The sequence below is a fragment of the Pelodiscus sinensis genome, chromosome 4 (assembly GCF_052426305.1).
Source record: "Pelodiscus sinensis isolate ZL-2025 chromosome 4, ASM5242630v1, whole genome shotgun sequence".
Classification (NCBI taxonomy): domain Eukaryota; kingdom Metazoa; phylum Chordata; order Testudines; family Trionychidae; genus Pelodiscus; species Pelodiscus sinensis.
Genome location: NC_143055.1, coordinates 92,314,144 through 92,385,908, shown reverse-complemented (window position 1 = coordinate 92,385,908; position 71,765 = coordinate 92,314,144). Strand labels below are relative to the sequence as shown.

The 71,765-nt window shown below is 45.4% G+C and overlaps 1 protein-coding gene across 1 annotated transcript; it reads left to right on the top strand.

Annotated features, from left to right (window-relative positions):
* Positions 1-35,512: 35,512 nt before the first annotated feature.
* SETD7 (SET domain containing 7, histone lysine methyltransferase) lies at positions 35,513-69,566 on the top strand. Its single transcript, XM_075929928.2, has 8 exons — positions 35,513-35,764; positions 45,458-45,587; positions 50,864-51,065; positions 55,566-55,755; positions 58,652-58,733; positions 60,134-60,251; positions 60,586-60,743; positions 63,432-69,566. The coding sequence occupies exons 1-8, from the start codon at positions 35,725-35,727 to the stop codon at positions 63,610-63,612; spliced, it is 1,101 nt and encodes a 366-aa protein (XP_075786043.2). The 5' UTR covers positions 35,513-35,724; the 3' UTR covers positions 63,613-69,566.
* The last annotated feature ends 2,199 nt before the right edge of the window (positions 69,567-71,765 follow it).

Here is a 71,765-nt window from a genome sequence, read left to right as displayed (position 1 = left end):
GCTTGCAGTGCAAATGTTTACAAATGTGGCATTACTTTTGGTCTTTGTCTGCAACAATTTAGTATTTGTAAATGGCATTATATGCTGGTGTCATGATGCTTGAGAGACGTTTTACCCATTTTGTATATCCATACGTCTGACTACCATATCATCTGGTGGGATACAGAAAGTTTTCCACAGTGACTGGAGTATCTGGAAAACTGAATGATTTCTGAAGAAATTTAATGGAGTCCAAGTACCCAAATGCTATTGAATTTCAATGATAGTTCGGTACCTAACTCCAGTAATCTAATTTGAAAATCCCATCTTGTGACTTGCCCAAGATCCCATAAGTAGTCTGTGACAAAGCCAGATATCTTGACTTCCAGTCCAGTGTTTTAACTGCAAGCCCATTCTTCCTCCTTTCAATTCCTATTGTTTTGTTGCTTCCTCCTCCCCCCATTTAAATATCACCTTGCTGGTGTATTCTTTTCCTCGTCTAACCAGCCAAGATAGGCCTGACTCACACCACCAGATCCAAACTCTTTCATATTTTTGGGGTGTTTGAATCTAAATAATTTTTGCTCAGGGCCTTCTCTAATAGCCTGTAAGTGTCTGTTTCTGCTCATCTCCCTTCTGCCTGTCCCTCTTTCCATATTTATTATTTGTCTTCATTTCCATACGCTGCCTTCTTCAGTTGATAGCTCCTTTATTCAACCTCTTTCCCGGTCACTGACCCCTCTTGCTCACTGTCGTTTTCCTGTTTTGACAGATGCTAAATCTTCCAACCTCTTCTATCTTGTAGAATTATTGTACTTTAAAATCCAGCAACCCATCCAGCATGCCAGTTTCACAACATGGGAGCAGGTCTCCTATCTGGTGTTGTGTTGCTTAGCAACATATTTCACTCTTCTCTGATCAGTCATTTCCCTACTGCGATGCCTGCTGATGTAAGCACATCAAGTGAAAGCAATATTACAGCAGCAATTGCTCTTGTCAGTATTTACTTATTATTTTATTACTATGAAGGTATTTAGACAGATTTCTTCATGCCCTACCTTGTTTAATATAGAATTAGTCTTCCTGGCCTTTGTAGTATGTTTTCATAATTGATGCACATTTACCACATGTGCCCAACATTTTCAAAGCATTTGCAAAAGTGACCACTAATTTAGGGTCCCTCTGTGTTTCAGTCCCCAAACTGCAGCACTCATGGCTTAATTTTCAGTGGTGCTGAGCACCAGACATTCCCACTGGCTCGGCACTATTTAGCTTTGCAAAGTCTGGTCTTCGGTACCTCAGACTGTACACCTGCAAATGGAGGCACTCAGAAATAGTAGATACATTCAATAATTTGGCCCTTGAGCGAACAGGTGATTTCTAACAGGGAGTTTTGAGAGGGAGTTCTCCAGGTAGAGGAGAAGCAGATACAGGAATCTTGAGGGTGTTGTGTTTGGGGCTTTCTTGCTGTGTGCAGAGCTTGTGTTTGTGAGTGAGGGTTGGTGTGTGTTCTTTTTTGTTTTTTTGTTTATTTATGTATTTATTTTCCCCTGTGTTTGAGAGTGAGGCTTTTTTTTCCCCCCACCTCCCCTCTGCCCTCCCCCTCCCCTTGATTGGCTGTGATTGGCAGGTGGAAACTGTTGGCTTCTAATTAAAGTTTAAATTCTAGAAGCCTCTGCTGATTGGCTGAGCCTTGGTAGGGGGAGGAGCTTTATAAGACAGTGGGCAAGCGACCAAGGAGCTTGCGAACAGGTGATTGCTAACAGGGAGTTTTGAGAGGGAGCTGGGAAGGGCGGGAGGTTCTCTTGCCTTTTTTTTAAATCCCTTTTCCAGGACAGCAGCGATGGTTGGTGATGGGTCTGCTGTTGTTACCTGCACAGCGTGTGCCATGTTTGTCTTCCTCCCGGAAGAAAGAACGGATTTCATCTGCACCAAGTGCAGGCTGGTCGACATTTTGGAAGAAAAAATTAGAGAACTGGAGACCCAAGTATCGACCCTACGCTTGATCAGAGAGGATGAAGACTTCCTCGATAGAAGGCAGCATTTAATCCTTCAAGCACGGCAGGCAGAAGAGCCAGAGAGGGCAGTACGTGACCAAGAAGAGAACCGGCAGCATGTAACTTCTAGAAGGGGAAAAAGGCCAGCACGGGAATCCCACGATGCTATAGAGGTAAGCAATCGCTTTCAAGCTCTCTCCACAGGCTCTGCAGTGCTGAAAGCTCTGGAAGGGACCTCACAAGGAAGAAACCAGAAGGGAACACCATCTACTGGAAGGCATGGGATGCGTAGTCCTACGGATGGGGGTTCCACGGCCACCACACCCAAAAGGAAACGACAGGTGGTGGTGGTCGGGGACTCCCTTCTAAGAGGGACTGAGCCATCCCTCTGCCGTCCGGACCTGGAATCTCGAGAGGTGTGCTGCTTACTGGGAGCTCGCATTCACGATGTCACTGAGAGGCTTACCAAGCTGATCAAACCTTCGGATTGCTACCCCTTCCTGCTTCTCCACGTGGGAACTAATGATACGGCCAAGAATGATCTTGAGCGTGTTACTGCGGATTATGTAGCGCTAGGAAGAAGGATCCAAGAATTTGGGGCGCAAGTGGTATTCTCCTCCATCCTCCCTGTTGAAGGGAAAGGACGGGGCAGGGATCGTCGAATTGAGGACGTAAATGCGTGGTTGCGCAGATGGTGTCGCAGAGAGGGCTTTGGTTTCTTCGACCATGGGACTCTGTTCCGGGCGCAAGGATTGTTAGGAAGAGATGGGATCCACCTAACGAAGAGAGGAAGGAGCATCTTCGCGGGCAGGCTTGCAAACCTAGTGAGGAGGGTTTTAAACTAGGTTCGTCGGGGGATGGTGACCAAAACCCTGAGGGGAGTGGGAAAGTCGGATACTGGGAAGAAATGCAGAGAGGAAGGGGCAAGAAAGGAGGACCCATGTTTCGAATGGAGAAGATAGGATGATCAACTGGTTACCTGAAGTGTTTGTACACTAATGCGAGAAGCCTGGGCAACAAATAGGAAGAACTGGAGGCCCTGGCCCAGACCAAGAAATATGATTTAATTGGGATAACAGAGACTTGGTGGGATGACTCGCATGACTGGAGAGCTGTCATGGAAGGGTATAGACTGTTCAGGAACAACAGGCAGGGGAGAAAAGGAGGAGGAGTTGCACTATATGTAAGAGAGCACTATGATTGCTCTGAACTCCAGTATAAAGAGGGAGAAAAACCTGTTGAGAGTCTATGGGTTAAGTTTAAAGGAGCAAACAACAGCATTGATGTTGTGGTTGGTGTTTGCTACAGGCCACCGAATCACGTGGATGAGGTAGATGAGGCTTTCTTCGGACAACTGAGCCAAGCTTCCAGATCGCAGTGGGGAGTTTCTCCAAGTGGGCTAGAGTGGCTGCAGGGGAAGCAGTCAACGAGGCTGCAGACAGCAGCCAATCCGGGCCCAAGAGGGCCTTATAAAAAGGAGTTACGGAGTCAGAGTCAGTTCCTTGCTGTAGCTAGAGGCCTTCGGGTGGTTCTCCTGGCTGGCCAAAGGGAATTGCAGCAGAGTGGACAGTTCAGTGCTAGTAGGGACCCAGGGAATGAGGAAGAGCTGCTGCCTGGCTGCTGGGTCTGAGTTTAGAAGAGTCCTGAGCTCAGGATGCAGCGTTGATGAAGGCTGAAGTCATGGGGAAGTGGCCTAGGGAAGTAACGGAAGTTCTGCTAAAGGCACACTGCAGTTCATGTCTGCTATTCATAGGGTCCCTGGGTCAAGATCTGGAGTAGTCGCTGGGCTTCGTTCCACTCCATCAGCCACTGGGGAAGGACCCACAATTGGACATCAGAAGAGGACCAACCTGTCAGGAGGCCCTGCTGGAGTGGTGGGGTCATAACAGAAACCATTGTGTCCAGGGAGGATGCCCTGGGGTTACAGCTTGCTACAATCCAGGGTTGAGATGGATTTAAAGACTACAGACACACCTGATTAGAAGGGGGCACTTGAAAGCTGGACACCACGCTGTTACATCCCTTTCCCAAATGCCATCTGTTCTCTCTTCCTCCTTCCACCCCACATTTCCCGCTCTATGCCTCTGGTCTGCGCTGGTGCACATGCTATTTGACACAGAATGTAAATGTTGCCTCTAGGTGGCACAAAGCAAGGATTTATTCATGAGAGACAAGCAATTGGCAGGTAAAAGAACTTTCTTTTGTACGGTATTTGTGATTCATTATCACATACATGTCCATATGTACCATTGCCCTCTGCTGGAATAAATCAACACTGCTAGTGTGTGCCCTCTACAGTTAAGAGAGCTGTTTTAGCCTCCTGAATAGGAGTATGCCCTTAGTCTAAGGGACCAAAACCTCCATTTTAATTCCAAAACTAATTGGCAACCATAATATCTGCATCTATCCTGCCACTGATCATCACATAGAAACTACCGTTCTTTCTGCAGCAGATAGAGATTTCCAAATCAGTGGAACAAAGTGATGACACAAACGAATCTAGAGGAACTATATTCTTCCCAAGGCTCAAACTGAGCAGGAGGCTAAATATATAGCTTTACCTGTAAAAATCAAGTAATTTATCTGGTAGGAAAATGTAACAGGGATTATCAGGCCCTTCGAGGCCCCTGCTAGAAGTCTTGCAATTGTACAACAACTTGCCCCAAAAAGGGAGCAGTAATGGTGGTTCCTCCAGCCTGCCTAGAGAGGCTCCAGGGAGCAGCCAAGCAGAATCCAGCAGGCTCCTTTTAAAAGATGCTACTAGACAAAGCAGATTAGTTGCAGGCTGGATCCAGAGGAGCAAGGATGGTGCTCCTGGCTGGTTGCAGCAGTTCTAGTTCCTGGTCAGCTGTGGGAAGGGCAGTTTCTAAGGGGATGCAAGGCCTGGGGCAACCTCACTTCTGCTTGGCCCCTTCCCCAAGTAATACAGCCCAGGGGATTATGGGGCTTGGCAAGGGGTAGCAGCAGGGGTCATCTCCACCCCACCCGCACTCACTGTGAGGGCGGGAGCCAGAGTGGCTCGGCAGCCTGCTCTGCTCTGCCCTGCCATCCCCACCCAGCCTACTGAGCCCTGATTCTCGATGGTGGCAGGAAGCAGAGTGCCCTAGAGCCAGAGCACTGTACGTCTTGCTGCTGTGGAGATGTGGCGCACAGCCAGCTGGGAGAGGGCAGTGTGGCAAGATGTGCTGTGACACAGCAAAGCAGGCTGCTGGAATGCGCCAGATCCCACCATCATGGGCAGTGGGGGCGGGGAGATGACCCCTGCTGCTGTTCTGTGCCAGGTCCCTGTAATCTCCCTGGGTCCCTTCTGTCCATAGGACAGTTGAGGCAGCCGCTGTGGGGCCCCCTCCCAAAGCACGGGTCCTGAGGTGGCTGCCTCAAATCATCCTATAGACATGATGGCTCTGGCTGTGAGAACACAAGGGGGGATATTTAGCCCTAACTTAATGGTGAAAGTAAAATGGAAGGAGCTGAAGGGCAGTGACCCAGGAAGTGGTGGCAGCAAGGAGTTAAAGGGAAGAAGTAGGCAGCTACTACCAGGCTGACCAATGGGGGGAGGAGAGGGGCAAAAGGGGCAGAGTGGCTACAGTCCTGAGAGAGGGGAGTTGGCATACGCCCAGGGAGAGGGCTACAGACCCTGAAGAGGGTCAGCATTGTGCACTTTGATACATCCTCATGTCACATTATTGGATCTTGAGGAGAGCAGCCAGATCACTGATGCACCCAAAGGTGGGGGTGTTTGCCCCAAGAATGGTATAGAAGGGGGCCATGTGAGGTATTGAATAGAAGCTTACTGTCTGCTGATCCTGTGTACACTATTTATGCGAGTGTATGATGTTTGTGTGTGTAGGTAGGTGTAAACGTGCCCCCCGCCACCCTTGGGGGTCTGTCCGTTATCCCCCCTTCTGTTACCCTTGTCCCGTGATCCCAACACCCTCAAGATTTCCTCCCGGCGTCCAAGTTAATCGTGCTGTCACTCCCCCAGGTCTCCTTCGAAACGCCGGAGGCTTCGCTTCCCGCGGTACGGAGAGGGGGGTCCGGGCCCGCCCCCTCTCACGGACCCCAGCCCAGGGCCCTAAGGACTCGGACGTGATTCTCGTCCGGTCCGACTGGCGAGGCCGTAGCCGCAACACGCCAGTCCGCAGGCTCCCTTCGCCCGCCCTGGGCTGCTTCCTCTCCCCATGCAGGTCTGGCCCGCCGAGTTGGGGCTTACCTCCTCGGCTTGGGGCCCATCCGTCGGCTGCTCTAGGGGGAGGACGCTCTCGGTACTCCCCCCCGGTCTCGCTCCCAGCGGGCGTTTAAATTCCCGCGCTGCGTCCCGCCGGCGTGGCCCCGCCCAGCGTGGCGTGGACGCGTTTCCGGTCCGGCGCCGTGCCTCGCCGGTGACATCACCAACCTGGTGACGTCCCGGGAGATCCCTGGTGTTCCCGGCCGGCGCTCTGCCACCGCCGAACAGCTGGGGCAGCGGCTTGCGGCTTGCGCGGGTGCTGTACAGGCAGCTGTTCGCGGCTTGCTCCGCTCAGGGCTCCCCGGCTTTCCCCCGAGAGCCGCCAAACAGGTGGTCAACCGGGGGCCCTTAGTGCGGGGCGCCTCTGCCCCATCACACACCTCCCCCTTTAAAGGTCCCTTTACCCGTCTGGTCCAGGTCTTTTCGGGAGAAGAAGTCAGCATTCGCGTGCTTAGCTCCGGCTCGGTGGACCACATCAAACCCGTATGGCTGCAAAGAGAGATACCAGCGCATGATCCTGGTGTTTGAGTCTTTCATATTTTGCAGCCACCGTAGTGGGGCATGATCTGTCATTACCATAAATCGGTTGCCCCACAAATAGTAGCGGAGCATCTCTATTGCCCATTTTACGGCCAGGGCTTCTTTCTCTATGGTTGAGTACCTACGCTCACGGGGGAACAGTTTGCAGCTTATATACATCACCGGGTGTTCAATTTCTTCCCAGAAGTCGATGCAGAAACGTATCGATCCGTCGGATTTCGGGACCAACACGATCAGGCTCTGCCAGTCGCTGTGGGACTCCTCAATCACCCCCCACCGGAGCATTTTCTGGACCTCCTCTCTTACCGTTTCCCAGACCTTTCTTGGCAGGGGCCGAACGGCCTCTCTCACCGTTTTCCCGGGCTCGGTGTCTATGTGGTGGTACGCTCGGGTCGTACCCCCGGGCTGGTCGTTTAACACATCTCCATAGCCTTGGAGCAGCTGTTCTAGCTCCCTTTTCTGAACTGGTGTCAGTTCCCGGCCCACTCTGGGTTCTGAGGCTACGGCGGCGGCTGTCCCTTCGGGGCCCAAGTCAATGTCGGCTTCGACGCTGTCCCCCGTCAGCCCTTCTTGACTCCTCCAGGCCTTCAGGAGGTTGATGTGGTAGATCTTCATTTCCCTACGCGGCCCGGTCAGGTGCACCTCGTAGTCGACTTCACCCACCCGTCTGACTACTTTGAAGGGTCCTTGCCATGTCGCCAATAGTTTCGAATCTTGCGTGGATAGCAGGAGCAGGACTCGATCCCCTGGCTCGAAGGTCCTCAGGCGGGTACCGATGTTATAATGGACGGCCTGCCAGTTCTGGGCCTCCCGTTGGTGCCACTGGGTGAAGTCCCCAAGGGTTCTTAACTTCTGCCGGAGTTCTAGGGTATAGGGGATCGAGCCCTTCACCCTGGTCTCCTGGGCTTCCCAATTCTCTCGCACAATGTCTATAGAATCCCCCGGGGTTGTCGCCTGTAGAGGAGCTCAAAGGGGGAGAACCCCGTTGAGGCTTGGGGAACCTCCTTCACTGCAAACATCAGGGCGGGCAACAGATGGTCCCAGGCTCGGGGGTACTGTTTTGCGAACTTCCTTAGCATACTCTTTAAGGTTCTGTTGAAACGTTCAATTAGGCCGTCCGTCTGGGGGTGGTAGACGGACGTCCACAAGGTACGGATTTGCAATAGTCAGCACAGCTCCGCTAGGAGGCGGGACATAAAATTCGTCCCCTGGTCCATGAGTATCTCCTGGGGTATTCCCACCCGGGAGAAAATTCTCACCAACTCGGTAGCTAACACCCTGGTGGTCGTTGTTCTCAAGGGGACTGCCTCGGGGTACCGAGTGGCGTAGTCTAGGACCACCAGAATATACTGGCATCCGGTGGTTGTCTTTTCTAGCGGGCCGACTATGTCCATGGCCACTCGTTCAAAGGGGACGCCTATGATTGGTAGGGGCACGAGCGGGGCCTTAGGGACCCCCCTGGGGCTTACTCTTTGGCATTCCGGGCAGGACAGGCAAAAGTCTTTGACCTCCCGGTAAACGCTTGGCCAGTAAAACCACTGGAGGATCCTACGCACTGTCTTTTTGTAACCCAAGTGCCCCGACCAGGGGTTGGCGTGGGCGAGGCCCATCAGTGGGCTGCAGTACCGGGTTGGGATGAGCAGCTGTCTAAGGGTCCCGTACTCTTCCACCCCCTCCGTTACCCGGTACAACCAATCTTGACATACCTCAAAGAACGGGCCGGGCCGGCGGGCCCCGTTGCTGACTTCTCCGGCCGCCACCCAAGCGTGTTGCTGGGTGGGGTCCTCCCTCTGCTGTTGGAGGAAGTCGCCGTCCCAGAGGTTCAGGGCATGTTCGTTGAGCGGTGGTTCCTCCCCCCTAGGGGGTTCCACGGCCCTCCTTTCACCGCTTTCGGGGCTGTCGGCAGGGTCCCTGTGCTCACCCAGCATGCCTTCGGCTCCCTCGGGGCTCGGTGGCCATCCCCATTCGCCCACCACGCGACGAAATCCCTCCCAGTTGCGTCCAAGGAGGGCCGGGTAGACCAACTTAGGGGCCACCACCACGAAGACCCAGCTTTCGTGGACTCCGTCCACTATCTGAGCCCATTCCATCGCGTACTGGTGTATATCGCCGTGGATGCACTGGACCATCACTGGTGGTCCCTGGGGACCCCGGGGTCCTATCAGATCCTCCCGGACAATGGTTTGGCTGCAGCCTGAGTCTATCAGAGCTTCCACCTGCTGGCCTTCGATCTGCACCGATTTTGTGATCCGCGCCACCGCTCCTCCCTCCTGCGGGTGGCCCCCGGTGAAGGCCTGGGCGTAGGTGCAGTCCATGTAAGGACACTCCCATTGGAAGTGCCCCTCCTCTCCGCAGCGGAAACACGCCCCCTTGGTCAGGGTTGTTTCCCCCATGGTCGTCTCCCCGGTGGCCGGTTGTTGTGGAGGTCTCGGCGGGGGCCGTCTCCCAGGCATCGTCCAGGTGGGCACTAACCTCCGGGTCTCGGGCCTCCCGGCTCTCTGCACCGGGGCTTCTTCGGGGTGTCCCCGGGGTCTGGTAGGCTTCCCGGTCTCCCCCTTCGGGGTCGGAGGGATGCGGTCCGTTTTCCCTAAGCCCTCGGCCGATTCGGCGGCCTCGTAGTCCATCATAAGGGTTACGGCTTCTTCCAGGGTCGACGGGTGTTGTCTCCTCACCCACCGTTGGCCTCCTACCGGCAAGATATTCAAGAATTGCTCAAGCACTACCTTCTCAGCAACCTGGGCCCCTATTTGCTGCTCCGGCTCCAGCCAGCGCCAGGCTGCTTCTCTTAGCCTCTGCGTATCACTCCTTTCGAAACTTCTGCCAGTACGTCTCGGGGTTGATGCCGAGCTGATCCAGCACGGCCTCCTTATCTTTATAATAATGGAGCGCCTCTCAGATTCCCAAGCTCTGGTAAGCCATCTGGGCCGGCCCGGTCAAGTATGGTGCCAATATAGTCGCCCACTGATCCTCCGGCCATCGGGCGGCGGACACGACCCGTTCAAAGGTAGTCAAGAAGGCCTCTGGGTCATCGTCCGGCCCCATCTTTGACAGTCGGACGGGGGCCAGCAGGGCTCCTCCTGCGGCTTCCCCCGCTGCGAGCCCTGGGGCTGTCAGCAGGGTCGGCGCGTACTGTTGTCTCCACCGGTCCTGCTGTGCTTCAAATTGCTCTGCAAGGTCATGTACGAGCTGCTTCTGCTGCTCCAGGTGCTGTGTGGAGAGCTGCTGCAGGAGCACGGTCTGCTGCTGCTGGTGTTGTTGCTGATTTTCCATCAGCCAATCGAGTACCTTCGCAGGGTCCATCTCGCTGCTCCTGGACCTTATGAGGTTCAAGGGGGTGATAAACGCCAAACCGCCCCTTCCCTCTGGGGCTTCACGCTACCCACATTCTCCACCACCTGTAAACGTGCCCCCCACCACCCTCGGGGGTCTGTCCGTTATCCCCCCTTCTGTTACCCTTGTCCCGTGATCCCAACACCCTCCAGATCGCCTCCCGGCATCCACGTTAATCGTGCTGTCACTCCCCCGGGTCTCCTTCGAAACGCTGGAGGCTTCGCTTCCCGCGGTAGGGAGGGGGGGTCCGGGCCCGCCCCCTCTCATGGACCCCAGCCCAGGCCCCTAAGGACTTGGACGTGATTCTCGTCCGGTCCGACTGGCGAGGCCGTAGCCGCAACACGCCAGTCCGCAGGCTCCCTTCGCCCGCCCTGGGCTGCTTCCTCTCCCCACGCAGGTCTGGCCTGCTGAGTCGGGGCTTACCTCCTCGGCTTTTGGCCCATCCGTCGGCTGCTCTAGGGGGAGGACGCTCTCGGCACTCCCCCCCGGTCTCGCTCCCAGTGGGCGTTTAAATTCCCGCGCCGCGTCCCTCTGGCGTGGCCCCGCCCGGCATGGCGTGGACGCGTTTATGGTCCGGTGCTGCGCCTTGCCGGTGACGTCACCAACCTGGTGATGTCCCAGGGGATCCCTGGCATTCCCGGCCGGCACACCACTGAACAGCTGGGGCAGCGGCTTGCGGCTTGCGCGGGCGCCGCACGGGCGGCCGTTCACGGCTTGCTCCGCTCAGGGCTCCCCGGCTTTCCCCCGAGAGCCGCCAAACAGACGGTCAACCGGGGGCCCTTAGTGCGGGGCGCCTCTGCCCCGTCACAGTAGGAATCTGTAATCTGTGTGGAAACTGAATATTTCTCTGAATGTGATTGAGCATTGGGCAGAGCCTGGCCTATGGACATGCTAATTAGTGAGGCCCTGTGGGACAATGGCACTCGATGGGCCAAGGACACACCTAAAGCGTGAGGGTGGAGGCCTAAGAGCTGCAGCAGAGAGAGGCTGACGGCCAGGTGACCGGCTGCGGCCAAGGAGAGGCCAGGAAGGATGTATAAAGAGGCCATGTGGGGGACTCCATTTGGTTCTCAGTTCAGCACTTCATCCCAGAGGCAGCATTGCAGGGATCAAAGAGCCCAGAAGACCTGTGAACCCATCCTGACCCTAGGATGCGCAACAAGGACTTTTAAACCAGCAGCTGTAACATCTCTGCTAGAGCCTGCATCAAGAACTGGGAGGTTCGGTGCATGTAATGTATGATTCTTTAGCAACCTTACTCTCATGCTTTTCTTTCTTGTGATAATAAACCTTTAGTTGTTAGATGCTAAAGGATTGGCACAGCGTGATTTGTGGGTAAGGTCCAGAGGGTAAATTGACCAGGGATCTGTGGCTGGTTTCTTGGAACTGGACAGGACTTGTTCAGGGTAGGTGGGATTGGGTGCTAGGACCCCTCACCTGTGTATGAGGCCCGGGGCCATCTGAGGCACGGATATTGCTGGGGTGTCAGAGGGGTTTTGCTCGTGAGGCTTCAGGCAGGCAGCTAAAGCACTCTGTGGGACTGGTTTGTGGCCTGTTCGGAGAGGTCACCAGTCTGGGGGCTGTAAGGAGCCCCGGATTTGAGCACTTCGCCCTGAGCGGGCGCCCTCAGCTGTGCCCAGACACGGCCTGGTCCGTCACACCCCATAAGGGAACTAAAATGAGACAATGACTCATCTGATGCCTGTCGCCAAGAGGCCAAGAGTCTCCAAGGGGGCAGCCTGGCATGTGGCAGGGGGAGGTGTCTGATCCATTCCAGAGCAGGGATCATTGAAGAAGCAGCATTTGAAGCTGGCCCAGACAGGAGCTGAGCACCAAGCCTAGAGAGAGGGCTAAAGATACTGAGGATACTGGCATAGGTCCTATTGGACTGTGTAATCTGGAAGGAGTTTGTTTTGTTGAACACCTACAGACTGTGTGAGTTGGCTGGAGGGCTCAGGCACTGAGAATTTGTCTGAAAAGTTAGCTATCAGGAGTCACCACAAGCTTAGCAATACACACTGAGAAAATGCTGGTGCACACACCTGATAGGAAGTGCTCACATGTGATTGGCTCCATTGGAGGGTGGGGGACAAAAAGGAAGGCATATTTCCCTTGATAATTATTTTCCCACTAAGCTTTGGTGCTGGGACAGTTAGTTAGAACCAATGTGGAGAGTTCATGTGGGGTTCCTCATTGTTCCTGCTCTCCTAAACCATTTTTTGGATGGTGTATCTGGATAGAGTGCATATCTTTCTATGGAGCTAAATAAATGTAAAGATGGGCTTTAGCCCTCAAGCTAATCTTCAGATCTCCACCTGGCCTTAAATTTAATCTTCAGAAGAGAACCAGAATCTCAGATCTGAATAGTCTCAAACTAAGATCCAAAATAGAGATGTGAATCTGATTTTCCCCCAAACTTTGGGATATTCAGAACAATCTTATGAATTGAGCCCATTATTTAAAAAGGTCTGAGGGAAGAGAGCTGATTTAAATTTGGATCAGACAGTGGAGTTCAGATCTGGGGTTTTAATTTAACTTATCCATCTAGATGTCCCAATCATGATGAGTAGTGATATGAAGGACTCTTCTCTTGGACACTCTTGAGCATCATATCCAAGCTGTGACCTGCTTAGGAGTATTTTAACGTCAGCCCCTTTGGAGGTAAGGATGCTCTTATGATGGGAGTGCAAGATATGCCAGTGCCTCATTCTCTTAAGCAGATCACTTAATGCTTTGCCTCATTTTACGCATATCAAAGAGAGACCTAATACAATCTACCACACACAAGGAAGCCACACCAGTTAGTGAGAGCACACTGTATATAAACGAAAACGTGCTTCTATCCCAGTGACTTCCAGCCTGGTTTTTGCCTAGATTGGCTAACTTTCCTATGAATATTTAATCACCTCTTTTCTTACAAAGCGAGAGATTGTTTTTCAGAAGATGGATAATTGGTGATAAATTAGTAGAGTAATGAAATTTAAAACATTCCAGTTCCAAAAGGCCCTTGATACTACCTGCACAATCCAAGTGTTTCTTGATTGTATTTCATGTATCCAGCTCTAAAAAAGGAATTGAAACAGGTAGGATTGTCTTGGGACATTTATTTTTAGATAAGACTTTTTGTTCCCACTCTCTGTGGCAGAACTATTTTCATCTTCAAAAACAGTGCTATAAATATGTTTTATTGAGATACAGGGCCTCTGACGTGTTTGAGCACATCTCCTTGCTGTGCATGACAACAATGGGCTGAACAAATAATTTCCTCCCATTCCATGGTGCTCTCACCCCCCTGACAAAAAGCCCTATTGGCTCAAAATCCATTAGTTCTTTACCTGACGACCAAGGAAATATTTGAAAGAGTCTGTGTGTTAATTGTTGCAATGGTATCAAATAGAAATGTCCTATTATTGCCTATTCCTAGATTACATTATGCGTCCCATTTCCTTGGATTTCAAAGGCCTTGATTTTTTGTTTTTGCATCTCACTTACTGTAGAGTGAGTGCAAAATACTACCTTACCAGAATAACATAGCACCTGTTAAGGAGGCTTTGATCCTTAGTGAATTTAGCACTCATCATCCTTTAACCAGGAGACAAAGCTACTCAGAACATAAGAACGGCCGTACTGGGTCAGACCAAAGGTCCATCTAGCCCCGTAGCCTGTCTGCCGACAGTGGCCAACACCAGGTGCCCCAGAGGGGGTGGACTGAAGACAATGATCAAGTGATTTGTCTCCTGCCATCCTTCTCCAGCCTCCGACAAACAGAGGCCAGGGATACCATTTCTATCCCCTGGCTAGTAGCCTTTTATGGACCTAACCTCCACGAAATTATCTAGCTTCTCTTTAAATTCTGTTATAGTCCTAGCCTTCGCAGCCTCTTCTGGCAAGGAGTTCCACAGGTTGACTACCCGCTGTGTGAAGAACTTTCTTTTATTAGTTTTAAACCTGCTACCCAAAATTTCATTTGGTGTCCTCTAGTTCTTCTATTTAGGGAACTAATAAATAACTTTTCTTTATCAGCCCTCTCCACACCACTCACGATTTGATAGACCTCTATCATATCCCCCCTCAGTCTCCTCTTTTCTAAACTGAAAAGTCCCAGTCGCTTTAACCTCTCCTCATATGGGACCCCTTCCAAACCGCTAATCATTTTAGTTGCCCTTTTCTGAACCCTTTCCAAGGCCAAAATATCTTTTTTGAGGTGAGGAGACCACATCTGTACACAGTATTCAAGATGTGGGCGTACCATAGTTTTATACAGGGGCAGTAAAATATTCTGTGTCTTATTTTCTTATCATTCGAACTAGGTAAACCTCATTCTATGAGGACTAACGCCTAGTTCGAATTAGGTAGTTCGAATTAAGGGCTGTGTAGCCACTTAATTCGAACTAGTGGGAGGCTAGCCCTCCCTAGCTTTCCCTGGTGGCCATTCTGGGCACCACCAGGGAAACTCTTCTGCCCCCCTCCTGGCCCCGGAGCCCTTAAAGGGGCACAGTTTGGCTACGGTGCCCGTGCCAGGTGCAAGTGTGCCAGCACCCAGCCAGCAGACCCTGCACCTGGCACGGCAAGAACCAGCCACCCGCTGCCACCCAGCCCTCCGTCTCTTCCCGGGACCAGGCTGGCGGCTCCCAGGAGCCTGCCCGGGGCCGCAAGAGGCGGGCGCCCGCCTGGGCTAGTGCGGAGATCGTGGACCACAGGAAAGTGGCCATCTAGGGCAGGATAGCTGCCACCCAGGAGCAGGTTTGCATGAAAATCAGGGTGGTCCAGTGAGACCCCTGACCCTGAGCTTAGAACATAAAAACATAAGAATGGCCGTACTGGGTCAGACCAAAGGTCCATCTAGCCCAGTAGACTGTCGGCCGACAGTGGCCAACACTAGATACCCTGGAGGGGATGGACCGAAGACAATGACCAAGCCATTCCACAAACAGAGGCCAGGGACACCATTTCTACCCCCTGGCTAATAGCACTCCATGGACCCAACCTCCATGAATTTATCTAACTTCTCTTTAAACTCTGTTAAACTCTAGCCTTCACAGCCTCCTGCAGCATGGAGTTCCACAGGTTGACTATTTGCTTTGTGAAGAAGAACTTTCTGTTATTAGTTTGAAGCCAGCTACCCATTCATTTCATTTGGTGTCCTCTAGTCCTTCTATTATGGTAACTAATGAAGAACTTTTCTTTATGCACCCTCTCCACACCACTCGTGCTTTTATAGACCTCTATCATATCCCCCCTCAGTCTCCTCTTTTCTAAGCTGAAAAGTCCCAGTCTCTTTAGCCTCTCTTCATATGGGACCTGTTCCAAACCCCTGATCATTTTAGTTTCCCTCCCCTCCCCCACCCTCTCTCTTCCCCTCTCCCACCTCCTTTTCCCAGTCTCCCCGAGTTTTGTTCAATAAAGAGAGTTTCTATTTTTGAACACACGTGTCCTTTATTTTGTACATCAGGAAGGGGGGCTAGGGAGGGATAAGTAGAAGGAGGTGAGGGAGGAATGGGGTACGAGCCCCCGATGGGGAGGACTGGGGTGGCTCTGCGGGCTCCTCGGGGTGGAAGCTCTCCTGCAGCCCACTGATTGACTCTGCCTCCCCCGGATGGCAGCCTGCTCAAGTGCAGCCGGGCTGATGGCCGAGTGCCATGATGTGCCCAGTGTGGGCACTCAGGGCACTCCAAGCCAGGACTGCTTTGCAAGTGGGGAACCCCTGAGAACTGTCTGTCCGGGGTGGAGGTCGGGTCCCTTTAAGCACAGCCCTCGGCTAGCCTGAGACAGCAGCTCCACGCTCTAAGTCCTAATCTGATGCCCTGCCGGCACTGCTTCCAGCCATCCTTAATCTCGGTTCAGGGTCCGCTCAATATGGACATGCTAGTTCGAAAAAGGAAAACGCTAATTCGAACTAGTTTTTAGTTCTAAATGCACTAGTTCGAATTAGCTTAGTTCGAATTAACTAATTTGAATTAAGTTAGTTTGAATTAGTGCTGTAGTGTAGACATACCCTTAGAGTAGGCATGTCCAAAGTCCGGCCCGCGGGCCAATTGCGGCCCGCGTTCGGATTTAATATGGCCCCCGCTTCTCTCCCCTCTCCTGGCTTCCCGGCGTTCCTGTGAACTGGCGTGCACAGTGCGCCGCTTCGGTCCGCGCTGCCGCCGCCGCCGCCGCAGTCCTAAACCCTGCCCTGTAGGGCACGTCCGCAGCCCCGCTCCCCCACTTGGCTGCGAGTTCGCCCTGCCCCCGGGCCGCCGTGAGGCCGGCGTGCCCTGCACTCTCTGACCCCGCGGGCCCTCCGCTTTGGGGCTGAGAGTGCGGGGACAGCCCCCGCTTCCTCCCCCTCTCCTGGCTCCCCGGCGCTCCTGTGAACTGGTGCGCGCAGTGCGCCGCTTCCGGCCGCGCCGCTGCCGTCCATGGCGGTCCTAAAGCCTGTCTTGTAGGGCACGTCCGCAGCCCCGCTCCCCTGCTTGGCTGCGGGTTCGCCCTGCCCCCGGGCCACCCTGAGACCGGTGTGCCCTGCGCTCTCCGCCCGCCTCCGACCCTGCGGGCCCTCTACCTTGGGGCTGACAGGGCGGGGACGGACTCCGCAGCTGCTGAGATCAGGAAATCTCAGTATCTGTGATTGGCCCTGCGCACTGTCAGCTTCCTGGTGGGCTCAGGCACGTGGAGCTGCGAACACGCCCGAGCTCATCATTAGACACTTCACCACAAACAGCCACAAAGGCAAGAGAATTCTTGTTGGGCAGTGTATTAGTGCAGTGTATTACTTGGGCAGTGTATTAAACCGCTGGCACTGCGCTCACATGATCCCTTCCCCTTCTGGTCAATTTAAAAAAATGGCGACTGTAAATAAGAGAAGGAAAGTTGACAGTGAGGGCCGCCACTTCCAGGACAGGTGGAAAGTGGAATATTTCTTCACTGAAATACAGAATCACTGTGTTTGTCTGATATGCCAAGAGACTGTGGCTGTTTATAAGGAATTTAATGTCAAGAGACACTACCAGTCGAGACATAGCACATACGACAAGCTAACAGGGCATGACCGCAGTGAAAAGTTGAAGCAACTTGAAGCTGTTTTAATGTCACAACAGAAATTTTTCATAAGAGCCCGTGAGTCAAATGAAAATGCCACAAGGGCGAGCTATGAGGTGGCAACGTTAATTGCTAAAAATTGCAAATCTTTTGCTGAGGGTGACTTTATCAAAGAATGCGTTATGAAAATGGTTGAGAATATCTGTCCCGAGAAGAAGCAAGAGTTTGCCAACATTTGCCTGGCTCGTAACACTGTAGCACGGAGAATTGAAGAGATTTCATCAGATATTAAGAGACAGTTGACGTCCAAAGGAGTGGATTTTGACTTCTTTTCAATAGCCTGTGATGAAAGCACGGACCTATCTGACACAGCTCAGTTGCTGATTTTTATGAGAGGGGTGGACGATGAAATGAATGTGACTGAAGAGCTACTTGACCTCCGGAGCCTTACGGACCAAACAAGAGGAAAAGATTTATTTGTTTCTGTTAGTTCCGCCATAGATGACATGAAACTGCCTTGGAACAAAGTTACTGGGATTATTACTGATGGGGCACCTGCCATGGTTGGTGAACGAAGTGGATTATCAACCCTAATCTGTAACAAGGTGATCGAAGAAGGAGGCAAAGCTATTAAACTCCATTGTATCATTCATCAACAAGTTCTCTGTGCTAAACCATCTCAAATATGATCATGTTATGAAACCGGTGCTAAAGACTATTAATTTTATTCGCTCTAAAGCCCTGTGCCACCGCCAGTTTAAACAGTTTCTACTGGACATCCAGGCTGAATACGAAGATGTTTTATATCACAACGATGTAAGATGGCTCAGTCGGGGGTCTGCACTGCAGCGTTTCTACTCTCTCAGAAAGGAAATCGGAGAATTCTTGGAAACAAAGGGACAACCAATGCGAGAACTATCTGATCCTATTTGGCTGGCTGATTTGGGGTTTCTAGTTGACATAACAAAGCAACTGAATGTACTGAACACGAGTCTTCAGGGGAAAGATGCAGCAGTGAACCAGCTTTATTCACACCTCAAAGCCTTTGGGACAAAGCTGCAACTTTTCATAAGGCAGTTGTCACAAACACAGCCCAATACCATACATTTTTCAGCGTTGCAGGAAATAATGAACAGTTTTCCACAGGACAATATCAGTGCGCAAACGAGCAGGTATGCAGCAGACATCGCATCTCTGGCTGGGGAGTTTAAACGGCGCTTTCAGGATTTTGCAGCTATTGAAAAGGAGATCAGCCTTTTCTCCTCTCCATTCTCTGTTGACCCCGATGATGCTCCAGATCAGCTGCAGCTCGAGCTCATTGAGCTGCATTGTGACAGCGAGTTACGCAATCGTCACCAACAGCTCTCTCTTGTGAACTTTTACCGCCAACTGGATAAGAGCCGGTTTCAAGAGATTCGAACATTGGCTAAGAAAATGCTGAGCTTGTTTGGCTCAACATATATGTGTGAGAAGACATTCTCTGCTATGAACTTTAACAAGAACCGTGTGAGGACAAGACTAAGTGACTCTCACCTGCGTGACATTTTGCGCATCAAAACCACTGCCTTTGAACCAGACCTAGCCTATGTGCTGCAGTCCAGATCTCAGTTTCACCCTTCACATTAGTGTAGGCAAGTTTTTTTTTCAATTGAGATGAATACATTGTAAAATCTCAGTTAATGTCAGTTGGTCTAAATCAGTTATAAATATATTTGGACACAACATGTATAGTTGGTGTTATGTTCCTGTTCATATTTTTTTAACTTAAAAGTTGATAATATGTAATGTACTTTACAATGTTCCTGACATATTTCAGCTTCCTGGATTTTTTTTTTCATCTGGCCTTCAGATATGAAAGGCAGAGTGATTTAACACCTGTTTAGATTTGTCATCCATGTGACGAAATGAAAAGTATGCCGTTTGCAATAAACTTTGCATAAAATAGTTAATTTGCATTTAATTTTAATGGTTCAAAGAATGTCAGGCAAAATGGTCGACCCTCATGCATGTTCACTTCATCAAATCTGGCCCTCTTTGAAAAAAGTTTGGACACTCCTGCCTTAGAGCCTTGGGGTATATCAGAATTTTTGACTCTTGGGCATATTTCATGGAATATTGCCCCTTTGACTTTCTGCTATTCACTCTTAACTCAGTTTTAATTGATTTTTTTTTTAATTCCAGTTTCCTTGAGGTGCAGAGGGGGGACTTTCAATCAATTTGCTGGTGTAGCCCAAGGTCCAGTGTAGTCCAAAGTCCAGTTTCAGCAGCAGCCCTGGGAACTACAAGATGTGGACTACAAACTGCAGCATGTTGGGAGAACTTCCTGGTTCCTGCCAGGATGTGCCCTCTGCCCCCAGCAGGGTCTCAGCAGGGACTGTGCTAGAAGCAGCACACAGGCTGCGTGCTAAGAGGAGGGGCTGTTGAACTGTGATCCTGTTTTATGGTTTTTTTTTTACAGAATAAAGCCTATTCCTAGTGGTTGGTCTGAGTGGGTCTGGTCTGAGGTGCACACACAGACACAATACACAATACAGAGCACACCAGGCAGCCTCAGGCCTAGCCTCCCACAAGCCTTCCCCTATGCTGAATAACCTCACGCTGGGCTAGTGAACAGGAGGGGTTACAGTTGTTTTTAACATTGTGTTGAGACTTTGCCTGTCAGCTCGTTGCTCGCTACCCCTCGATGCACTGAGTTCCTGAGGGTTAGGGACACCTGGATCATGGGGTTGTGTCCCTGACCATTTAACCTATCATCCATATTCTTAGCTAATTCTTTTTTTAACCTAATTATAGTTTTGGCCTTTACTACATTCCATGGCAACAAGTTCCACAGTTTGACAGTGTGTTTGTGTGAAAAGGTACTTTCTTTTGTGTTTTAAACCTGCTGCCTGTTAAACTTCATCAGGTGGCCTGTAGTTCTTGTGTTATGCAAAAGGGGTACAGAACACTTCCCTATTCACTCTGTCCTCCCCTTTCATGATTTTATAAACCTCCATCATATCCCTCTTTAGTAGTCTCTTTGCTAAACTGAACAATCCCAGTTTTTAAATCTTTTGTTGGAATATTCCATGCTCCTAATCATTCTTGTTCCCCTTCTCTGTACCTTCTTCAATATATCTCTTTTGAGAGAGGTGTTCAGAACTGCACTATTATTCATGATGTGGGTAAACCATGCATTTGTATTGTGGCATTATGATGTTTTCTGTTTTATTTATCATTTTCCTAATGGTTCCTAGTGTTGTATTAGTTTTTTGACTACCATTGTACATTGAGTGGATGTTTTCAGAGAAGTGCCAAGATCTCTTTTTGAGTGGTAACAGCTAATTTATACCCCATCAGAAAATGTGGTGATGAGTGCTAAATAGTAGTATGTTGTTGGTGAGCCTGGGTAGTACAAAAATCATTCCGAGTACCATTCCAGCAAGGCTTTGACGTGTGGTATAGGTATAGCTGAAGCATGATTGAATTATGTTTGGAACCTTTTGTGCCTGGTTGTGTGTAGACCCTCTAGAAAAGCAAGCAAGGAAATTTCTCCTCCTTTGCCCAGCAGCACAGGAGTGGCACACAATAGCAGACAGCTCCTGTGGTCGATGTGCTTTTAGGAAGCAGGATGTGAAAAAGGTGGGTGGGGGGGGGCAGTTAGAAGGTGGGGTAATAGCTGCCACCCTCAGAGCAGGCCTAGCACATTGCAGGGAACAACCTGCTCCATTCTAACAGAAGGCCTGGCCCCAAATGCCCAACTCGCCCAAGGGGCACCCTTGAACATTGGCCCTTATTCCCCTCACACTTGGGTAGGTGAAGTAGATAATGAAACATCTTCACCATTTCAGTGAGGCTACTGAACCTGTGTCTCCTTCTAGTCAATGGTTTGACACTGGTGTAACTAAAAGGAGGATATGATTCTTGCTATCTAAAAATCAGATTGTCCTCTGATGCCCTCTGGTGACAAGAACTAATTAGCTGCCATTGTAGGTCAGGCCTAGTGCTATTATTGTATATAGTGGTAACACCAGGTAACACACATTTAGCAGTTTCAAGCAAATACTGATATTTTGGGGTACATTACATTGTTACAGTAGAACTTCAACATTACACATCTCTCAGGAATGGCGGTTGATTGTAACTCTGAACAAAATGCTATGGCTGTTTTTCCAAAAGTTTACAACTGAGCATTGACTTCATTGAAATTTTACTGTGCAGAAGAAAAATGCTGCTTTTAACCATCTTAATTTAAATGAAACAAACACAGTTTCCTTTGACAAATCTTTTTTAAACTTTCCTTTTTTTTTTTTTAGTTTATATTTAACACAGTATTGTACTGTATAGGGGGCAGAGTTTGAAGGGGTTGTCTCTGCTGATGGCTGGTTGTGTACTTTCAATTCTAAATGAAGTGTGTGGTTGACCCCTCGGTTCATAACTCTGAGGTTCTACTGTACTATGGTTAATACACATCATTTCTATTGTCTCTCCAGGGTGACTACATTATCTCTCTCTATATAAAAAAAGTTTTTCCTGCTGGGCGACAAAATTACGTCATCGTGTTCTCATGCTCTGGCCGCGAATATGAAAGCGGCCAGAGAGAGGGGAGGGTTGGCAAGCATAGCAAGCATGGGGCACAGCCCTCTAGTTTCTCTAAAAGTGCAAAATACACATCCCACAGAGACAGCACTTCCATAGCTTCTTAATTTGATTCTTTAAACACTTCAGTCCTATCCTTGATGAGGATGCAGATGAAAAGCACAGCTAGCAACCTGGGTAAAGAATATCCTTGTGCACAAAGATGGCTTTAAGCCTACTTTTGGATTCCTCCAGTTCGGGCTCAGCAGTACAATGGCTGGTCTCGAGGGACCATTAGGGCAGCTGGATGTTGCCGAACCAATGAGGAATACATCTGAGTGAATGGGTTTACCTTCAGAGATCCGAATGCAGGCTTGGTGTCTATGTCGAGATGTTGTGCAACTGAGAGCATAACTAGACAAAAAAAGGGTGAAAAGACAGGTAAATCCAAAGGTAACAGTGATAAGTTTGTTCGATGGATATGTGGAACAGAAACAGTCTGCCTAGTAAATGCTTATTTACCTAATTTTCAAAACTGCCTACTCAGTCCAGATTGTAAAATGTAGTTTATGATAGTTGGGAATGGATGTCAAAATATGCTATGGAAACTATCACCATATTATGGGTATGGGTATGGGCAGGGGCGGCCCTAGACTAGCTGTCAGCAACTGGCACCCTAGGCAAACCATGCAATCGGCACCCCTACCTCCAAACCCCTCAATGATATTGTGCCACCATTTGGTGCCCCATTTAACTTGGCACCCTAGGTGACCGCCTAGTTCGCCTATATGGACAGGCCGCCCCTGGGTATGGGTGATGACAGAATGCTGAGTGTCCAGTTTGTGAAAGATATAATTGCGGGAAGGGGATAAATTCAGTTGCCGGAAAGGTATAGGCAACTGTCTGTGAAATTTCTTTTGCTGAATGTCAGTTTGTAGTTATACATACCCAGCGAGTCTCTGCTTTGCTTTTTGAATTCCCTACAAAAAAATACTATTAGTAATTTTGAAGGAAAAACTTCACAACAGCTTACTCCTACAGAGAATTTTCTCTGTTACATTTCACCATAGGGCAGAATGTGTTTAGTTATTAACATATGAGAAATGGAATTTGTAGTGAAAATTGTGGCAAGGCCTTGATTATGGAGGAGCTTGTGGGTACTAATATGATAATTATATTCGCTACATGTGTGTGGGCCATGGTATAATTAGTAACTCTGCTTACTAGTGTAAGTCACAATCACCCACTGCAGCTAAATAGCCAAATTGTGCATGCAGGCTGAAACAGCTCTTGCCTCCTTCCCTGCAGTTAGATAGTTGTGCAAAGTATGTAGGATTTCAGAAGGATGCAAAAAAGTTTTGTATCACTCTCAGTTCTATGGTACCCAGAACTGAGGGGAAAATGTGCAGATATGTAGATCTACCAACTTATGACATTGTGACGGGGCCACTCCGCCACCCCGCGCTGCTGCTGCGCCATCCCCGGTGTGCTGGGGAGAAGTGGCCGCTCTGTGCCGCCCCCGGTGGTGCTCTGCCTGCTCCGCTGCAGCTGGGGGGCCGGCAGAGGCGGCCCAGTGCTCCATGCCAGAGTCCTGCGGGCCCTGAGGGGCGGGAGAAGAAGCGTTGGGGGCATCCCGGCCTCAGCCAGAACCGCGCATGGCCGGGATTGCCAGCAATGCTGGCCCAGGCAAGAGCCAGCAAGGAATAGGAGAGGGGGAGGGACCAAGGACGCCCACGTGGCCCCCCAACCCTTCACGTCGGATGCACCAGCGGCGCGACGTTTAAAAGAAGCACCAACGCCAGGAGAAGAGGTCACTGGGAGGACAGTGGAGGGGCGACCCTGAGCCACAGTGAGAGAGCAAGAGAGGTAGGAAGTGACCCAGGGCAGGGTAGATGCTCGGGGGGTTAGTGAGTTACGGATTGGAACCCCCACCAACCGGAACTGGGACTCCGTCCCAGTCCTTAGGGCCCTGGGTCGGGGCGCGGAGTGGAGCCCCCCTACCTTCCCCTGCTGACTAGCCAAAAGCCAGACGGGAGGCGGAGGATTTTGGGATGACGGGTCGTCAGACTGTCGACGACGCTGCTGACGGGGAGCGCAAAGAGGGTACTTGGCCTGGTGGGGTGCCGGTCGGGGAGTGGACTGACAGACCCCAGGCGGCGTAGACCACCTTACCCCCTTACAGACATCAACATACAAAGGTCAAGAGCTGTAGAAGCTACTCCTTCCCAAAGACTGGAAATGGAATAGGTGTCTGGATTATTTATGGAAAGGTAGCCTCCTTCTTTACCTTAACAAACATACCGAGGGTGCCTGTTAGTTACTTATGAGAGGCACTGTAAAGAGCATTTGCCCTTATGTTTTCACAGTTTTCACAGGGTTGCCCTGACTGGGGGAGTGAGGACAGACCATTATGGAGATGAACTGATGCAGTGTACTTTCAAACAGCCCCCAGGCGGGGCTCTTATTTAGTTATGTTCTTATGTTGTATCCAAATTCTGACTGTCTACACAACTAGGTGCTTCAGTCTCCCATGAAGCACAACTTCCTCCTCTGCAAATGCATATTCTACTCCCTGAAATGGGGTGTAGGACATTCAAGTCTATTATACTTGTGTGGTACACCTTCTCTATCTTCTCTGTAGCTAAGTAACAAGTATGCAAAATTATATTAGACTTAAAGAAGCATGGAGGTTGAGAATTTTATTAGCCTCTTGGCGATAGAAGGAAATAAGTCTTAAAACTGAGCTGGTTATAAGAGATGAGTGAGGTGTGAGGATTATCTCACCAGACTGCAATGAAAGGTAATTTTTTTAGAAATAATGGGTGACACTCTCTCCATAATAAGCAATTACAGTTGATCACTGTCTTTCCAGGAATATTGTGAAGAATAACTCCGTCTGTTGCTCACAGGATATTCATAACTGTCTGTTTTCCCTGTAGTTGTAGTCAAGGTTAGTGCCAAAATTTTAACCTGACTATTCGTTTCCCCAAAATTTGGGAATGCATGGACACGGGGTTTTGGTTTGGCCAGTGACAGACGGAGGGGGTACTGAATGGGCTAATTACTATAGAATTAAACACTGAAGTATGTCTGGGACCGAAACTAGAGGTCCCAAACTACTAGTAATACTTAAGATTTATGGATTCAAGGATTTCAAAGTGCTTTACAAATAGTTTCACAATAGCCTCTGAAGAATTGGGATATCATCTGCAGTGTGCAGATGAGGAAATTGAAGCATGGAACAATCATACTTTGATTTTCAGAGGCGCTGAGCGCTCGAGAGTTTGGGTGAACTGAGCTCAGCGGAAACTGCAGGAGTTCCTGGGTGGGATTTTCAAAAGTGGTCACCACTGGCCTACTTGTACTCAAACTGAAATCATTGGTACTAGCAGGAAGAGAGTTAGGCCAATGAAATGACCTGCAAAAGATTCCAAAGAACATCTGTTTCATAGCAAGGAATAAAACTCAGGTAATCCGACATGTAATTCTGTACATTAATTATGAGTGCATTCTTCCTGCTCTCTGCCATGACCTTGCCAGTCAAATTCAAGTAAAAGAGGTTAAACATCTACATTTTTTTATCAATATCTGTTCCACCATTTGAATATTAAATGAATGCTCTGTGTTGCTACAGGAGTATGTCCATAAACATCTGTTCTGTGTCACTCACGTGACATAGGCACCCTGAGTAGAGGGCTTAATTTCAGAGACAGCTTCATTAGCAGTATCCTTTTGAAAATGTCACTATAATTAACAAAATGAAGCAACTTATTTTCACCATGGTTGAAACAAGGTAGTAAGTGCTGTTATACCACAACTGTAGCTTTAGTTTTTTGCAAATTCTGGGCCTGGCCTGCATTAATACTACATTTTCACTAATGCGATATCAAAGCAGCTCAGAGAGTTGCAGAAAGGGTGTGATCCAGGCAGTAAAAGAGAACTTATGAGCATTGAAAGAGGAAAAAATGCCAGGGAGCCAGATTGCCTGGCATGTAAAGCTGATCAGTTAGACATATAGGGTGTGTCTAGCTTCCCCAATTATCACCTCTAATACTATTAACTCACAGACATCTACCCTTCCCCACCTCTAATATCATTAACTCACTGGCATTCACCTTCCTTCCCCCCCCCCCCCCCGCATCTCCCTTCTGTTCTGAAATGTGATTTGTCCTTTTCATATGTGTTCATTTTTTTAAATTGTATCCTTTGGTATATATGGCTGTGACTATTTTCTTCCACTATTTGATCTGAGGAAGTGGGTCTGGCCCACGAAAGCTCATTATCTAATAAACCATCTTGTTAGTCTTTAAAGTGTTACACAGTCCTGTATTTTTCTTCAGACTGCAGTCTTTAAAACCCTGATCCTGTATTGTCATCCAACCTTGGGACAGCTACACAGTAGCTTCAGTGTGACTCAAACTGCAGCATACGCACAATCTATGTGGACCACAATGCAAGATTGGGGCCAAAGTGTCAATGCTGTATGAAAGACTGATTTTTTAAAAAGTGTCATCTTTTAAAAAAATATGATGTCACAAGAGGACTGTTTACTCAGCCTCCTCTCTGGAGTATTTGGTAGTTCTGGTTTTTGAGGCACCTTTATGGATATGTTTCTGTTCAGCCTCAAGGAGGAGCTGTTTTATTTTTTATTTTGAAAGTCTGTGCATTTCCTGGGTTGTTTCCCAGCTGGCTTATGTAGTGGTAGCTGTGGATTCCTGCACAATTCAGGAAGTAACTCGAAAGGTTCTAGCAAGGTAAGCTATTGACTGATGTGTATGATGAAGCAGAGTTGTGCTTAACAGCAGCTGCCTCAAAGCACGGAACTAGGACCATTTCTCTGACTAGCAACTGAAGCCTCCTTAGCTTTGAGAATTCAGTATGATACCTTTGAAGAAGCATAATTACAAATAAAGAATAGGCCTGGATTCCTGCTGCGTTTTGCAAGCAGTGTAGATGTATTTATTATTTGGAGTGTGAGGATCCCAGAATTTGGCTTCACATAAATAAGTACATTAAGCTTTGATAGGGTGTTACCTCATGAATCCTACACACATTGGTGGGAGAACAGAAACCTGAAACTAGCAAGCACTAGTGTTCTTCTAATTTTTCCCACCTGGGGTGGAATGAATTTTGCTATGTGCACCAGTATGGAGCATGTCACCTTCATACTGGTGCACATAGTAAAATTGTTGTGGTGGGTATGAGGGTAAGGGGTTTGTAGTGTGGGAGGAGGCTCAGGGCTAGCACAGAGGATTGGAGCTCAAGGCTATAATGGATCTGGCTGGGGGTGTGGGCTCTGGGGTGAGGTCAGAGATGAGAAGCTCAGGACTAGGACAGAGAATTGGCGTGCAAGGATGTGAAGGCTCCAGATGGGCGTACAGGCTCTGGGGTGAGGTTAGGGATGAGGGGCTCAGGGCTGCGGCAGAAGATTCGAGTGCAGGAGTGTGAGAGCTCTGGATGGAGAGTACAGGCTTTGAGCTTCCGGTGGGGCCAGGTTTGAAAGAGGTTTGTAGTTAAGGAAGGTGCTCTGAGGCTGCTGTGAGGACAGAGACTCCCCCAGCTCGCTCTTCTCACAGAAGTACCTGGGCTGAGGTAGAACAATAGCTCTCCCTACCCTGGCAGCTCCCAGGCTGGGTTGGGATTGAGCTTTCTTGGCTGTGGCAGGATTGGAGCCACCACCCATGGCAAGATTGGGGTCTAGACCGCACCATTCATGGCAGGTTAGAGGGTGGTTTAGGTTTGGAGCTGGGCATGGGACAGCCCTCCACCCCCAGCAACCATCTGCCCCAACTGCCTCAGGTTCTGGCCCTGTGTGCCTTCTTTGAGCACCTGTGTGGTATTAAATAGGCAGCTGCCTGATAGTGCTGGTTAAAGGGAACTTAATTCAGCACCCTATTTTTTTTTATAGACAAATGTTCTAAATGTTTCAGAAAAATGAAGAGACAAATTCTAATGCCGCACTACTTGTATTTTTTGAGATACTAGCCCAGCCACACTTGTATCAGCTTGGGCTCATCTCACACTGACACAGAAGGTTATGTAACTGAAATCAAAGCCTCACAGTAACACGAACTGTCAGACCTTACAAAGCGATGCAGAAGGACACCATTGTGCACAACAAAAAACATAACTAAGGCTTTTGGAAGCAAAGCATTCTGTTTAACACAACTGCCTTCCAATAAAGAAATGACAAATCCAGTAGAGGTACCTCTTGGAAAATCATCTTGTCACCCATTGCCGCCAGGTTACAATTCCACTTCACTTCATGACTGAAATTAATCCTCACTCTCAGAAGTGCCAAAGCAGCAAGAGTTTTTATAAAAAAAGACCGCTTTTGAACCTTGGCTTTCTTCCTTTGCTGGCCCTGACACTGGCCATAGCACATTAATCTCCCCCTACATTCCAGTGCACAGAGCTAGCCACAGGAGTATCATAGATTAAGGTTGGAAGAGACCTCAGGAGGTCATCGAATCCAATCCCCTGCTCAAAGCAGGACCAACCTCAACTAAATCATCCCAGCCAGGGCTTTGTCAAGCCAGGCCTGAAAAACCTCTAAGGATGGAGATTTCACCACCTCCCTCGGCAGCCCATTCCAGTGCTTCACCACCCTCCTGATGAAGTACTTGTGATGGGGGTGCAGTCACAGAAGGCCCCTGATCACAGTGTGCTGATCATGCCACTGACACCCACTGTCTTGCTCTCTGGGACTTCCTACAACCCTGTCCTGTTGTGCCAGATTCTCTGGTCTCCCTCAGACAAGGCACAGAGTTGTGGTAACTGCCGCCCTGCGGACCAATGCACACACTGAACCACTTCAGCTCTGGAAGGATGCAGTTCTGGAGCACGACGCCCAATGGGACCAAAAAATCCCAGATAAATCCATCTTTCTCTGTGTAAAAGTTTTGCACAATGAAAACATATCAGGCAAGCTCCCTTTATCAATGAAAGGTAAATATGCACAGTGGTTGTTTCCCCCCAGGTAACAATTATTTACTCTCTTTTCATTCCATAAAGGTAAGCTTCCTTTTTGTGTTTAAGCTCACTGAAGATTTCTCTGATAAACCAAGCAGGTTGCCTACCATATTTGCTTTTCTTACTGCACATTGGGAAGATATGATCCTGCACCCTCCATAGGGTGGCTTTAAAATACAGCCTGTTCTCTTGGGGTATGTCTACACTACCCCGCTAGTTCGAACTTGCGGGGGTAATGTAGTCATCTGCAGTTGCAAATGAAGCCCGGGATTTGAATTTCCCGGGCTTCATTTGCATGAAGCCGGCCAGCGCCATTTTTAAATGCCGGCTAGTTCGGACCCCGTGCCGCGCGGCTACACGCGGCATGGACTAGCTAGTTCGGATTAGGCTTCTAATCCAAACTAGCTGTACACCTCGTACACCTCTAATCCGAACTAGCTAGTCCATGCCGCGTGTAGCCGCGCGGCACGGGGTCCGAACTAGCCGGCATTTAAAAATGGCGCCGGCCAGCTTCATGCAAATGAAGCCCGGGAAATTCAAATCCCGGGCTTCATTTGCAACTGCGGATGACTACATTACCCCCGCTAGTTCGAACTAGCGGGGTAGTGTAGACATACCCTCTGATACTTTCCCTCCTCATGGCAGCATCTCAGGGGATCCTGCTCATCAGTTCCCTGAGGGAGTCAGAGTCTGCTTTTTCTGAATTCCAGGGTCCATATTCTGCTGCTCTCCTTTCTTCCTTTGTCAGGAGCCTGAACTCGACCATCTTATGATCGCTGCTGCCCAGATTGCCATCTATTCCTACTTCCCCTGCCATTCTTCCTTGTTTGTGAGCTGCAGGTCAAGAGAAACACCACCCATGATTGGTTCCTCCAGCACTTGCACCAGGATGTGGTCCCAAACATACTCACCAAAAACTTCCTTCATTGTCTGCACTGCCGAATTGCTCTCTCAGGAGATGTGAAAGTGATCGAAGTCTCCCATGAGATCCAAGGCTATGATCTGGAAACTTCTGTTGTCTGAAGAAAACCTTGTCTATTCATCCTGCTGGTCTGGTGGTCTATATCAGATACCCATCATGGCATCATCCTTGTTGTTTTTGTTTCTAAACTTTACCCAAAGACTCTCAACAGACTTTTCTCCAGTTTCACACTAGATTTCTGGTGCCAAAATGAAATCTGAAATAGGGAAGAGTCCCAGCAAAAAATCCTCTTAACATATGTGAACTGGACTGAACTGATACTCTAGCTGCAATACTATCACTACTCAGTGATCCAAGTTTGAGATCCAATCACTGGTTAGTAGAGAATTTTTCAGAAAAAGGAAACACCTTAAAGGTGACCTACAAAGGAGAGGAATTTGTGTCCTTTATTCTTAATGATGTAAGAAGGTGCCTGAAAGATTTTTTTTTTCTTGAAAGAGTGATTAGTGGCTTGGTGGATCAGTCCTTGAAGGGCATTTCATGCACAGGAGCAAGTTGACAGGTTAGCCGTTGTAAATTCAAGCCAATAACACTTTTACATCACAATTTTTCTCTATATATAATCACATACTAATTCTACTGGTGCAGTATACCTTGCAAGTGCAGCATAACACCTAGAAAGCTGAAAAAAAGTTAAAATGTTTCCTTCTTTCCCTATTATTCAGTTTATTTTGATTACTGTCATACCAGGAACATACATCCAGACAGGAAATTAAGTAATATGTTCTAAGTGACAAAATAGCTGTTTTCTGTGAACAATGTGTCATAAGCATGACTGCCATAAAACTTGTAAGTTAAGTAGCTGGATGGGCAAACTTATTTTTAAAATACCAGAAATTTTTGGTACTGTAATCTCACAATACATTTATAAGTCTAGTATGTTATCTTTTTTATGAGTCTTGAAGAATGATAGGTTAACAGATCAGGGACAATTTCTCCAGGGGAACATTCTTCACACTTTATTCCATAATACAATTTGTACTGTTTCTCTGTGTTTTGAACCCTGAGATCAAAAGCTTCGCTGCAGTAAGACATGAGACATTAGGAAAAGAATACCTTATACTGGAGATGAATTCAAGATCTTGGCAGGAACAATCTCTAAGGCATTAAAGTTTTTATATAGCATCTACCACCATCATATTTGTGACACAATGTCCTATTCATCTTCCTCCTTCATTGCCTCAAAGCAAACAGAGAATTGAGCTCTATAGGAATCACTGAGTTCTCTTTCTGGCTCCACCATTTGGGCTGTCAGTGGCTCCAGGCATTTTTGGGAGGGAAGAAGTGGGTGAAGGAGAAAAATGCACACTGTTCATACCCATAGCTCTAGGTTCCCACTCAGGATTTGATACAGGCTAAGCCTACTGTTCCCTCTGTGTTAGGAAAGCCTAAAGTGTTTGTGTATCTCTGCCAACATGGATTCAGGAAGAGCAGCAGTCAGTTCTAGAGCTGGTATGGTGGCACAGGGTCTCTGTGCAGAGAATCTCTGGAGCTACTGAGTACCTGGAGTCATATTCCACCATTCTGATGGCATGATGTGAAAGAAGCCCCTTTTTTTGTGTTTCCTACATCCTGATCAAAGTAGGAAAACACCCAAAGTGAGTATGCATTCAAAAAGGAAACTGTGGCATAAATTGACATAACACAGACTAGGTGAAAACTCATCAAAACACAAGGCTGGGTGTAGGGTTGCCACGTGTCCTGTTTTGAACCCGGACAGTCCAGTATTTGAGCTTTCTGTTCGGGAAACAAATTGAGAAAATATAAATGAGAAAATATAAATGTCCGGTATTTTCCAAATAAGATGTAATATAGATTGTGATGTAATGTCAAGTGTGTCTGGTATTTTTGTTGAAACCATCTGGCAACCCTAGCTGGGTGGCAGGAAGGATTAAGCCAAGTTTTCAGTCATAGTTGCTTAAAGTTAGATATCTGATTAAAGGTGCCCTGAATGTCCATGGCACTGAACACACATTGAAGTCAGTGAGTAGGAACTCAGGATACCCAAAAATTAAGCCTCCTTTATGTAATTGCCATATAGATAAGTGTTTAACTTTAGGTACCCAAGTTTTAAAATAAATTTTGACCTTCCCTCTCCACTTGCCTCAGTATTGGTAATAATAATTACTCCTGTGGTGTTTTGAAGTTTGTATTATGTACTAACTGTATGGAAGTCTAGGAAAGGACTTGTATTTTGTGTCCAGAAGAAAGCAACTTCTAGATACTGGTGCTGACACGAGTTTACAAATAAGACTGGCACTGTTCTATGCTTTGTGTTTTTGTTCTTGCTGTGGAAAAGCATTGACTTCATAGACAATACCAACTTTCTGTGCGAAACCTCCACATCCACATCCCCTCCTAAAACAGTGTATTGACCCTTAAATGAAGCATGCTTTATATTGCTATTTATACTTAAATTTAACACCTCTAACAAAGATCAGACAATAAGGCCTTAGTCTGAAATTAGTTCCCTAAGGTTGATTTTGTAAGTGATGTGTCCACACTACGAAGTCCATTATTGCAGAATAAGGGCCACAGAATTCAAACTCTGTAGTCCTGCTTTTCATGAGGAATAACACTATTTGTAAGTCCGAAATAATGTTAGTGTGGATGCTCTGGTGCTGCTAATTCAAACTAACTGGCCTCTGGGAGGCCTTCTGCAGCTCCCCAGAGTGCTTTGTGAGGCTCTAAGTCCAAGACATCACATCCACATTAATGGAACTTGCCTTGGACTACGTTTGATTCTTCCATGTAATGAGAACATGAAACTTTGAATTTGTAAAATTGGGTGCCCAGAATCTGAATTTAGTAAATTCAAAATGATATCCTAGTGTAGACACGACCTAAGTGAACTTAAGGATCCTAGTGAAACAGCATTAAAATATGGTAGTTGTTAAAGTTTTATCTAGAATATCATCCACAGCTGTTTTGTCAGTTTCCCTTTGGAAAGCCAGTGAAAAAGACCAGACTTAGGCAATGAATATAAAATGACAATGTTTTAATTGTAAACTGGATTAAGAGTTTATGCTGCAAAAATGCAAACGTTCTCATGTAGCAGAGGAACCACTTATGTGTTGCAAATGTTTGAATAGTACTTCATTCATAGGTCAGGCATCACTAAAGACTAGCCCAAAGGGAGGTGTCTTTGTACATAGTGTAAATGTGTATTATCATAGCTTGAGCATATCACCTGTGGTATGTAGTGTTGTTATTGTTTATTTTAGCATTTCAAGTGGGCTTGGGATGCAGTTTGTTTTCACTTTTCTCACAATAAAACTTTTGTTGTGTAGAGGTGACAAAAGAAATCTCTCTCCTTAGGTGGGATCATAGGAGAAGGGAGGAGTAGGGATAGAGTAGGTGAATAAGAACCGAGAAAGAAGGGAGCCATAGTTGGATTGGATAAGCTGTGGAAGAGTAGTAGTATTTAGAACCTTCTGGCAAACTACATTTCATTCCCCTTTAGTGCATGATACATATGATAACAGCCTATGGCTGCTTTCAGTCACTCCAGTAGCTCAAATAATAGAGGTCTCTGCTGTAGATCAAAAGGTCCAAACCCTGCTGCTAATCAGAGATGGGGTCGATATAGTTAACATAATGAAATGTCTGGATTTTTTCAGGTTTTTTCATTAGGAGTAGGAAATTATATTAAAATGCACTAAAGTAATAGTATTAAGTTTATAATATCAAGCACTCTAAAATTAGGAAATGCCGGAAGAATGGTTACCCATGCAAACCTTAATTCTGTTGTATGAAATATAATTACCCATAATTAAGGTTACACATGAAGTCTTCTTTCTGGTACTACCTAATTTACAGCATCTGAAATTTGCAACCTTAATTCTTTTAATATAGTTTTCTTGGATGTAATGTAAGGGGGATAGAAGCTTCATTGTGGCTTTCAGTGCAAACGTGTGTGTGTGTGTGTGTGATGAAAATTTCCAATTTCTAACAATCAAAATAGAAGAGTGACTTTTAAATTCGTCTGTGAACCGCCAAAGATCTTCCTAGCGGCCTGTAGAAAACAAGATTCTAAGCACCAATGGCTAGGGGATTAGGTGCTGGATAGGGAGATGGGTCCATACGAGGCTCTTTTACAAATGGTCTATTGAATGAAAAAATGTAGAGAAGCTAGAAAGCTCTTCTTTAGTATTACCAGACTAAGGTCTTCTAGCAGGTCAAAAGTGACAAAGCAAGACCAGTTCTACTTTATTCCTTTTACCATCACCTAAGATTCATAGAAACTTGGGGACATCCCTCAAAAAGAACCCATGGCTGATTCAGACCTTTGCCTTGGGCTATTGGGTTCTTCCTTGTGTGGGCAGGTTTCTTTTTGGGAGTCTGCCCAAGTGTGCATGGCAGAATTGGCTGCTCTGTGTGTGTAGATAACTCAGGGTTACCAGATGGTTTCAAAAAAATACTGGACACGCTTGATCTCAGATGGGGGGGACCAGCTGGGAGGGGAGCAGGGCTGGCCGAGGGAGATCGGGGGGGGGGGAGGGGGAGGGAGGAATGGGACTGACCAGCGGGAAGCAGGGCTGGCTGGGAAGGCGTTGGGGGGAACAGGGCTGGCTGGGGGGGAGGGAACTGGCTAGCAGGGAGTTGGGGAGAGCGGGGCTGGCTGGTGGGGAGCAAAGGGGGAGGAACCAGCTGGCGGGGAGCAGGGCTGGCCCGAGTGCATGCAGATTCCGGGTGCACACAGATCCCAGGGTGCTGCCCTGTCCTGTGCACAGGCAAGTCTGGCCCCAGGGATTCCATCTTGCCCCGGACCCTGCCCTCGCCCCCCCTCCTCTCTTCAGTGTGGTTGTGTACTGCCTGGTAGGTAGACATGCTCACGCAGTGTGTGTGTGTGTGTCTTCAGCCAGGCAGTAAACAACTATGTACTGATATTCATGCTAATAATAAAATTTACTTAATTAGAAAATACCAGACATTTATATGTCCAGTATTTTCTTGGTTTGTTTCCGGACAGAAAGCTCAAATACCAGACTGTCCAGTTAAAAACCAGACAGCTGGCAACCCTAGACTCAATGTCTGACCACCTCTCCTGGTTTTTGATGATTGTTTTTCTTGAACCCTGGCTATGAGAGTCATCTTATTTCACGAGGCTCTCAGATTTCATTTTTTTCCTGTAAGTTTAATCATACCATCATAAGACAGGAAAGGACCATGGGGGAGATCAGAGTCCAGTCTCCTGCACTCATGGCGCTCAGGTTTCCGTCCCTAGAAGACAGAGCTGCAGAGGAAACTTAGGAATGCAAGCGGGGTGTCTCCTAACGCTTCAAACAGTAGAAGACAAATACAGGCAGTCCCCGGGTTACGTACAAGATAGGGACTGCAGGTTTGTTCTTAAGTTGAATTTGTATGTAAGTCGGAACTGGTACATATTGTAGGGGAAACTCTAGCCAAACATTTCTCCAGAGCTCAGTTTTATTCTCCCACACCTCACTTCCCCCAGTCCTTTATTCTCAAGCGGAGGTGTCTGCTGAGAAAAGCCGCTCTGCGTCTCCCTGGTCTGCTGGGGGAGGGGGCGCTAGGTTTGTGTCTCCCTGGTCTGCTGGGGGGAAGCAGCTAGTGCGGGGTTGCCTCACCCCGTTTGTAAGTAGGGATCCGATGTAAGTCGGATCCATGTAACCCGGGGACTGCCTGTACAAAAGAATCTGCAATTTCTTGGATTCCTTTTTTAATCTCACGATGCTGAATCAGTCTCTTGATTTTGGGGCTTTGCCCCAGGCTGTGGAACAATGCGGGAGAGGGTTGCTGCCCCGTGGCAACAGGTGGGGGGGGCTGCCTGGGTTGCATGCATGGGACGGGCGCGTTTCGCCCTATGTGGGCGCCCGCCTCCCGGCCGTGCAGGGCTCTGTGCGCGCGCCGCGGCGGGGTGTGCCTGGCGGGCCGGGCGCTGCAGGGAGCTGTCAGTCAGGCGGCGGCCCCGGCCCTGCGCGGGTGATGTCAGCGGATCAGCTGCTCTAGAACAAAGCGGAGGAGCCCGGCTCCCCTCAGACGCCGCGGCCGGGCTGCGCGGGGCCCTTCGCGCCGCGGGCTCTAGGGGGAGACAGGCGGAGCCGCCCGCCGCGGACACCGGCCAGGGCGAGCAACGGCGCCCAGCCCGCTCGGCCATGGACAGCGACGAGGAGACGCTGGAGGAGACGGTGGAAGGTAACGGAGCCCGGCCGGAACCCCGCTGCCCCCTAGGCGCCACTCTGCACGCCCGGCCCCGCGACCTGCTGCAGCCCCGGGCCTTACCCATTAGCCGGGGGGCAGGGGGAAAGGGGAAGTTTGGAGGCGGGCAGAGCAGAGACCGGCCTGCGCAGTGCGAGCACCTCCCCCCTCCCCGCCTCGCAACCTGGCCTGGGCTTGCAGGGGCCAGCAGCACGTGGCAGGGCCTGGGCCCGCAGCAACCTCCCTCCCCCAGCCCTGCAGGCCGGTGCCGCTGCCCCCCAGCTCCGCACCTTACAGGCTTTAGCGAGGCAATTAGCAGTGCGAGCCGCATCGGTGCCCCCCCCCCTTCCGCGTGCGTGAATAGCAGCGGGGCGGCGTTTCCTTTGTGCTTTGTGTTTTCCCGACAGTAACAAAAGTGTTTGAAGGAGTTTTGTACAAGCAAGGCAAGATCGCTGGTGGGGCACACGGCTCCAGTCTTTCAGACGGGGTCTAATGTCTTGGTAAGCTTAGCAGTGCTATGGGAAAGAAGGCTTGGTCCTGATGGGTGGTCTGTCTGTGTCTAGTAGAGGAGCCTCTCATTTTTCAGCTAAGTAGATCCCTGTTGTTCATACTCATGCTGCTGTGTACATCTTTAGGGTGTGCGCCTCCAAGTACTTAAGCACTGGAGTAACTGCTCTGTGGCACTAGGGCTGTGTCTAGACTGCAAGCCTCTTTCGAAAGAGAGCGTCTAGACTGCACGTTGAACTTTCGAAAAAGCGGCTTGCTTTTTCGAAAGAAAGCATCCAGTGAGTCTGGATGCTCTCTTTCGAAGAAGCCCTATTTACATTGAAGAACGCCTTCTTTCGAAAGAGGAACTTTTGAAAGAAGGCGTTCTTCCTCGTGAAATGAGGTTTACCGCCATCGAAAGAAAAGCCGCGTTCTTTCGATTTAATTTCGAAAGAACGCGGCTTGAGTCTGGACGCAGGGGAAGTTTTTTCGGAAAAAGGCTACTTTTCCCAAAAAAAACCCTGAGTCTGGACACAGCCTAGGTGAGTACAAGTCTCTGGGATAACCGTGTTAGTCAGTGTCTGCCAAAAGGACAGAACCCTGTGCCACCTTAAAGAGTAACAGATTTCTATGGGCATGAGCTTTTGTGAGTAAAAATGCATCTGATGAAGTGGTGTTTGCCCAGGAAGACTTATGCCCAAATAAATCTGTTATCTCTAAGGTTCAACAGGACTCCTCATTGTAGGTGAGTACAGTTACTTCCATGTTTGGGAAGTTGAAAGAATTGGGCCCCTAGTGCTGTGTGTTCTATACTATGGACTATCACAATGTTAATACATACATGTCAATTTAAATATAATTGTCAAACATTAAGCTCTTAAGACTTTACAGAAAGGACTTCGTTTCTATGGCAAATCAAGGACCAGATTGTTTTTGGTGTTACAACAGTTTACATCCAGTCAATATACATTGACTTCAGTGGAGTTACCCTCTTTTGACACCATTTGACATTGAAAAAAGAATTAAGTGTATCCGATATCTCCTTTGTATAATTTAAAGTAATTGGATCTTATTCTCTGTAGCCCTGAACCAAGAGTGATCACTTGCATTAGATTTGGTAGTGGTTTTGCATTGATGTAAATGATTAGCCAAAGGGCAAGATAGCTGAGAATCAGGTCCTGTTTTTTTCAGTGTATACAGTATAAAACTGCCCAGTCTGCTTTTTAAAATGCACACATACCACCACAGCCAACATCTCCACTCTCATATTCCCCAGAAGAGGGGAGCCCCACCAATGGACTGAAAAGCCCCCTCCCTGGAGAGCCCCAGCCAGGCAGGGCAGCAATGGGATTAGCAAGTCCTGTCCCCACAGAGCCCAGTCATGGAGCGTCAGCAGCTGGACAGCCACAGAGCTCTGTCCCTGTGGAGCTCTGGCTGGTTGGGGCAGCAGTGGGACCAGCAAGCCCTGTCTCTGTGGATCCCTGTCTCGGTGCAGAGCCCTGTCCCGGGAAGCCCTGGCCAGGTGGGGCTGCGGTGGCTGGAGAGCCCCAACCAGCTGGTGCCAGCGTGCCTGAGCCCAAGCCCTGTAGCAGCAGGCTTGGAGCTCAGTGGCATTGGGGCTGGAACAGAGCTAGCCAGAGGGAGAAGCAGTATCCTGGGAGGCTGGTGGCAGGGGACCTCCACTGATCTGGCAAATTCCCTCATTTGAGACTGGTCAGGTCCCAAGGGTGCTGGACCAGGGACATCCAACCTGTAGTGACTCTTGTTTGAAGTCCTTTAGGGTGTAAGGTACTATGTAAACATAAAAGTTTACTGTCGTCCTCTCCACCACACACACACTCTTTGCAATATAAAAATTGACAATATTTGTATTGAAGAGGCAGGTCAAAACTAGTTAATAGAGATACTCTTTGTATCTTACAGAAGCCTCTACAGACCTAGATGAGTGAGCCCATTGCACTAATTTCTAAATACCTACGTATAGTGAGAGATGGTCCCTATCTTGTAGAACTTGGTGTGTAAAGAGATAAGGATGGAAAGGGAAATTGGGGCACAGACAATGAAATACTCAGGGTCGCGCACAGCAGATTAATAGCACAAGTGGAAGAAAATCTAGGTCTCCTGAGTCCCAGTTCTGTACCCTATCCAGTGCATCCCCAAAGCTAACCACCTGATGGACACATTTTAAGATCAGAGAAGAGCTTTGAGACTGAGAAACAGACCTTTAAAAGGAGGAGTCTGTGATGTCAAAGCTATTCCAGAATTTCCTATAGTAGCACAAATGGAATGCCTATCATTCCCCTTAAAGAACCTTAGGAGACAAGATTTGCCTTGTGAAGCTCTTAAGTAAAATGTGGCAGTTGAAAACAAAGCACATTCCAGCTCTCAGCTCTTAATACCAAGAGGCGTCCTAGATACTTGGATATCATAGTTAAGAGCACAGTGTTGGAATTTGTGTGTGGCAGAATAATAAGTAAGTCTCATCAGTCAGTGACTGATTGCTTCTGTGTTATGGTAGGCAAACAGGACATTGCTATGTGTCTGAAAAAGTTACTGAAGTTGGCTTGCCAGTATGGCAGTAGATATGTGACTCCGTACTGTGCAGCTGCTACTAGAATCTGTTTTTTATTACATAATGTAATAAATGATTAGATATTTTAGCAATGGAAGCTATGCCAGACTCAAAGCTTATATAGGAACTTTAAATTGCAAAGGGGATTGGAGGGATTTGTTTAAGTGCTGCGAACTGTGGAGTGATGAGTAAACCATGTGTATAAATTCATGTACCTGTGTATGAACTTGATATTATATCCTTGCCAAAAATATTGGTTAGGATGCTATTTTTAGTTGTGCTAAGCATCACGATACTGTCCCTGTTATCGTAGCTAGCTCCTTTGCAGCACATTATGGTTTCACATAATGGTTTATTTCCCTGTGTGCTCTGGTGAGTTCTGAAGGTAATTATTGATTGGCAGAGTGATTGCTCTTGAGTGACATGAGGTACTTCCTTTTTAACTTTATCCCAGGACTAGAAGTAGAAATGAGATCATACCCAGGTCCGATGCTTGACCATTCATACCATGACTACTATACCACCAGGTTGGCCTTTTTGTGTTTTAGACTCTTATTAACTCTGTTATTTGTATTGTAGCCTTGTATAAAGGCCTCAGCCAAGACTGGGGGTCTATTGTGCTACATGCTTTACAAATCCACAGAAAGACAGGTCCCTGCTTTGAAGAATCTACTATCTAGAGAAGATGTAAGAATCCGGATAATGTCCAAATAAAGGAAAGAAGCAAAAACTCTCACTTTTACAAATGATTAGGGGCCATTGAGGAGGAAAAGTGAAGTACTCCATTTTGCTCCTGCTGTAATCAGTGACTTTTGCGGTTGGCTCCATAGGAATTGGACTAAATCAGAAGGCCTGGTGTATATTAAAGTCGCACCAGTGTAACTAAGCTTAAAATTGATTTGCCTTGGATTAAAGCATTCTGTTTTTTTCTCTCTCATTTCTTTGGATGTAGAAGTAATTTCATGTCTGAAGTTAGAACTGAAGTTCATGGCTGCCTATTTGTAGGGAGACCTCTTGACTGTAGGTTTCTGTTTAAAACCATTGAAAGAATATGCCTCCTGCACAAAAATTCTGGCATGTATAATCTGTGTAAACATAAAACTGTCTTCAGTGTATTTGTTTTCTTGCACTCCAGTAGCACCCTGACCAAACTGAATAAATATTTTGTTGCTGTAAGTGCTTATAGTTTGACTTAACCTGAAAAGTGTAAATATTTTCCCTTTGGTGCTTTTGTAACAGGAATTGGTTGTATTTTCTTACAATTTGTCTATATGGGAAAGTTAAATCAACATAAACCAAGTTGTAAATTTAAACCCATATAATTACACTAGTATAACTTGTGAGCAATTTACTCTGGTATAAAATTTTTATTTTTTCTGATTTAGCTTCTAAACAGGAAAAAGCTGTTCTTATTTCAGAATCAGTGTGTCCATACTGTTATACTGGTGTGACTATAGCACATTAACTGTGCCGGTGTAACTAATAAACAGTTTTTCATCTAGACAAATCATGCTGGAGGCAGGTGACCACCTGGCGACTTGTAGATCTGGGTGCTCCAAAAAGCATCAGCGAGAGTATGGAGTCTAAGTTGGAAGGAAGATTTCTCGGAGAGGATCTGCTGTGAGCAGAGGTCTAATTAAACATGAGAGAGTTTGAAAAAAAGCTGAAGCTGATTAAGAGACCAGGCTATGCACAGATTATACAGGCCAGAATTTTTGTGCAGGAGGAGGCATATTCTCTCAATGGTTTTAAACATTCTCTCTCGCATACTTTCCCCACCCCAAATGGCTTTTTTCCCAATGGTTTGGAGAGCAGCATGCATGAATTGGTAAAACCAAAATGTTTTTACAATCTAATGCATTTTTGCCCATTCTTGCTCTCTCTACCTATTATCACTATTTTCAGATTGAAGACGGCATAGCCTGGTCTAAGAGTCTGGATCCTGACCCATAGAACCCAGGGACCATAACTCCCAGACCCCCAGCTCTAATCACATACCCCTAAGACCTAGAGCCACTCCCCTGGCAGAGGTGAGACAAGACCCAGAAGTCCTGGCTCCCAGCCTGACACCCAGGAGTGGCCCGAGACTGGCTGCGGCAGCTGGTGCCCCAGGCGGAGCACGCGATCAGCGCCCCTGCCTGCAGGGCCGTCAATGCACTGACATAATCCGCGGGTGCCCTGTGACGTCATCATTGGGTGCCCCGTGCAGCAGCGTCCTAGGCAGCAGCCGAGTCCGCCTATAGCCACGGGCTGCCCCTGCTAACACCCCCACCTCACTCCCTGCATCTCTGCCTCTGTGCAGGGCAATCTGAGTCCCTTCTCCCCTGGCCCCACACCTGGGAACTGCTCTAGGGCACCTTCAGGCAGCGCTTGGTGTGGCTAAACTGGTATCCGGCCTCCTGCACTGCTCGGAAGCAGCTGATGCAGGTGGCCACAAGGGCTGGTGACTGTTGGATCGCGAAGCAGCAATGTTTGGCCTGACGTAAACTGTGGGCTGACCGATGCTAATGGGCAGGGGAGGGAAGCGATACTGTTTTTAAATAAGTAGTTGTCTTAAAATAATTAGTTTTCTATATTATTTTTCTGTGCCTCTCAGCTATGTGCCTGAGGCAAGTGCCTCACTCACCTCACCCTTGTTCCAGCCCCGGCTGTACAACTCGACAATAGTTACAGACTGACCTCTGAGTCCCCTCCAAGTGTCCCTCTGTGGTGGTATCCAGACTAATCTTACCTTTCCGATCTAGTAAAGTAGATTCTTGCCCCATAGATCAGTCTTTTGAAGCATAGCTGTCCCAAAGGATTTAGGATCTCAGTCTTTCATTAAGATTCCTCCTCAGTGAATGGAGGTGAAGTGTCTTTCCCAACCCTGTGATATACATTGAATCAGTGTCTTGCCTTCATTCTCAGAAAGGTTGATCCACTCACTCTCCTGTAGTTCCTTTTCATTTCCACATGGTTTCAATATTTATACTTTGTTTTTGATGGTTTTCCATAGATTGTTCTGGCTTACTGCCAGAGTTGCGTTGGGGAGTTGAGTAATACACTGTATAATTGGCTAGCCAGGGAAGCGTGACAGCCACTTGAATTTGCCAGCATTAAGCCATATGATTCCCTACTGACTCTTGGCATTCTATAAGGATATAATGTTTAATATAGTACAGATATTGCTTGTACATACATGTTGCAGTGATTAAATTGCAAGATTTCAGTACAAATCTTACATGCTACCTTTTATGGATTAATACAATCCAAGGGTGAATAAAGTGCCATGAGTTTATCAGGTTAGAGGCAGGAGCTGTTTGTAAAGAGCAGTTAGTACTTTGTCAATTGGCATTGACAGTCCTCTGTGTCACTCCCTGTAGAAATTAAGGAGTTTGTTATATAATGAAATAAACCAATGTTAGAGTACCAAGTGACTCTATCCATTTGGGTTTGGCATAAAATATTTTTTAATCAAGTATTTTTCAAATTTGTTCCTAAATCTTGAGACCAATAGAAATGTTTTCCGTAATGGGTGTGATTCGTTGTTTTGGCCCCTTCGTGTGAACTAGCATAGGGTGAAAGGTCTATAAGATAGGCATAAGCAGTATTGTTAACCCCAAATGTTTAAAAATCATGAATCAAAATCACCAACAATAATGAGATTATGTAAAAATAAAAGATGAGGTGTTTCTTTTATTTGCCTTCTGCTTTTTGAGCATTCCTGGTGCTTGGGGTCACATTCTGAAATTTTTTTCCTGAGCTACGAGGGATAGAAACCTGTTTTCTTTAAGAATAAAGGCTGTAATTGCACCTATCCCTTTGAATCTTGGAGCTGGTGCTTTAAAGAAAACATTGATTATAATGAGACTTATGAGAACCATGAGAGTTGGCAACACTGCATACATACCACTTGTGAGTATTCTTGTTGCAGGGGGCCCCTTTGCCAGGCACAAAGCCATAGGTGTGCTAGGCACAGGGCCATAGGTGCACCACTCCCACAGCAGATACTGGCTTGTACTCCAGAATGTGCTGAGAATAGTGTGGCAATGGGGTGCAGGCAGTCACAAGAAGGTGGGATGGGGTATGGCCCCAGAAGAATTGGAGCCTGGGTATTCTATGTCACTGAAAAGCCCCATGCATGACTTAGGGCAGCAAAAAAATGAGAACAGGCAGTCCCGGGTTACGCACAAGATAGGGACTGTAGGTTTGTTCTTAAGTTGAATTTGTATGTAAGTCGGAACTGGTACATATTGTAGGGGAAACTCTAGCCAAACATTTCTCCAGAGCTCAGTTTTATTCTCCCACACCTCACTTCCCTCAGTCCTTTATTCTCAAGCTGAAGTGTCTGCTGAGAAAAGCCGCTCCGCGTCTCCCTGGTCTGCTGGGGGGGGCCGCTAGCTTCGCGTCTCCCTGGTCTGCTCACCCCGGGTTGCCTCACCCCATTTGTAAGTAGGGATCCGATGTAAGTCAAATCCATGTAACCCGGGGACTGCCTGTAATAGCCTACCTCAGATTCCACATCAGTCCCTGCAGCCTCTGACTAGGGGGAGTAAAAACTGCCCCTCTCTGGTACCTGTGGCAGTATAGGAATGAATCCGCATGTTTTTAAATGCTAATGAAAACAATTATCTTTTTAACATTCCTTTGTAGTGTCTGAAATGCAAATATTGCAGCACTAAAATCTCATGATTGATTGATTGCTGCCTATGAGCCTATCTATGGATCAGAACCGTGGTATTCTAGGTACTGTACAAATATACCACAAAAGCCACTCACTGCTACAAAGAGCTTACCAGCTAGTGCTGACTACATGCACTTTGGCTATCCAAGCTGAGAGTAATGCATGCAGTAAACAGCAATAGCAGTAAAATGGATTTTAAGGGCTTTAATAATCCAAGGTAATATTGGTAACAAAGGTAAAGAAATGTGTATATTGACAGTGTGATCTGTTAGCGGGCAGTACCTTTGTAAGGAGACATGTTGAAAACAAACTTGCTTTAATATGATGGATTGGCTCATCCCCCTTGCCCTTGCCCTGTGCATGTAACTCATTAACACTGAGGAGATTCCTTATACCACACTATGTCTAGCTCTAATTAGGAGTGTATATGTATATGAAGGGGGATAATGCTTGAGCTCATAGGAAGGAGGACAAGTGAAGCTTCTTACAGAGTTTCTGTGCTCTTTCTGCTCTAACTTAGGACAGGGCAAACAGTGGACCACCTTCCAAAATGTGAATCCAAGTGATAACTATCATCTTCCTTAAGGGACTTGGATTACTTTGCTAATGCTCCTGATATTCCAAAACTGCAGAAGAGTGAAACTAACAACAGACTTTCAACAGTTTACACAGCTGCTCTTTTGAATCCTGTGGGCAGTAGTGAAGTGGGAGGAATCCGGTCTGATTCACGCTGCTGCTTGGGAAACTTCTGAGCTACTGTGGAACCAGGTGCTGAAGCTGTTTGCTGGAGAAGCTGAGGAAGTGTAGATTAGCAAAGACTTGCTCTGCTCCCACGTTGGTAGCATCCAGAGGTGTGGAACAGTAGAGGGGTAATGGAATAGTCAGATGTGGCTGGGAGGTGTGGGTGTGTATGGTGGAATCAGGTGTTCAAATCAGACACTTTTGGCTGCAGTCTACACATGTGAACTTCAATCACTCTGCTACGTCCCAGCAGATGTAGAGGGAACTTGATTTTTCCACTTGGCTATTGCCTCTGATGCTGGGGCTCCACATTAGGATAATCTTTTGGCTGTTGTTGGTGTTTGTTTTTGTTGGCTTGTCTTTTGAAGCCATATGTATGAAGGCTAAGGAAGGAGGTGGAAGAAATAGGGGAAGATAGGAGAAGGGATGGGGAGAGACTGTGGAGGAGAAATGGGAAAGAGAAAATAGGAGGAGGTAAAGCTCACAGTATAGGAAGAGAAGCTTGCAGAGGCAAAAGAGGACGACGTAGATTCACTGTGATCTGCTATAATAAAACAAAGGAAAAGGGGACATGAAGCTTGGAATGGAAAGGAAGTATAACAAACAAGCAAAACAATAAACTACACTTAAAAGCTATTGAATAGAAAGTGATCTGATCTGTTTAAAAAAGCTTTGTAATGTTTATTTATACTAGTTGCATTTGTTTTAATTTCAGGGAATATGATTTGGCCACATAGTGTTGGTTTTTTGCCCACCCTTGGTAGTACGATTTGTCTTTGGGCTACTAGGTGTTGAATATGTTTTTCAAAATACACATTTTTTTAAAAATACATTGTTGGATGAACTATAAAATCTGGAATCCATTCCAATGTCATACAGGGGAATTATTCCTAGATAATGTACTTCTGCTTTTTAAGTACTTGAACATCATAGCGCATGGGCAGTGCTATTTGAAAATAATTAAGTTGTCTTATTCCATCGACTGCTCTAGCTTGGTTTATTTTTTTTCCAAAGATTTTTATAACAGGTTGTTGCTATGATTTAACTGGCTGTAAATAGTCCTGAATAGCTCTGGTCCATATTTTTAAAATATATTTTAATGCAAAGGTCTGTTAAAATAAATATTTTAGGAACCAACAACATTTGGAAGGGGATATGTAGGGTGGTTATTATATGTGATTGCAAATCTGTTCTGATGTTTTTACTGTTTTTAAAATTTTTATTTAAGGGCTTCTGGATGATGATGGGTTGCCACATGGGTTCTGTACAGTCACCTATTCATCTACAGACAGATTTGAAGGAAACTTTGTGCATGGAGAAAAGAACGGCCGTGGCAAGTTCTTCTTTTTTGATGGAAGGTAGATGTTGGCTCCTTATTCTTTTTTCATTTGTCTTTCTCCTGTTTACACTGGTATGTAACTAATTTAGGGGTGGGCAGATATGTGTTCCTAGTTCTGGCAGCTGGACAGATATGTGTTCCTAGTTCTGACAGCTGCTTTCCCATGAGAGCTTTAGTTGGATAGTTTCTCCATTATGTTCTGGCTAGAGTAGTAGCCAGGGTTTCCATTTGTTTGTAAAGTCTGAAAATAATAGAATGACCCATACAAAGATGTGAAAAGCCATGGTCTTTTCATAGAAAAACTTATAATCCTGAAATTATTTTAGTAGACACTATATGGTCTAGTGGTTAAAACACTGGACTGAATTAAATGTGGCTTCTATTCCCAGTTCTTTGATCTTGTAAAATGATTTATGACCTGACTCTCTTCAGAAATGTACTTGCAATTGCCACTCTCTTCAGTGGGAGTTAGGCAGTGAAAATCAGGCCAGTATCCTCATTTGTAAAAAGTGGAAGGTCCCATTATTCTACTACTGTTAATCATCTTTTTTTTTTTTTTTAATTTCTTTCCTCACAAATTGGTTTAGTATCTCTGTGCTGTGGTTCAGCGATTTCTTCAAAAGGAGCAGCTGATATAAAATGACATGAATCTTGATTTTTTTGCAGCTGCATCTAGTGTTATGAATAGTGGTGGTGAAACTGACCCCAAAGTCTTTTTAATTCCATTCTGCTTATGCTTGGCAAGATTCTGAGCTGAAGAGGAGGTATTAGAGCTGCTTGTCCGCTAACTTAGGAATGCATCATGGCATTGTTTTACAGGCAGTTCCAACTGCGAAGAGTTTATTTTCACACTCATAAGAGTCTGTCATCTTTTTTTTCCCCTAGAATAAGTTCTACAGAAATCATTTTCTTGGGCCTGCATGCTCACTAGGGAAGCTTTTTGACTTGTTACCAATTGGCTATTTCAAGTCCTGTTGGGAGTGACTGAAAAATGTTCCTAACAGTTGGAGTATGTTAAATGAGGTTTATTATGTCTCAGTGTAAACATAATGTTTGCTGGAAGTCTCAGCAGGGAGGCCAAACATTGTTTACATATGAAAATTTAGCTACTGTTTGTTTTTCCTCTCTTTTACTCCTAGAAGTGGTCCTTCCAAATGGTAGGGTGCAGGTAAGGTGGCGTAGGGTAGTTCACGCTGCCATTGTTTATGCCATATCTTATAATTTTTCAGAGCTGTCAACCCAGCTCCTTTCATGAGCATTACATTTTGAAAAACAAAACCATTAGTTACTGTACTTTTTCAGTAGCTACGAAAACCAAAATAAACAAAATAGTTGGCGTATATATTTTAAAACAGTTTGCTGTAATGTGGATAGGGCCCATACGGGTTTGAGCTTAGCTAAAATAGACTTGGCTCGAATACTGCCAGTTACTTTTGGACAGCCTAAGTGATGATACTGCAGTATGTTGCACAGCTGTGGGATAGCTAACTAAAAAGGATGATGCACCCTAAAGTTCATGGTTTAAATACTTGGGAGATGGAAGGGAGGGCAGGAATGTTGGGCTTTTTTGTTTGTTTCTTTAAGGATTTACATTTCTTAAACAAGGAATTGCACCAGTTTTTTCTGGCTTCATCAAAACTTTCATTTTCCCTGTTCTGTGTATGTATTAGAGTTCAACTTTTTCAGTCCTGTCTCCCAAAACACTCCACCTCTTATATTCTTTTGTGTTTTAACACAAATTAATTGTTTTTGGCTTACCTGGCTAAACCAGATTTCCTCCATGGCTAGTTTCCATTGCAGTCCTCCCAGAGAAGGCTGACCACTAAACTGTAGCTCTACTGTTCAGGAGTAGATAGTTCCTACCAAACCCTGGATATGGTCCCTATACAACACACTAACTTTTTTTTGAAGGGAATAAAATAGTCCAAACTAGCACTTGGGTATTTAGCAAAGGTAAACCTTTCCACTCATTGTCAGCATTGCTGCCCTCTTTAAAGAAGTGAGGGTTTGGATGAAATAATCATTTTGTAGAAAAAGTTGAAATGTCAATTCTAGCACACTCAACATTTGGTATATAGGCAGTCCCCGGGTTACGTACAAGATAGGGACTGTAGGTTTGTTCTTAAGTTGAATTTGTATGTAAGTCGGAACTGGTACATATTATAGGGGAAACTCTACCCAAACATTTCTCCAGAGCTCAGTTTTATTCTCCCACACCTCACTTCCCTCAGTCCTTTATTCTCAAGCTGGGGTGTCTGCTGAGAAAAGTCGCTCCACATCTCCCTGGTCTGCTGGGGGGTGGGGGGGGGGGCGAGTAGCGCTAGCTTCGCGTCTCCCTGGTCTGCCGGGGGAAGCAGCTAGTGCGTGGTTGCCTCACCCCGTTTGTAAGTAGGGATCCGATGTATGTCGGATCCATGTAACCCGGGGACTGCCTGTACTTTTATTTTCATGCTAATCTTTGTCCAAGTGGCATAATCACTGAGCAGAAAATCTTTGGGTCTCATAGAATCATAGAATAATAGGACTGGAAGGGACCTCGAGAGGTCATCGAGTCCAGCCCCCCGCCCTCAAGGCAGGATCAAGCTCTGTCTACACCATCCCTGACAGATGTCTATCTAACCTGTTCTTAAATATCTCCAGAGAGGGAGATTCCACCACCTCCCTTGGCAATTTATTCCAATATTTGACCACCCTGACAGTTAGGAATTTTTTCCTAATGTCCAATCTAAACCTCCCCTGCTGCACTTTAAGCCCATTACTCCTTGTCCTGTCCTCAGAAACCAAGAGGAACAAATTTTTGCCTTCCTCCTTGTGACACCCTTTTAGGTATTTGAAAACCGCTATCATGTCCCCCCTTAATCTTCTTTTTTCCAAACTAAACAAGCCCAGTTCATGAAGCCTGGCTTCATAGGTCATGTTCTCTAAACCTTTAATCATTCTTGTCGCTCTTCTCTGTACCCTTTCCAATTTCTCCACATCTTTCTTGAAATGTGGCGCCCAGAACTGGACACAGTACTCCAGCTGAGGCCTAACTAGTGCAGAGTAGAGCGGCAGAATGACTTCACGAGTTTTGCTTACAACACACCTGTTGATACAACCTAGAATCATATTTGCTTTTTTTGCAACAGCATCACACTGTTGGCTCATATTCAACTTGTGGTCCACTATGACCCCTAGATCCCTTTCCGCCATGCTCCTTCCTAGACAGTCGCTTCCCATCTTGTATGTATGGAACTGATTGTTCCTTCCTAAGTGGAGCACTTTGCATTTCTCTTTATTAAACCTCATCCTGTTTACCTCTGACCATTTCTCTAACTTGCTAAGGTCATTTTGAATTATGTCCCTATCCTCCAAAGAAGTCGCAACCCCACCCAGTTTGGTATCATCTGCAAACTTAATAAGGGTACTCTCTATCCCAATATCTACATCATTGATGAAGATATTGAACAGTACGGGTCCCAAAACAGACCCTTGAGGAACTCCACTTGTTATCCCTTTCCAGCAGGATTTAGAACCGTTAACAACAACTCTCTGACTATGGTTATCCAGCCAATTATGCACCCACCTTATCGTGGCCCTATCTAAGTTATTTTTGCCTAGTTTATCAATAAGAATATCATGCGAGACCGTATCAAATGCCTTACTAAAGTCTAGGTCTAGGTCTCATTGAACTACAACTTCTGTTCCCCATAGAACTAGCGGGACATTTCTTAAACTGGCTATTCTTGACCATGTGTTGCAAAAGGGAAAATTTGAAGCCTGTTTGTATAGGGATTACTAGAAGTGGGAATGTTTGAGGCATCGCTGAGCATAGGGAAGGGTTGGTGTTTTTAAGTTGTAAAGAGAAATCCCAGAGACTTGAGTTGGAGTACAGAGAAAATGAGATGTGGGGGATACACAACCTCTCCAAAACCCTTCTAAGATTTACGGAGCTGTTTTAATATTGGTGATCTGGAGCTTTAACATTTTAATTCATTGTAATAACAACTGCTGAAAATGTGCTTGTCATAATGTTTGGGAGATTCCTCCCCGAGGAGCTTATATTCTTAAAATTCAAGAATTCTTTGCAAGTTCACTTACCAGGAAGATTTCTCAAGCTTGTTTGTTTTGCCTACTTGTTTCTAGTTTGAGCACCTTTACGCTAGGATAATTACTCATGGTTGACCACTGGTCCCTTGTGCTTGTTGTCCTGTACTGTCCTTGTTGAAAAAAGTTTGACTCTGTCCATTTTAGCAGCCAAACCATGTTTGTGCACCATGGCTTTTCTTAGCATTCCCTCACAGTTTCATTTTCTTCTGCAGATGACACAAGTCATAGTGCAATCTGAAATATCAAGTTATAGATATCTTGCGCCGCATTTTATCAGCAAAAATATTTTTCTTTCAGGGGAACGAAACACTGTAGGAAGTAAAGGGGGGGAAATTTAAGAGTTACTTTGATGAAACCCATATCCAACAATAAAGCAAATATTTGAAGTCTTCTGAAACACATTGAGTACTATTCCCAGTTAGTTATGCTTTTACCATAGATGCCATTACATTTTAAGATAATTTATGCAGATGATCATTTGACATTAAGTGGTTAAAAACTAGCATGCTAATTAAATATCTTGAGGCAAATTAGATATTCTAAAAAAACAGTTTTAGTTTGTAAGGTAAGAAGAGACTTTATACAAAGGAACTTTTCTTTAATCCTTAGTTGTTAGTTTCACTTAGTACAGTTTTCTAAAAAAGGGAAACAAATTAGAACATAGTGTAGCTCTGATATTGTTGATACTTTTTTAACGGTATTGCAAGAGGAAAGTGAGGTGAAATCAGTGATTTGCTAGTGAAATGCTATATGAGCGCTGTAATTATACTGATGTAAGTTGGCAGTGTCAGTCTTAAAGTTTCATGACACTGAAAAAATGAAATCTGAAGGTCTGACTATAGGATTGAAAGAAAAAATCCTAATACAAAAGGAATCTGCCATGATGATGATTTCTTTTTTGGCTTCTTGGGTAAATCACTTCCTTCACTTCTCTTCTTCAGTGACCACATCTATAAAATGTAGCAGTGTAGGTCAAGAATGCTGTATCAGTTTGATGGAATGATTAATTAACATCTTTAAGGAGCTTTGAAAAGGAAAGTACAATATAAGTGCCAAGTGTTATTTAGATTGAGAATACAGTAGTAATGAGCTTTATTTGTGGGGGGGAAAAATGGGTGAGGGGTTTTTGAGTATATTGTTCAATTTTACAGAGTACTGTTTAAAAGAGGGGGACAACTGCACCATTTGTCTTTCTCTTTGTATCAGCACACTGGAAGGGTATTATGTCGATGATGCTCTCCAAGGCCAGGGACTCTACACGTACGAGGATGGAGGGGTTCTTCACGGCACGTATGTGGATGGAGAACTTAATGGACCTGCCCAGGAATATGACATTGATGGGCGACTAATATTCAAAGGACAATACAAAGATAATATTCGACATGGGGTGTGTTGGATATATTACCCGGTAAGCCTGATCTTCTGTCTTCTTTATTGGAGAATAAAAGAAGGACACAAGTTCCATATAGACTGCAGTTTGTTGTTACTATGTTGCCGAGGGAAGAAGCTTCCTTATAGATGCTGTAAGACATTTTGCTAGACCTGACTCCATGAACTTGTCTTAGAGTATATCTACACTGCTTGGCTGTTTTGGGATACCAGAAGTATCCCAAAATAGCTAACCTGCATCTACACAAGCTGCCTGTTATTTCAAAATAACAGGAGCGCTATTTCGCCATCCCGGTAAACCCTTGTTGCGCAAGGGGTAAGGGATGTCTTGAAGGGTCAAAATAATGTGCTATTTGGTGCTGTGTAGACATGCCAGATTTCAAAATAAGCTATTTTGAAATGAGATACGCAAATTGTGTATCTTATTTCAAGTTTAGGGTGCTGTATAGATGCACTCCTAGAGAATGAAGTGTATTCTCTAGGACAGCTCCTTCCCTAGCAGGGACAAAAGTACTCAGTTGCAGAAAATACCAAGGATTTCCTGTTATTTCAGTCTCTAAGTAAATGCTGGGATTTTTCTTTGGGAATCTTTGTCTTTGTAGGGAATGTTTTAAAATGTGCTAAATTACAGACAGTATAATAGTGCTCCTTCTATTTTTTACACATGAATAGCCCTATTCAGCAGTCCTTGCTCAGACAGCTCCAGTCAGTAGAAATGTTGCCTGAGTAAGAGCTCAGTAGGGTCTGAAATGACCACATAAGGACATTTTTCTGTAGTATGTTACCAAAGGTCCTAAGAATTTTGGATGTGGAAAAAATGAAATGCAGTGTTGGAATAGAAGCCTTCTGTATGTAATTATCTAGCTATTAGATTGCATTCTGTACTTCACTAGAGGTAGTCTTCTGTGTTACATGTGTATGCCTATTTAGTTATTTAGATCCTCTCAAATATTGTGACCCCCCCTGGGTATTTCATAACGGAATTAAAAACCTAACTTACCTAGTTCACACACTGGACAGTAGCAGCTAAACCTACAATGGAGGCTGCCGGGGAAATACCAGTAGCAATTATCAGTTAGAAAGAACCGAGTGCAAGTAAAAGCAAAATATTAAATATACCTGGCTGTGAAGGTCACTGTACACGTGCAGACCCCAGTTAGCCCACTTGTGCCTTGATTTACCTCCCACCACCATTCCCCCAAGCTGGTACAAGAGTCCGATTCGCACCAAGTCTCCTCGTCTTAGTCCTCTCTCTTGTGTTCCACTTCGTGGCCCACCTTCACTCACGGACCCCAGCCCAGGGCCCTAAGGACATGGGCCTGTTTATGTCCGGTCCAGCTGGCAGGGCTTCCTGCCAAAACGCGCCAGCCCGCGGGCTATACTGCCCTGCCCTGGGCCACTTCCTCTCCCCTTATCTGGTCCGTCGACCAGACTGTGTTGGGGGGCCTGCCTTGCCCCTATCCCTTCTGGGTCTCACTTGGGGTGCCTCGGGGAGAACCCCGGGAGATGTGACCCCACAGTGTCCTCCACCCCTCCTCTGGTCTGCCCCCCCCCCCTGCAAACACTGGCCCCTTTTGAATCCTAGTGCCCTGGCATTGTGTCACGCCAGGGCGCCTCCTCTCCCAGCTGTTGCGTGGCATGCGAACACGTTGTACATGCTCCGTCTGCGCTCCACCCCCACCCCCGCTTGGCCAGGGCCGGGGGGTTTAAAGTGTGGCATAGTGGCATTTGACGCGGCATGTGGGCACGCTGTGCCTACTCTCTATGCATCCTGCCGCGCCCCATACATGGCCTGCGCCAGGGAACTTGAAGTGCAAGGTTGCGGCACCCTGTCACAGTCACATACTCTGCTTTCAGCTTTCTGGGGATGATAATACTCTGCTGCAAGTCCTGGAAAGTTTATTGCTAAGAGCCTGGCAAGCATTAATTGTCAGGACGGTGTATAGGATGAAAAGTGATCAAAGATGCAACTTTTGCTCTAAGAATAACAGTTTAAACATAGCTTTTGCCAAAATTATGGTGTCGTGGTTTGTTTATACCTATATAGACAGAGAATATGTAACGTTGTTAAGCCATACCCATGTTTAAATATAGCTAGTTTTTGTCTTGAAGACTAGGCCTTAGAAATTCTCTGTCACCCTTGTATGGCTTGTTATTTAATTCATTGTTTCTTTCTGTATGACATTCCTGCTGCCAGTAGGGATTAAGGCAAGCATAGGAGAAGTCTCCCTCCTAAATCCATTAGCGATGATTTTTGGGAATGGAAAGACAAAATACACCTATCATTTGGGAGTTATAACCAGTTTAAACTCTCTGGTGTTCAGTAGATAAGCTCTTGTTGGCAGCTCTGCACGGACACAGGCACAGCAGCTAGTCTAGTGTGTAAGATGTACTTTTTGCCGCATAATCTTTACGCTAAAATGACGGGGTTGTGGCTCCAGAAAGAAGAGTTGAAAAGGTAAGGAGCTTACACTGCTGTGAGCTGTCAACAGGAGATGGAGGAGGTGGGGTACTTAGGGATCTCTTCCCTGGAAAACATTGACAAATAAATGCTGTTTGAAAGAAGTGGTAGTAGACAAACTCGTAATGCTTTTTAGTCTCTCATTTTTCTTTTCCTTTGTTCAGATAAACTTATTGCTCCTGCCACTTCTTTCCTAAATGCTGGAAGTAGTGATTCAGAATCTGCAACTGACAAAGAACTGGGGTTTTGCTATTTCACTATCTTACTGCATATAGTTTTCTTAATTTTTTCCCCATTGTCCTTTTTCCTCTCTCCCCAAATTTATTGCCTTTCCTCTAGTTTCGTCTCACACTATCTCCATTGTAGTTCTTACTCAGTTCATTCATTCCAGCTCTATTCCTGATGAATTTCCCAGACCTTCAATATACATCCATAATACTTTATAGGCTCCAGTTCTCTGATGTACCATCAGATAGAAATAGATAAAGCTGAATACAAAGTAAAATACACTAGGGATGTGAAAGAGTAGTCAGTTAGTCAACTACTGATAAGTATAGGCTTATTGGGTAGTCAAATTGACTACTCGCATTCCTCCCCTTCTTTCCCCACTCCCTTGCTGCCTCTGATATAGGAGTCAGTGCTGTGGAGATTAGGGTTGCCAGATAGTTTCACAAAAAATACTGAATATGGTGGGGGAAAAAATTGGTTGGGTGGGGGGAAGAAGCCAGAAGTTGTTGAGCAGAGCAAAAAAAAACAAAACAACAACCTAGACCCTTTAAATCCTCCTACACTCCCCCCACCACAGATGCAGTGGCCTTCTGTCTGAGAAAAACAGGAAAGAAGCCGCAAATACCAGACTGACACCGTCTTCACGATGTGAGGGGGGAGGGAGCAGGGGAGGCAGAGGCGCAGTCGTCCAGACCTACACCTGCTGCGGCTCTGCATTTTAAATGTAGTAGGCACCAGGCTGCTTGCATGTCTAGCTCATGCTAAATTTAAAAGGCAGGGCTGCAGTGGACCCTTATAAACTAATCATGTAGTCGATACGAATTGTATCAAGTACATGATTAATGATTTTACTTGCTTCTTAACATCCTTAGAACACACACACCCCATCACTGAACCATTTTAGCAAAATGTGACTAGGCTGTGATGCATTAGGTTTTTAATGACCTGGGCTGCTGCCTAGCTCTGCTACTCATCATGCTTGTTTCTAGCAAGTGCAAGGGAAGTCCTTGTACAGTAAAACTCCATTGGTCCGGCATCCAATGCTCCGGCACTCCTGATGGTCCGGCACCATCGGGAACCCGGAAGTGCTCCGGACAGCCGGACCATTGGAGCTGCTCTGTGCCCGGCTCCCCCGATTCAGCTGCTGCTGAAACTGACCAGCAGCTGAATCGGGGAAGCCAGGGGCCGAGCAGCTGGGGTGCTGCTGGGTTGGTCCCGTGGCGCTGCCCCTCGGGGCTACGGGACCAACCCGGTAGCACCCCAGCTGCTCTGCCGCAGGCGTCCCTAATTCAGTCGCTGCTGAAACTGACCAGCAGCGGCTGAATCGGGGACACCTGGGGCAGAGCCAGACTATCGGAAGAGGGGACTATGAGGGGTCTGGGATGGCATCCCCCCCACCCCACCCCAGACCCCTCATAGTCCCCCCTTCTGATAGTCCGGCATATCTGATAATCCGGCACCCCCTGGGTCCTAAAGGTGCCGGATTATCGGAAGTTTACTCTAGTTTGTATTTACCTACAGGACAGAAGGCCTAATTCAGATTTTGCACCAATTTTTTTTCCGGTGTAACTCCATTGATTGAAATTACTCCTGGCACTAAAATGATTAAATGAGTTTTAATTCACACCCTTTGTTGTTTCACTGTGCACCTGTGTCTGTGGATATTCTTAATGTGGAATAAGTGTTTTATTTTAATCAAAGCTATACAGATTCCATGCTAACTTGTTTTAACCCTGTCAGTAAACTACATTCAAAAAATTCTCCAGCACTGCTAGCTCTTTCCTATATATTTATAATGAAAACTGTTTGGTTTTTTGGATACTCTTTCAGGATGGAGGCAGCCTTTTAGGAGAAGTGAATGAAGAAGGGGAGATGACGGGGGAGAAAATAGCCTATGTGTATCCTGATGAGAAGACTGCATACTATGGAAGGTTCATAGATGGAGAAATGATAGAAGCAAAACTGGCAACCCTTATATCTGTAGAGGAGGGGAAGCCACACTTTGAACTGGTACCAGGCAGTAAGTTCAGTTGACATGCGACTTGTATTCTGATGAAAAGTAGATTATTCTGGTCTGTGAGTCTCACCTTTTTTCTTCACCTCAGTCCCCATGCTCTGAATATTCCCCTTGAGGGTTTGTAAGGTCTGGCTGCTGAGGTGGAATTGATTGTTAGGTAGAATACTCATGAGGACCTATGTTAGTTAGATGGGGTGGATGTGTATCTCTAGTATTGCCCACTGCTCTGAAAAATGCAGAAATGCTATGGAGGGTTATAGTGGGAGGGGAAGACAAAGGGAACACTCTGGGAATCTGCCCCGTACTGTTCGCTCCTAAATTCACTTTTTTGCCACCTGGAAAACTAGCTTATAATGACTCTTTGTTTTGACAGGTTTGCTCATTTTAACAATGTAAGGAAGGGTCATGATTCAGTCCTACCTGTCTTGCTGTCTGTTGGGTTTGTTTATTATAATTAGTACTAGGGAGTGTGGGGCATGGATATCGGGATTAATGAGTTTGATTCGATAAGTAAGAGAGACTCTGATTCACCGTAGCCCTGCAACGTATGTAGTTGTTTACACCAGTTTTTGTGTGTAAAATGTTAAACATAAATATGATAGTGTCTTAGACCAATTCAGTGCTGTGGCAAATAATTGTGGGGTGCAGGGCTATAGTGAATTGACCCCTTAGTGTTTTGGGGTGTTTGTTTAATTGCTGTAGACATTCTTCCAGTTGTGGGCAAGACAGGATCATTAGCAGAAGTATGTCAGCCCTTTTACTTTTGTGCCCCAAAGCTATATGTACTTAAATAGTCTGGAAATAAGAACATAAGCATTAGGAAAAGGGAGGGAAACAGACCAGAGAATGGCAGTGACCATTTGTTTTTAAACATTGTAGCTAAATCTTCGCATAGCGCAATTAAAAAGAGGAAAATCCTTCTGGGAGGGTACAACTTATGCTTTGTAAATAGAATACAGCTACACTCTGTGTTGAAAGTTGTAAGAAGAGATCCATTTTTAGAACTTGGTTACCACAGACAGCAGCTTTTTATCAAACTTTCAAATACTGAGCTTTTTCCCTGCCTTTTCCACCTGCATCTTAATTTTGCCTCCAAGTAAGCATCAGAGAGTTGATTATTCAAGTGTGCAAGTATATAATTTACATAAAATTATGCATTTGGGTGGTTTAATCATGACAGGAAACAAATTACTGTAGCTAGTCTAGTGTATAAGATGTGCTGTTTATTCTGACTTAGAATTACTTTGAGTGCTTCAGTTTTGGGTGTCCATTTTTAAATGGTAAAAGGGCTTAGTTATCACAGGGTTGGTACTCAATACTTCCTCAAAGTCATCCCTATGTAAGGTTTCCAAGGTGGACACCCAAATCACTACAGGTTGACCGTCTCCAGTCCAGCACTTTCTGGTCTGGCAACATCCATAGTCCAGCATGATTTTAGTTAGCTGGATGTCCACTTATCAGGAGTGTGGCCAAGTTTCCTGTGGTCCCATAAAGTTTGTTTACAGTCTCTTGGCTCTTAGTGTTCTGTGCTGTTATTTAGCTCTGATTTACCCCTAAATGTATGCTAAGAGCCCAGTAAGCAGGGGATGTTTGTAATGCTTCTCGACAATATTGACCTCCTGTGGTCCAGCAAATTCTCTAGTTCAGTTCTGGTCAGGTCCTGAGGTCACCAGATGAGAGACATTCAACCTGTAGTCATTTTTTGTAAAAACTGTGCCCTGCTTTAATAATCAGAGATCCTCTTTTCAAAAAACCAAAAACTCTTATCTATAAAATACAGGCAGTCCTTATGTCGGATCCGCACTTACAAACGGGGCTTTCTCGCCCCGGAGCTCGCAGGCAGTGGGACTGCCCAGAGCGCAGCGGTTCCGCCACCTCGACATCCGGGGCGAGAAAAGCTGCTCCGGGTGCCCCTGGTCTGCTGGGGACTGTCTCCAGCAGACCAGGGATACCCGGAGCAAAGCTGGGGAGGCGTGGGACCCCGCCACCGCTGCGGCTTTGCTCCCCGTGTCCCTGGTCTGCTGGGGGTGGGGGGGAGGGCGCACCTAGTGCACCCTCCCCCCCAGCAGACCAGGCTTTTGTTGTGGACCCTGGGGTAGAGCAGCTGGGGTGCTGCCGGGTTGGTCCTGCAGGGACCTACCTGGCAGCCCAGCTGTTCTGTCCCAGGCTTGAGTTTCAGCCGCTGTTGAAACTGATCAGTGGCTGATTCCAGGAAGCTGGGGGCAGAGCAATTCTGCCTGCAGCTTCCTGTAGTCAGCCCCTGGTCAGTTTCAGCAGCAGTGGCTGAATCTGGAGCCAGTTCCGACTTACACAAATTCAACTTAAGAACAAACCTATAGTCCCTATCTTGTACGTAACCCGGGGACTGCCTGTATGCTATTTTCAGTTGCTTGAGAAGAGAAAAATCAAGAAGTAGTAACCATCTGAGAATTCAGGTACAGGTTGAACCTCTCTAATCCGGCACATGATTGGTGCCAAACCATGGAAAGTCAATATTGTCTAGCTGCATTACTGCTTACTGGGCTCTTAGAAGGCATTTAGGGGTAAATTAGAGCTAAATAACAGCACAGAACACTGAGCGCCAGGACTAGTGGCTGTAAACAAACTTTATGGGATCATGGGAAACTTGGCCACACCCATGATCAGTGGACACCTGGCTAATCAAGATTGTGCCAGACCACGGATGTCGCCTGGCAAGAGTATGCTGGACTAGAGTCTGTATTTTGTTATCACTGCAGCTTTATATAGTATCCTTTTTAAGTATATTGTTTCTTTGGTTCATCTCATCTTTCAGACTTAATTTGCTTTTGAATGCATTGAATTTGTGTCCCTCTAACAAAAGAGAGAAATGCTTTTAATATTGTCCATTAATTTAATTCCTCTATTGATTTATTTTTAGGCCCAGTATACAGTTTTGATAAATCTACTTCATCTTGCATTTCTACAAATGCACTTCTTCCTGATCCTTACGAGTCAGAGAGGTAGAACTTTTCTTTTTCCCATTTAAAATCTTTCAGTAAACTTCTTGGTCTGCTGTGCGTTGAGGGACCTGATCCTGCAAACCCTTACTCATAGAAACAATTGCAGAACTAGTCAGATGCCTAAGGGTTTGCCAGGTTGGGCCTTTAACTTGATGGATGTGGAGCATAGACTTAATTGAAATGAAGTTTCTTTTGGATTTACATGGAAAAACTGGCAATCTAGTAGACAAAACATGGACATATACACTCAAATGCCTTTAATATAGCTGCAAGATCGTGTTCAGTGAAGTCCGGACATTTTCATTAAGGGCTCTATCCTACAAGGTACAGCTCAAGGAGGGTGGGTCAGCATCTTGTAGGCCCTGGTGCAGATACACTGTTCCCTTTTCAGGACACAGATTTAGTCTCAAATTGAAGTGTATTCCAACCATAGTGATTCAGGTTGGGTTAAATACTGCTCGCCTGCGTTGTATTTTCAGTGGTGCAAGCAAGCAAAAGTTCTTACCAGTATGGGAGAACACACCAACTAGTGCAGAGGGAACACGACTTCCCTGTATGACCCTTCACATGTCTGTGACCCACCCCCGGGCTCTTCTCCTTCCCATTCCACATTCCCTGAATGGTAGGGTGGCTGGAGAGGGGAGGGTATGGCAGCTGGAGGAGCTGCTGGCAGTTCTGCTCCTTTCCCAGCTACCCCTCCCAGCAGGGGAAGAAGCAGAACTCCCAGGACTTCCCTCAGCGCTGGGGAAAGGGGAGATTGTCCATTTCAAACCTCTCCTGTTGACATGCCATGTTTCTCTACCGAATGCTGGATTCCAGTCAGTCACTAACAGCACCTTTTTATATTTCTCAGTGTACAGCATGTAGAACTGCTTGTGTCTTCACTGCCTTAATCCCATTTGTTTTAAACAGCTTTGCTGTCCTAGTGGTGGTAATCCTCTTCTGGTATTACATCACACATTTCGACGTTTGTAGTAAGCAGTTCTTACTGACTGTTGTCTAGAAATGTGGAGTTCTAGAGCCTGATCCTAAAAGTGCTTTCTGAAGTGATTAGTCCTTGCACACATGACCAGTCCCATTGAATTTCAGTTGGACTACTCATGGACTGACAGTTGGAGGGCCCTTTGTGTTTAGCCATCATTAGGGGAAGACTGGAAAATGGTCATTTAAATAAAAAAAATGAAATTACAAGTGTCGTCTTTCTCCTAAGAATTATGTCCCTAGAAAAGTCGTCCTGTTTCTCTAATAAGAAAATCTTAGGTTTGGGGGGGGTTTTGTCTTTGCATTTCTAAAGGGCATGAACTACTAACCTCTGCACCAGTAACTGTAGTAATAATACTGTGTAGAAAATTGCAAATGTGATGAGAAAATACCCAATTTCTACTCTCTTTATTTTCTAGGGTATATGTTGATGTATCTCTAATTTCCAGTGCTGGCGAAGGATTGTTCTCTAAAATAGCAGCAGGATCAAGCACAGTTATGTCCTTTTACAATGGAGTGCGAATTACACACCAGGAGGTAAGAGGGAGGAGGAGGGTGTCAGTCTGAACTTTTTTTTATCGCTTTTAGCATTTTTTGAACTGTTTTCATGTAATTGCATTTCTTCCCACCTATTGGATTTTATAAGAAATTGGAAGAAAATGAATTAAATCTTGGGGGAAAATTAAGAACAAATTAATGATCTGTTACTTCACTAAAAAACCCAAATGTAATACAAGTAAGGTGTTCTCCCCCCCCAACCCCCCCCCCCAACCCCCCCCCCAGTGAGTTTAATCTAAGTGTGCTTACTGCATCTTTTGGAAACAAAAGGTAACCACACGTACACACGCTGGGTTTTTACCTTGCAAATCAGGTGGACAGCAGAGACTGGGCCCTCAATGAAAACACAATATCACTGGATGATGAAACAGTCATAGATGTGCCGGAGCCCTACAACCATGCCACCAAGTATTGTGCCTCGCTGGGGCATAAGGCCAACCACTCCTTCACTCCTAATTGCATCTATGATCCGTAAGTATTAGCCTGTCTTTCAGACCAAATGCTGCAGAGGTAAGGTTGCTGCATTGTAGTTTGTGGTGCTTGTACAATGTTTTCAGGTGGCTGGATGGACTATCTGGATCCAAGAGTCTTAATTCATGTTCACGTGCAATCTCTGTGTACTGGAGCTTGCACCAAGTGGGCTTTGCAGATGCTCAACAGCTTCTCATTTTTTGGAGGGCAGGTTCAGGCTTAGAATTATATTGCATGTTTATCGTGACTCATGAGTTTGTATCTGACTGTTGATTCTCAGATGCACAAAATGTAATGTCATTGACTGAAACATAAATCTTAGCTGTCTAGGGATACTCCTGCCTCACTTCTAGTATTTGACAAAGTATGTTTAACAATGCACTATTTTAGAACATGATGCCTCAAAAATAAGAATTTTAAAAAATTCTCTCCAGCAGCTGAAAAACCAGCATTGACATACATGTGTAAGGATGTACATATTTTATAACAATATGGTAAGGGGGGGCATATGCTTTGTAGCTTGTTCAGACCAAACTTATTTCACGTATCCGGGGCTCCTTATGTCCCTCCATCATCCCCCTCCTCCACAAATTCCCTGTGTGCCACTCTCCTATTCCCTCTCTGTTTCGGAGACTCCTCACAACTTCCTCTTCTAAACTCCAGCAGCTCTCAAAGGCCCCTATTCCTGTTGTCTTCCATATCAGAGTCCCCGTCTTCCTCAACTGAGGTTTTGTGTCATCCATTTCAGGCTCCTCCTTCCTTCCACATAGCAGGGATTCTGGGTGACCTCTGTTTTCCCCTCCACCCACAACAGGGTCCTCCAATTTCTCCCCTCCATGCCAGCAGCAATATGTACCCCCACATTCCTCCACTACCCCCCTTTCTAAGTTATTCAGGGTGTCAGCATTTTAAATGCTCTTGGGAGAACTGTCAGTGATAAAATAGGAGCACTGTTATGCTAGGAGGTGTTAATGAGTGCCATCAAATGTTCTTTGATCTGTAGACTGCTGCAGAGGCATTTGAGGCTGTGACTGTGCTGAAGAACTGTTAGGGACTTCACAGATCTCCCAATTTTTTCCCAATTTCAGTAGGGTTCTTGCCATTGATTTCTGGAAGATTCTCTAACATATGCAGCAATTGGACATGGTATTAAACAACTGTTAAAGATAAATAGAGAAATGTTGAGTGTTAGAGCTTTGTAAGCTTGCCTGAATGTACACGAGGATTCAGAGACGAGCACTGAGAATGATCAAAGAACTGGAAAAAATGCTATATTGTGATTAGATTCAAGGAGTCCAGTTGATTTAGCTTAATAAAGAGAAGGTTTAGTTGGGATTGGTCCTGCCTTGGGCAGAGGGCTGGACTTGATGACCTCCTGAGGTCTCTTCTGGCTCTGTGATTCTAAGGTTGGGGTGACTTGATCATTTGTAAGTATCTACCTGGACAACAGAAATTTGATGATAAGGCTCATTATCCTAGAAGGCAAATATATAAAAGACCCAGTGGCTGGAACTTAAAGCGAGGCAAATTCAGACTAGAAATAAGTTGTTAACAATAAAGGTAATTAACCACTGGAACAACTTTTTTGAGGATTGTTCTTCATGACCAGTAGTTTTAAAATATTTTTTTTCTATAAGAAATGTTCTGGCGAAAACAAGAATCACTCGGGGGGGGGGGGGGAGTTCTGTAATCACCGTTGTTATGCAGGAGGTCGGACTAGTTGATCGCCTTTAGAATCTGTTGAGTTCAAAATATTATTATTAAATTATTGAATCAGTCTACCTCTTCAAAAAAGGAGTAGGAAGGGAAAACTTAAAAAACTCATGACTCTTTCACGTCTCTTGAGTGAATTCTGCACATCCAGTCAATATTTGTTTTCATCTGAGCAATGAATAAGTGTTAGTACAGCCTACTTTTGAACCCAAGACCTTGTGTCATTTTCAAACTTCTGGATTATGTTAAAGGGGTGTGTGAGACAATTTTTTTTAAATTAACATTTAAAAATAGTTTTGGATACCATCGACTGCTCATGGGAGACAGTGAAGTAAAAGTTTTTAAAAATCCACAAAAAAGAGAAACTGTTTTATACCCCTAAGTTATTGTGCTCTTCTTTTGTTACCTACAACTATAATGAGCAGGACACATACAGCTAGAAAACTCCCTTGCTTACAATAAGTCCCTGGGGAAGATGAATAGAAGGGTGTTCTTGTAAAAACATTTATTAAATAATCTGCACTAGGTAAATAAGGATGAGGGACTTCCCTCTTTTTCAGATAATGATTGTTGTCCTGTTATAAAGGTAGGCTGTAAGTCTTACACAAATCAGTTGCTACTTTTTTGAGACTATAAGCATCTTACATTGAGAATATCCAAAGAAATCAACTTTGAAACTGTAACATGAAGTATGATGCAGTACTTGAAGCCTTTTTTAAATTTTACCCCAGAATAAATCTTGAAGTTCAAGGCAGTAGTTCATTGAACAAATTTTTAAGTTTCATGTAAATCAAGGTTTCATAAATATCAAGAAGTGCCAAACAACTCTTTCAGACGCAAGATAAATATTAACTAGAGGGGGTTTAAAGAAGTTTGTGTTGCATGGGATCATGAATTTATAGTTAGGGGTTTTTTTTTTGTAACACAAAGTTTACTAAAGACTAAAATTTACAGTGCTTTCTCCTCGTTGTTAAGGTTTGTTCATCCTCGTTTTGGGCCAGTGAAGTGTATACGCACCATCAGGGCTGTGGAGAAAGATGAAGAATTAACAGTGGCTTATGGATATGATCACAATCCCATCGGGCAGAATGGGCCAGAAGCACCAGAATGGTACCAGATGGAACTGAAAGCCTTCCAGGCTGCCCAGCAGAAGTGAAATGCAGGCAAATTCTCAGTTCAGCAAGCTGAAATAGAAACTTTGATCTATGCACTACCTTTATATTGAAAACTGGACAACCAGGGATTTGTTCATGCTGTTGCATCATAACCTCTCATATGGTGTTAGAAATAAGTTTCTTGCATACTGACTATGTTTGACCGCATTACTCATAGCAAATTTAAAATTAGCTAGTGTTGCACCAGTCTTATCTGAAAGAATTATTAAATATTCTATACAAGGCAGCGTGATATTTTAGTAGCTTTTATCTAACTCTGCACCATATGCAAAGATGCCAAAAGATTAGACAGAAAATGAAAAGATCATTCACTTTTAGTCAGACTTCAGTGTTACTATTTCTACAGCCTAGGCATTACTGTGCAACTGCATTTTACATACATGCCATTTGTGATGGTAATGATACTATTTTGATATTCTCTAATAGTAGTGTAATTTGCCTTTTTAAACCTTTGATCTTAATCTTGCAATAGAGCAGTTTATTTATTGGTGTATAGGAGGCTGGGTTTTTATTCCCTTGTCCCCTTATCTGAGCGTTTTTCTTTCTACAAAATCCTCTCTTGCAGGAGAAAACCTTTCTAACAAATGGAAAGGTTTGTATACTTCAGAGAGAGAGAGAGTGAGTGCTGTGTATAGGTCTCTGTGATATTTTATATAAATAGTTTTAGTGGTATTAATATCCATAACACTTACTTGTCTGGCCTTTGGGCCTGGGATACTCTGTTTAAATATGATTATCACACATGAATTAACATGTATTTGCATGAAGATGTTCAAAGAGGAGAAAGTGGGGTTTGACATTCAGGAACGTGGTTGCTGGAACAATTTTTATAGTGAGGGTGCTAAGAGCCATTGAACTAAACCGTGAGCCCATCTATCTGATGGAAACTACTTCAAGCCAGAGGATGCAGCATCACCCTTACTTCCAGCACCTATGTTCAGGAAAGGGAACATTCATTTGGAAATTAACAAGTCTTGCCTCATGTTGTAGAAGAGATTGATAGAGCCGCCATTTCAGTTTAGATCAGCAATGGGCAACGTGGGGTAGTGAGTGGGCTGCACGAGTGGCCCTTCTTCTCAGTGGGCCGCAAGATTATTGTAACCAAGACAGTTCCCTGGGATAGGGTAGTTTTGCTAACTGTGCTTACGTACTTAGAATTTGCAAGGTGAGCTGGTTGAACCGTAGCAGCACTTTGATTGGAGGCAGAGGGAGCACTCGGCTCTCACAGCCAGTGCTGTGTGCAATCAGCACGCACCTCACTTCACATGCCTTTGCTTTATGTGGGTATCGCTTTAGCAATACCGGTATGGAAAAAACCTATATGGATGGAAACCAGCCGAATCTGGCAACCCTGCATTTGGGCAACAGTGTTTAAAAAAAATCTTGTGGGCTACACACAGAGCCCACATGGGCCTCAATTGAGGTTGCCCACCACTGGTTTAGATAATCCAGGCCTTCTTGGGAGGGTCTACAATCTTGCTGACCTTTTTGTTTGTGGTTTTTAAATAGTACGGGAATAGTTAAAATGCACTTGCAATAGACTTACTTTACATAGATATAGAATTTTGTGTGTCTGACAAACAAGAGTGCTAAGGAGAATTAGACTTAAATTGCTACAGCAGCAGTACCTTCTTTGATTTGTTTTAAGAGTTTGAACTACCCCGATCCAGTTTTCTTTGATCCGCAAACTAGCATGAATGCAGGTGTCCATTTCAAATAGGGAAAGGCATCTGGCAGTGTGGAACCTAGATATTTTTAGAGAATGCTTTGGATGGACCAAAGACACAGAAGAATGACGATGCTATTTTATGCTGTGTGAGGATCCTCAATGTGGTGTACATACGTAGTTGGAGAATTTAAGTAAAGCCCTCTTTAATTTGGGCTCTATTTATTTAGCTTACACAACTGCTGCTCAGAGCTTTTCAGGACTTTTTGACATTTAGGCTTGCACAGAAGCTAATTTTCAATGGGTGGGTGTATGCCGTGGCTTCCAGAGCGCGCTCCCAGCAAAGATAAGAGTGCAGGCTTTTTCAACACCCACTCCCTCGCTCTGGAGACTGTAACCACATCTGTGTTTCTTCGTATATGGCAGGTGGCCTACCCAGATGATATTTTGGTGACTCAGTTTGGGATTGCTGAGAGACTGAACCGATCCTAACACATGAAGGAGAGTTGTCAAAGGCTGATTGACAATACCACTTCAGCAGGTGACCCTCAAAAAAAAAATAGGAATGTGTAAGAATAATTTCTGCCCGCACATAGATCAACAATTTAAGGGCATCACAACGCTGAAGTGTAACTGTTGCTTTACTAGAGGCATGTCTTCCTCTAAACTGTTGGAGGAATCTTAAAAGTTAGGATTGTGTTTCAGTGGGAAACAAGAATGGTCTGGCTATGAATGAATAGCAAATGGATTTATTCTAAATAACTGGCCATCAGGAGGTTGCTTGACTTTTTTTTTCCCTCCCTCCCATGTCACTTGGAAAAACTTGTATAAGTGTTCTTTCTGCTACAGTCCTCTTACCTCACTTTGATTCCTGCTTCTACTGTCTCCCATGAACTTTGTTCAGGGAGGTGATCTCCTTTGTTTTTTTAAGGCATGCATTAAACAAATGCTTTCTACTAGGTAGACGTGATTGTTATAGGGTAAAAAACAGAGAATTAAGCCCTCAGGTTGCTAAAACCTTGCTTTTTCTTTGTTTTGTTTTTCCTTCTAATGCCATTCACTTGGTGTTGGGCAAATAGATTAAGTACTGATTTGAGAAGGTTGAAATATGAGGATATGTCTAATCATGACAAGCAAAAGTCTAGTCTCTCTCCGTATTGCTACACCACTTCTCCCTGCTCCATTAGAATCTGTTGATCCCTGCTGGTCTTCCTCAATGACACATCTCTTACAACATCAACATCCTTGGTCTGAATTAGGTTTGATTCTTTTTAATTTTTCCTGTGGGCTTTCAGGGGCCGGAAAATGATTTTTTTTTTAAAGGACACAGATTTTGGCTTGAAATGGAATATGATTGTGACAGCATGCAGCCACAGAAAATCCCTTGCGATTGTTCCCCTCGTGCTACTGACACATGCTTTCATCCTCTCTGGGACTCCCCACCACCATGTCCTGCTGGGCCAAATTCTGTGGTCTACCCCAGACAAGGCAAAGAGTTGGAAATACCACCCCCTGCAGAGCAATGCAGACACTCAACCAGTTTAGTTCTCAGAGAATGCATTTCTAGGGCACAGCACCCAGGAAACCAACCCCCAAAAGGAATCAAAACCCCTGATAAATCCATCTTTGAGTAAAAGTCATGAGGATGTTTTTCCCCTTTTCAATGAAAGAGAAATATGCACACTGGTTGTCCATTAACCCAGTAACAATAATTTACATTGAGCCTGATAGTAAACCAAAGTGTTCTTATTAAGTAGGATTTAAATGGTTGAGAGGTGAAAACAGACAGATCAAAGTAAGTTAAGTTAAATTTAAAAGAAAATGCTAGTGCTAATTCACTACAGAACTTATTGTAAGCAGATTCTTACCGTAATGAGCTGTTCCAGGCATTATCTTTAGGTCAGAGACTTTTACCCTGACCTGTCCCCAGCCCTCTTTGGAGTGGATCTGTTAGCTGAAGACAAAGGGCTGATAGCTTTCCATTGCTTAATTGTTTTTCCCCCAGGGTGGGAACCTTTCATTCCACATTACCCTTCCCCTGCCTCCATTAAAAACTACCAGGGTCAAAATGGAATCCCAGTACCAGATGGTATGGCTACATCTTACTAGTCCAGTCACCTTTGGACTTACAGGACAAACAAGGCTGTTTACAAGTTGTTAAGTTGATCATGAAGTGATTAAAACTTTTTTTGGGGGGGGAGTAATAGCTCTCATTAGCATATATAAAACTAAGAACTCTCATATTTCATGTTTCTGACTTTACATACAAGAATGATGCATGCACCAAAATAGGATACATAGATCCAGCAGTTTGTCACATTAAAATTGATAGATACTTTTTGTGTGTGTGTGAAATGAGTTGAGTAGTGGCACATAAGAGACCTACATCAGAGCTTTTCTGTCTCTGGTTCTAGGCAAGTAGTCTTTATGTAAAATGACCCGCAGGAGAATGCATAAATGTACGGTATTTTTAATATGTAATAATACTAAAATCTAAATAGTTAGATTAACAGGAGGGCAGCATTCTCTTGTGCTCAGAGTCTGACAAGGACATGTCTTATTACAAGAAACTGAAGACCGATGAACTCCAGATGGGAACACGTGCTGACCAGGGAACACTGACCAAGTGGTGTAATATCCTTTTAATTCTGGAGGATGGCATAGCAGAATATGTAATCCTCTTCTAAGATGTTAATTTGTGATATGGACATGATTCAGATTCCAACCTCCTTGTTTGTATCAGGATCTTCAATATCTTCACACACATACGCCTCTGTAATAATAAGATTTCTCCAGCTCTTCTGATGAAGAAGCAGAACATAAAACAGTTTGCACTAATCCTCAACCTAAACATGATGGTGATTTTGCTGCAGATCTCCTTTTTGCTATCTGCCAGATAATCTGGCTACATTGCCAGGACAGCAGCTTGTCATTGTAATCAGGAACCCAGAAGTTTTGTGTAGAGCTAGCATAAAGTCTCTTACAAAACTAGAGAAATCGAGGAACCAGAGGTTGCTAAAAGAGCTGGTAATTGTAAAAGAGCTAGAGCAGCATGAGAAGAAGGGCCCTGAACTGTAATGTCAGCTGCTAGGTAACTTTTGTAGACATCAAGGATAGGGAAGTGGGATCAGGCTGTTTTTTTGTTTTTTTTTTAAGTTGTGCTCAACACACTGTGCCTTTTAAAGATTCTAAGGGGTTTCCAGGAGATTCTGATGCCATAATTTGGCCCACTTGCATTCCTTTATCTGGTGAACCTCCCTCTGGTTTTAGCCGTTTTAGCTACAAATCTGAAGAGGGTGTCACACTGGCATTTGCTCTAGTTAAGAGGAAATAATCCACAGAAGTCTGACAAATTTGAACAGGAATAATTTTGGAAAATTAAAATCATGATGGATCTGGGTTTTGTCCAGCATTAGTCAACCTGAGTTGACTACATGAATTCTCTACTTCATTTTGACACTGCAGTTATGACCTACTTCAGCTGCTCAGTGGTGAAGAAGTCAGTCCAAAGATCATCTGAGACCTTGCTTTGAAGTAGTGCAGCTGCCTCCACAGTGGTCTGTGGGGGAAGAGCCTAGACCTTTAAGTGAACAGAGCCTTTAAGCTTTAAAAGGCTAAAATTGAAGGGGAGACTGATGTGTTACACAATCCCAAACAAGGGATCAGAGCTACAATATTGCTGTGTTTTCACGGGAGCAAGAGAACTCAGCAGGGCTGCAAGAGGGATTCTCAGTCACCAATATGTGCTACTGGCACAGAACAGCCAGTGCACCTAGTGGGTTTCTGGTACTGCTGGAGGTCCATGGTAGTGGTAGATGTTAGTCCATCAGCTTCACTTTCCCGTTGGCTCTGGACCTTATTGACTGATACTTACTGATCCCATTTACCTCACTGTGGTTTGTGGATGTCACTTGTAGCAAAACCTGAAGATGCTGATGAGGATTACAGCCCCTTTGCCCTAGTGGCTGTATGAAAACACAGAAGGCATTGTTTCTTCCCCAAAGAGCTTTTAATTTTGACCATTGTTGCTTGACAGTGTCCTCTCCAAGAGAAGGTCAAGAAGGTCACATTGGTGGTTTTCTGAGGTATTCTCCAAATCTGTGGCTTTTATTTTATCTGCACAACAGATGTATCCTTAAGCTCTCTGCCCATACAGTGCCTCTGGAGGCCACGTCTGAATTTGGTTCAGTGGTACCAGGTAACTTTTTAAAAAAACACAACAAGCAAAGGAAAAACACGATTTCCCATTTAGCTGGAATATGGCCCTTACTACATACATTTCCCTTGTATTTTTTTATCATAAGTGACATAGGCTATGTCTACACTAAGAGGTTTTCCCGGGATAACGGAGGTATCCTGGAAAAACTCAGCTGCGTCCCAGGAACGCGTCTGCTCTTCCACTTTTTTTGTGAAAGAGCAGATGCGCTCTTTAGGAAGCCCTGTTTTCCTCCTCCCACAAGGAAGAAGGGCTCTTGCGAAAAAGGAGGCTTTTCCGAAATTTGGCCCAGTGTAGATGGGCCAAATTTCAGAAAAACCTCTTGTGAAAAAACTGTCGTAATTTGCGTACCTTTTTCTGATAGATCCCTGTAGTGTAGACATAGTCATAATATTCAGAGCATTTGGATGGGAAACTTGAGACGGGTCCAACTTCAGCTATCTGATCTAGGCAGACACTACTTCACTGGAGTCAATGGATTTGCATCTACCTAAGGGAATCTGGGGATATCCTTATGGAACTAGTAGCCTTATAACTATATTTTGAAAGTAGTAATTATCAATTGTATTCCCAATTAATTAAATTGTTGCAAGATTGAACACTGATTTCTAAATATCCAGTGGCTCTTACTTGTGTCTGGCTTCTCCCTCTAATAAGCAGAAGCTATCTTTCTTTAATTTTTTAAAATGCGTTTGATTTTTAAATAAACTTCATTTTTTCAAAAGCACTTGGTATATAAATTCAAAGCAATGAAAGATTTAAGCCATAAAACCACAAGTGTGGGAAACCCTTTTAACAAGTTTTAATGTCTTTGTATGTAAATAGATGTTTTTATGAATTTTCACGGTAGAATGAATATACAGTATTTAAAGTTCTGCTTTATTTGAAATCAGATTTACAAGGATGTCTTTTTGTAAGATCTGAGTATAAATGAAACCAGGTACATGAAACTTGTAAAATGTGGAGATGCAACAAATTATTGTTACAGTAGCTAATAGTTATATCCGCTGTTGAAAGAGGATATGTATGTAGCATTACATATAACTGTAAAATTTCAATACCCTGGCCAGTCCCATCCTTAAAACAAACCTTTCAATTGTCCCTCAGTTATATGTATTATACAATAAAAACTCCAGTCTATCTTCTATGAAACTTTTTTTAACCGCAATTGTATTTCAAAATAACTATTGTACTTGAGTTAACTAAAACTGAGGCTGGAAGCAATTCTATCTTATTTAAGCGGCCAGCTCTGACAGTTTCTGCTATTTTCACACTTTTTAGGCCACAATTGTTCCATCTCTAAATTCATAGGGATGCTATAAAATGCACAGTTTGGGGGTAAGTTTATATGTGGAAAGTTAATCCCACAATAATTAGCTTGTATACAGAACTTGATAGATGTTTTATGACATTTGTACTAGAACTGTGAGCCTTATTGAACATAATTAGGTTTATTTATAAGTTTTAAAACAATGGATAATTCTAAAGGAAGATGTTTACATGAATGATGCCTGCCCTTCTTCTCATGTTATGAATGAAGTTTTTTTATAAAGTGTGTTTGGGTGCATGTGCCAGGATGTAGGAAAGATGTTTCTGGGGAGAAAATTGACAAACATTTGTGATAAATGAATCTTACAGACTGTTTAATTGTGCTATGAAGGCAATGCAGGTATTAAAATTCAAATAGAACAACTTCTGCTACTGTGTTTATTTGTCTTTTTAAATAATTTGGACTACCAACACTGCTCTGTTTTTCTGTTGTTCTAATCCCTACAACCTTTTCTATTGATGGTACATAGGAGAATTTGGCCCAGTTTCAGTGGTCTTTGGGGCAATGTTGTACTAATACAAATCGTGAACTAACAAGAAAACAGTTCTTGTACTAGTCACTTTCCCACAGAATTAGGTTTCATGTACAAATAGCATGAAGTGTGAGTGTGTTTTTCTTGGGAGTTGGAATGGGCGATAGGTGAAGGTAGGACTGGGGAAGGCAAGCCCCCAGGCCTTGCCCCTTCTGCATCTGGTACTGCCCCCCACGGGCGAAGCTCCCCTCTTTGCCCCCAGAGCACCACAGGGAGGAGAGGCGGCACACAGCCCCAGCCTTCCTGGCTCCTGAGCATAGGGAGGAGTACTGCTCAAGCCTCCCCGGCCCTGGAACATGGGAAAGGCAGGTATCATGCAGCCCAGACTTCCCCAGTCCCGGAGCTCGAGGAAGGCGGGTGGCAGAGGACCCCAGCCTCTCCCACCCTGGA

What these genes read in the sequence shown, in the direction of transcription:
- SETD7 (XM_075929928.2), top strand. Translation starts at nt 35,725, where the DNA reads ATGGACAGCGACGAGGAGACGCTGGAGGAGACGGTGGAAG. An exon ending in TTCTTCTTTTTTGATGGAAG is followed by an intron (nt 45,588 to 50,863) that starts GTAGATGTTGGC and finishes TCTTTGTATCAG; the next exon opens with CACACTGGAAGGGTATTATG. An exon ending in TGCGAATTACACACCAGGAG is followed by an intron (nt 60,252 to 60,585) that starts GTAAGAGGGAGG and finishes CTTGCAAATCAG; the next exon opens with GTGGACAGCAGAGACTGGGC.